Source organism: Argopecten irradians, unplaced genomic scaffold (genome assembly GCF_041381155.1).
Source record: "Argopecten irradians isolate NY unplaced genomic scaffold, Ai_NY scaffold_0018, whole genome shotgun sequence".
Classification (NCBI taxonomy): Eukaryota; Metazoa; Mollusca; class Bivalvia; order Pectinida; family Pectinidae; genus Argopecten; species Argopecten irradians.
In genome coordinates, this window is record NW_027187485.1 from 292,690 (window position 1) to 364,778 (window position 72,089).

At 35.3% G+C, this 72,089-nt stretch overlaps 1 protein-coding gene, 2 long non-coding RNA genes and 2 pseudogenes across 3 annotated transcripts; 4 read left to right on the plus strand and 1 right to left on the minus strand.

Moving 5' to 3' along the window:
* Positions 1–13,320: 13,320 nt before the first annotated feature.
* LOC138311356 (uncharacterized) lies at positions 13,321–16,071 on the plus strand. The gene is made up of 2 exons (XM_069252767.1): positions 13,321–13,654; positions 14,020–16,071. Exon 2 carries the CDS (start codon positions 14,290–14,292, stop codon positions 15,463–15,465), a length of 1,176 nt encoding a protein of 391 aa, XP_069108868.1. The 5' UTR covers positions 13,321–13,654; positions 14,020–14,289; the 3' UTR covers positions 15,466–16,071.
* Positions 16,072–29,799: 13,728 nt separating this feature from the next.
* Positions 29,800–36,443, plus strand: LOC138311360 (uncharacterized). Its single transcript, XR_011206614.1, has 4 exons — positions 29,800–30,785; positions 33,233–33,365; positions 33,784–33,891; positions 36,361–36,443. It is a non-coding gene; the product is annotated as an uncharacterized lncRNA (long non-coding RNA).
* Positions 36,444–39,477: 3,034 nt separating this feature from the next.
* LOC138311359 (uncharacterized) lies at positions 39,478–44,843 on the plus strand. The gene is made up of 3 exons (XR_011206613.1): positions 39,478–40,396; positions 41,863–41,989; positions 44,701–44,843. It is a non-coding gene; the product is annotated as an uncharacterized lncRNA (long non-coding RNA).
* A 12,062-nt stretch (positions 44,844–56,905) lies between these two features.
* On the minus strand, positions 56,906–62,673 carry LOC138311350 (uncharacterized; annotated as a pseudogene).
* Positions 62,674–62,900: 227 nt separating this feature from the next.
* The window catches only part of LOC138311363 (uncharacterized), an 11,550-nt pseudogene continuing 2,361 nt past the window's right edge, over positions 62,901–72,089 (plus strand).

Sequence of the window (72,089 nt, forward strand, 5' to 3'; positions counted from 1 at the left end):
AATATTGGTGTATTTGTGTGGGTAAAGATATTTCTAATCATCATCCATCATGTCATTCAGTAATTTCACTTCTTGTTACACATGGTATCTAAGTGTAAAAAACTTTTGACATCTTGGACCAGTTTTTCAGGTACAATGTACTTACAATATACCTGTGAGTTTCAAGATGACGTAGACGGTTTGGTAGTGAGTGTGTGTCAATCAATCCCGGTAGGTGATAATTCGCATCGAAAGAGGTATGACCCCCCGTTGTCTTGGTCACCTACAGCAACGAAACTGACCATTCGAAGCCATGTACAATGGGAATTGTACATCCACAGGAAGTGAATGTTTCCCACAATTTTAAGTATTCCTCTTAAGAGATACAAGATAACTTATAGTAATCAGAGTCAAGTTAATTTATGTAATCGTCTTGTGTTGAAATAAATATGTTCCAAGGTAGCGTAAGGAAACATATAGCGTGAAGATAAAGTTTAAATATTTACGTTAAAACAGAAAAGGCACTTGTTGGACATGTAGCAAATAAATAATATAATGCGTGCACATTTCCTGGATATGAAATTAAAAAATTAATTAAATAGATGTTACTCCTTTTAATTCACAAAAACACTGGTGAACATGGATAAGAAAGATTTCAAATATAACGGGCAGATTTATGTTAATAAAAAAGATATCGTTCCATAATGGATTTGTCGCTGTCTCTCTTCACTGGATCTCATTCGGTACACTAAAATTATATCTGAAAAATTAGAAGTGCTCGTTTAACATTACAGAAAGAAATACAATAAAAAAAAAACCCACAGAAAAATTGCATGGCCCTTCAGGCACATCTACAAGATAAAAATCGACCCTGGTGTAACGATACCGCTGGTCGAAGTACCCCCTCGCCTGATTTTGATCCTTTGGCGTGACGTACACAGGTACTAAAAATTATATTTTGAAATGTTCAGTGTTTAATTTTCCCTGACAATGATGTCGAAAACTACATAAAAGTCGGGGCCACACAGTACCCGAGGATACCGTCCCGAAAATTGCTCATATTTTGTATCTATATATCGACCTCATGTGACTGCGATTAGGGGGAATCACCGATATTATGTAATCAAAAACATATATCCTATAGAGATGGAAAACTCCTTCATTGTTCTTTGTTGACAGCAAGACCTCCGGTTTTGAGCATTTTGCCTTTGCTAACTACTTTTATGTGTAATCTTTTAAACCTTAATATCATGGTATTATGTGATGCATTTTCGCCGATTGGGAGTTATTTAATATGATTTTGAAAGCACGAAAATAAGCAATTTACCTGGTTTTCGAAAGATCATTCAATCAAAAAAACACGAAGTGCAATTTTCTTCTTTTATTTTATTAAATAATTCAAAATACTCTTTTTTGATCTATCCAATTTCATACTCAAACCATCTGAAAATTATCTGAACTTTTTACAACATGATCAGAAGAATATTCCTTTTATAATTCAAGACTATTTATAGAGTTTTATCTAAAAACCCCTAAGTACATACAGAGGTGACATCTGCCGATCGTAAAATTGGAGGAGTTGCCAATCTCTATGTATATATGTTTTCTGTATATTTACACAATTAGGATGATGATATGATTATATCAAGGGAGTATATGACATATAAATACATATAAATCCTTGGATTACATGAATATATTACGAAGTATTTCAACTGAACTAATGCTAAAATACGTAGTCCAAAGGGATCCCCTTGTATACGTAATAGTTGTGCACATCTAGGAATCTTGTTATCCACTTGAAAACGTTTCTGTTTTGAATATAAAGTTACTAGGCCTATCTTCATAATTAAAATTTATTACGCAGTTCAATATACGTGATTTTCTTTCTTTTAAGAAAAAAAACATCAGATAGTATATCATACTATTCTAAATCTCTCTTTAAGCAATCATCTACAGAGTGATACAGTACGTTTTTATTGGTCATATAAATTATCATCATATGTATATCAAATAATGATTATATTGACCAAAACTCACAAATAATTGAATATCCGAAATCGAGCAATTATCAGAAAATATAATTTCTGACATTATGCATTACTTTTGACAAGAATTTATTTGTGTTCATTATAATCCTTATTTTTGAATAGTTCTTTTTTCGATATGCCATTGTAAATAATGTATAAAAATACATCCATAATGATTAAACTTTCAAAATTTTTTATCAAGGATATATTTCAGTTGTCCTCAAATAAAGATTGCTAACAATACTGAAGATTTATTGATGCTGACATATTCAGCTAATTTACAAATATTCACTATGTAATCGCAATATAAAACTTTATTAACTTTTACAAATATGCCTTACGTGCCAATAAAGACAAGTTTTACTCGTTTTTTTCTTATAGTATGATAATTACAAGGACGTATATGAATAATCACTTATAAATCCTTGGATAATTACTATAATCAGAAACATATATATATACATGTATATAAGATATATTTTTGATATAATATATCATCAATTATTCAGTATTCAATATTTGTTTATCGCTTTGCGGTCATGGATTGAGCCCATCGAGCGTGACGTATACACTATGCAGCGAGGACCAATCAGATGCCTATGTGGTTGTGAGTGACAGGTGAATATCAGACATCCACCAATCAAACGCGGACACCTATTGTGATTGACAGTTATACGGGCTACGGTACTACTTCACTGCTGTACAACTGATGTGTATGTTTTTGCCTATATCCAGGAGTTGCTTTTCTCCTGCCAATGTCAATATTCAATGTATTTCTGTTGGCTTATTAGATATTTGTGTTAGTACATGTAGATAATACAGAGGGTTAGCAATCTTTGTCATTTATTCGCCGAAGTATTTTCTTTTTACTTTATGGCAGCGCACACTTGTTTTACGATTTGATAATACCTGTTATTATATTATTTTTTGTCTAACCAATGGAAAAATGTCCATTAATCGAGCATTTCGCATGTTTTACATGCCGGCTGCGGTTGAAAAACAATCTATGGTACAAGAATGATATAAGTAATATTTTAGATCACATTAACAAGATAATTATGTAATATTTTAGAAAAATAGGGCTTCACGCGGTCTTAAAATAGTTTACATAAATATTTTTTCTCATGTCATTGGATTTCAAGCAAAATGTCAAAAATCCTTGCACAAATTCCACTTACAGTATTAAATACGGATACAAAACGAGTACATATTGACATATTTTACATATAAGTAAGTTTATCTTCGCTGGTACATGTAGATCACCTCATGATCATGCCACAGCCCATAGTTGGGGAATTAATAATATTAATGGGTAATTACCAAAATTTATCTCAATAAATACTTGTTAGATATACATTTTTGTTCTTAACCAAGTATATCTTCTTTTAAATGGATGCTATAAACCACTGTGTTACACCAAGGATTTATAAGTGAGAAGGATTCGTGTCTGTCTCTTTACACTACTAAACACCACGCGAGACGCTTATGAACCGGGAATAAAAAACCGTTTTTCTCAACAAGTACTTGTCTTATCGAGTCAAACGAAACACCAATGTAAAGTAAATTAAATTTCACAACGTTTATAACTTGCTTTAAAGACGGAGGATTTAGAAGAAATGTCTTAAACTATCTTTAAAAAAAGCGACCGCTCATGAAATGGCAGCAAGCTTCAGAAAGTAAGACGGTAACCCTCGCACACCCCATGCTACATCAAAGGCTGCGGCGGCGGCGGATATCAAAGGAAATCAGTCGTCGCCCAACGTCACGGTCAGTGCACAAACACAAAAGCGCCTGCGCTGTCTTTGCCTAAAACTCCGTGTGACTTATCCTTCTCATATACGTCCTTGGTTACACGTACATGCAGATCTGCATGTGTACGTACACGTATGGCTGCCGATATCTCGAAAAATAAAACGGTAGAATCGTTCATATTTCATGCTGTAGAGTTTACGTTTTAATTTTCAGTCGCTTTTATTCCATGGGCTGCTATGTGAAGTCTCAAATTGAAGTGATATTACGTTGAAATAATTTGAATACATGTAACATAGACGGTGCATTTAGATTTATGAATACAGATTGTAGTACTGTAAATGCCGACCAGGACACATTGCGCACGGCTTCGAGTAGTTTTGTTTAAAAAATATGATAAAAAAGTAACTATAAACTAACTCATTTCTGTGTCATTAACTAAATTCCAAAATTTCTAACGAAAAAGTTATCCAGATTTTTTGTGACTCTGGAAAAGGACGAAATCCAGGATCTCGGCAGTACTGTACGTAATAATGGCTGCCGTGCGCTTGGGGTAATTTACGAAAGCAAATTTTACTTTGGTCATAATCACACATCGTTTTACCAAGTAAGACTTAGAAAACAGTAATCGCTTATCAAAATGTCAGTATGATATTTTGAGGAACATGGAATTTAATTTGTAATTTCAAGCTGATATTTGCAATATTCTGTCTATATGATATGTTGTATGGAATTAGTGTGACTTACTCTGATTCTGTTTTACTTATATAAGAAAAAATGAAAGAACAATTCCTTTTGTATTCGATGCAAAAGCAGACATACAACTACCACAGCACCAATTTACTTGACACCATATCAATAGATTGTTTTATTCTGTGTTTGTAAACATATTGTTTTGTTTAGTTTCCCTTTTCTAATAACATACGAGATACAATGGACATTGTGAAACGATCCCGTTTTGTCTTCAGACACGTCGCAAATTCTGCACAATATACATCAATATTTTAAATAAAGTTACAGTCTGATTCCTGAAATTACAAATAAATATAATTGGGCACAATTAGATATACATGAAAATACATATTTGAATATTTCATAATTCATGAGTCCCTGATATTCGTTTGATTAATATGAAAAATCAATGGTCTCAAAATATCTGGCTATGTGTGACCACTCCATTTCCTCGGGGAATCGTCAAACAACGGTATCTATATATTATGATCCTATATATATCGTCAACTCTTTTCCCCTAGTATAGCATATCGTGCATTAGACGTCCACTCTATACGGTGGACCGTCACGACCCACTGTATCACGTGGATAAATGGATGCCCACCCAATACAGTGGACAACGGTGGACCACTGTATTAAGTGGACAGTAATGGATTGTAGTGGACAGTCCTGTCCACTCTATGTTAAGTGGACAAGCGCCCGTCCACCTGGCCTGTACTGTACTGTATGGTGTTAAGTTTCCCCGAATGAAGACGAGAAAATGGTCACCACGGTATATAGATATGGAGTTATGGGATAGAGAAGATTCCCAACGCGTGACTGTTGTTCGTTATGTTTATCTAAACTCTCGTTAGTTAATTTTCAAATTTTGAAAAGACACTCGCTAAAGCTCGTGTCTTTACAAAATTTGTTGTTTATCATGTTTATCAAACTCGAGTTAGTTAATTTTCAAATTTTGAAAAGACATGAGCTTTAGCAAGTGTCTTTTAAAAAATTGAAAATTAACTTACGAGAGTTTAGATAAACATGATAAACAACAGCCACTTTTTGGGGACCCCTCTATGTATTAACGTTATCTATTCCAGCACATCATTCTCTTTTGGTTAATGTCGACTTACAAACTAAGATTGTTTTTTTTTTTCGTGGCATAAATTCGGAGAAAAACATCAACCTACATTCAGTATCTAAGCGATCGCTAGATGGTATATAGCAACGCCTGGAAGTGAATAGGTTAAAGCTAATAAAACAAAACAAACAAAAGCATACACGGTGTAGCATGCACGCTCACGTGCGTTACATGGACTGCTTGATTGACAGCTGACGAACCGTCGTTTGGCTCAATATTCAAAATTTGACGTCAATATATATTGAGGGTCAAGGGGTACTTCACCGTTAAACCTAAATATTCAATAACAGATTTACGGAATAATAATCCAGATTCGTATTGTATTTGTAGTGATCAACCTTAAGAATAAATCTTCAAACCTCTCTCGCCGCAGAGGAAATCCCAAAGGCTATGTCAACTCCAGAGAAAGCAGCACCCGGTATTGCGACTGTTTTCCCCGCAAACGGCTCTGGGACTCTGTAGTCGAGGATATGGAGAACATCACCTTGGAAATCCTCAAGTCCTTCCAGCTTTGGTGAATAACTCTTTTCGTGGTGGCTAGAAATCGAAAATGTAACAATTTGGATCTATATCATCACAGGTTAGTTTACGTTTAGCAAAAATTATGAACATGTACAATATAAGGTCTCTAGTCTTCTTAGTTATTTACAAGAAGTCCAACTTTGGTGAATAACTCTTTTCGTGGTGGCTAGAAATAGAAAATGTAACAATTTGGATCTATATCATCACGGGTTAGTTTACGTTTAGCAAAAATTATGAACATGTACAATATAAGGTCTCTAGTCTTCTTAGTTATTTACAAGAAGTCGTTTAAAGATTTTAGTCTATTTGACTCATGTGACCATGAAGATAGGTCAAGGTCATTCATTTGAACAAACTCGGTAGTCGTTTAAGCATTTATTCTACAGTCACAATATCATATTCCAATACCTCTTAGTTATTCACAATAAGTCGTTTAAAGTTATTAGCCTATTTGACCATTGTAACCTTAAATGAACTTGGTAGTTTTTCATGCCAGCATACTACAGGCCTTATATCAGGTATCTAGGTATCTTAGTTATTCACAAGAAATCGTTTAAAGATTTAGCCTTTTTGAACTCTGTGACCTTGAATGAAGGTCAAGGTAATTCATATCCGCATACTTGGTGGTCCATCATTCCAGTGTTCTACATGCCTAATATCAGTTTCTTGGGCCTTTTGGATATTGATAAGAAGTCGTTTCATTGAAAAGTTTATACGAACGATGAAATGAGAACAGCGCACAGCAATGGACAAAGCATGGTGACTATAGGTCAACCTGACCATTCGGCTTAGATGACCTTATGACATTAAAATGAACTAACGATGAAAACGCGGTCCTGCAGGTAGGGCGTTAGAATTGTACCTACTGCCCCTAGTGCATGATTGTAAAAGGCGACTAAATTTAGGATCGTATCATAGCATCTCTTCTTCCTAACTTAATTTATACTTCCTAACGTCTTCCTTGACACTGCCTCACGTTTGGCCTTCGGTTGAGAGCCCTTGTGAGGTAGGCTCTGGGTTCTGTCACCTGGCCGAGACACACGTTACACCCTGCTTAGCGCTCAGCATTAAGAGAGTAGGACGATTGGTTCGCCTGTTGTCAGTATAATGTGACTGGGTGGGAATGTGTTGCTACCCCTGCAAGGATTTCTAGGACTGCTCCAGATCAGTTCTGGAAAAAGTTCTATAACTGTTCTAGAATTATTCTAAAGTAATTTATAGAATCGTTCTACAATGTTAAATGAGACTTTTCTAGAACGATGCTCTAGAACTGTTTTGGAACAGTGTTCTAGAATAATGTTCTAGAACAATTCTTGAACTATTCTGGAATTGAAAACTGGAGGAGTTCTAGGACAGTTCCAGTTCTAGAACATTTCTAGAATAGTTTCAGAACTTTTCTGAAAAAGTCTCATTTAACATTGTAGAACCGCTCTGGAACAGTTATAGAACTGTTCTAGAACTTCTTAGAGCGTTTCTAGAACTTTCATTAGATAATCTAGAAAGCATGCACTGAAGGATGTTGGATGAGAAAAAACTTATAACTTGTAATCAGTACCTGGTAAACTTTTTGATGGTATTATTTCGCAATACTAAAGGTAAAATGAGACATAGCGCCTCGTCTGATGTCTGATTGACGTTAGCAAAAAAGGAACCAAATTTAGTTGCCTTTTGCAATGGGTATAGCAGGTGCAATTCTAACGCCCTTCATGAGACGATGGCAACATTGATGGTTCCCTTTAACAATGGGCAAAGGACACATACTGTCATATTTATTACCTTAATGCTTATACAGTTTCTGGAATGCAATATGACATTGTGTATATGTTAAATCATAACTGTCGGTATTATATGGCCCACTGTTTCAAAACAGATAAGCAGAATTTCTGAAAAATATCATAAACATGAGTTTATGATGATAGTTTCAAGGTTTGGTTGAAATACGCAACTCATCATCACATTCTACTCTTACAGTAAAGTCGGTAATATTTGACAGTGTACTCTCAGTACTTTGATATTATGGAAAAGAACAGGGGGTAGACGAAATAAACCTAAAAAAAGTGGCTTTTCCAGTGATTCATCAACTTGAGCTGTTTATGGTGAAACGATGATAACCAAATTATAATCTTAAACATCAAAAGTTTAGGGTACTCGAGCAGTGCCTTACTTATTCTGTTGATCAAACGAAAAAACGTAACCTTCAAAAAGTCGTAATTTCTGTCAAATTTGATATTTACGTTCCATTTATGATAAAATGACATTGGATACAGCCAAGTGTGATATGTCGTTAAAAAGGCAATTTTATGTGGTATTTTTAATCATAAGAAAAACGTGATTTAAGTGTTTTATCTATGACTTATGCCAGGTAAAGTCCCAATGGGCTTTAAATTTACCAGTGTTAATGTAGGGGGCGCTGCAGTCCTAATAATGGTCCAATCGGGTTTTAAGTATTATAGACATATGTGTATTAATGCAATTAACTAATTTAAATTCAAAAATCAAATAAGAGATCCCAGAGGGATCTTGGCGCCCACCAAAGAATGATCTATGTCTGACAAAGAAAGAGGGATCTTTTCTCTGCTTTTCAAACTTTCACTACATATTACTACATATGAAATTTGAGAAAGATCCTTTGAGTACTTTCTGAGATACATAACAGTAACAAACTTCAATTATCAAATATGCACAACTAAGGTCCTAGTGGAACTTACATATAAAATTTGAGACACATCACTTCAGTACTTTCTGAGAAATAGTGGTAACAAGCTTCAAACTATCAAAATCCAAGATGGTGGCCTGTCGGCCATCTTGTTGACCGATTGGTCCCAAAATGTAATATGCACAACTAGACCCCTAGGGAAACCTGCACATGCAATTTGACACATATCCCTTAAGTACTTTCCAAGAAATAGCGGTAAGAAACTTTAATTGTCAAAATCCAAGATGGCGGCCTGTCGGCCATCTTGTTGACCGATTGGTCCCAAAATGCAATATGCACAACTAGGGCCCTAGGGGAACCTACATGTGAAATTTGAGAAGAATCCCTTCAGCACTTTCTGAGAAATAGCGGTAACAAACTTTAACTATCAAAATCCAAAATGGTGGCCTGTCGGCCATCTTGATTGGTCCCAAAATGTAATATGCACATCTAGACCCCTAGGGAAACCTGCACATGCAATTTGACACAGATCCCTTTAGTACTTTTTGAGAAATAGCGGTGACAAACTTTAATTGTCAAAATCCAAGATGGCCGCCTGTTGGCCATCTTGTTTACTGATTGGTCCCAAAATACAATATGCACAACTAGACCCCTAGCGGTAACAAGAATTGTTAACGGACGGAAGGACGGACCACGGACCACGGACAAAAAGCGATTTGAAAATCTGATGATGGTGGGCTAAAAATTATCGTGGGCGGATTGTATATGCAACACCTCCTTTTAAAAAAATCCAAGCGTGGGCAGATTTTGCAACCCCACCTTTCTAGATCTTTTAAACCCGTTTATTTGAATATGCAATAAAAGAAAAAAAAATATTGGATTATTAAAAAACGACCAGTATTTCTTAAGGAAATTGGTTAATATATTCTTATTTTCAATTCTATTCATATGTAACGTGTGAAATAACGATCTGTAATTTAATAAGCTTGAACTATATTTAACCACATTCAAGTGTGTTTTGGAGAAGTAATAAATACATGTAGATAATAAATTTGTTAAATATTCTAGATTTTTTGTTCATAAATCATTTGAATAGATCGTTTACTATATATATGGGTTTCACTTTTTCAAATTTTGAAATAAAATTTTTATTTAAGATATTAATTACCAAAAAAATTAACACCTTTTGAGAAAAAATTGAAAGCGATATATTGCTCTTTGTCATCTCATTTCACCCACTAAAGGGTGTGTCCACAATTTTACCTGCATTAAAATTCTCTCAGGATATTCTCTGTCTATGAGTAAATTAATTCAAAAATTAAAATCCAGTAAAACAGCTATTGGGTGATTTATATATAGCGAGTGTAGGTAGCAACAGAACTTATTATTACACCTAGCTAAACATTTCCATTTTATATTTCAGAGTCCAACTTAAGTGAAAATTAGTGTATAGTAATAACTTTGGATGCTTAAAGCCACACTATACGTAACTATCAACAAAATTGCAAGTTAAATTTGACTCCGATATTGTTAGTATTTGTAGATGTAGTTAAGATTAAGATATATTAAAGTCCCTTTAGCACTTTTTGAGAAATAGTGGTAACAAACTTTAACCATTAAAATCCAAGATGGCCGCCATCTTGTTGACCAGTCGGTCCCAAAATGCAATATGCACAACTAGGGTCCTAGGGGAACCGACATATGAAATTTGAGAAAGATCCCTTCAGTACTTTTTGAGAAATAGCGGTAACAAACTTTAACTATCAAAATCTAAGATGGCCGCCTGTCGGCCATCTTGTTCACCGATCGGTCCCAAAATGCAACATGCACAACTAGGGCCCTAGGAGAACATATATGAAATTTGAGAAAGATCCCTTAAGCACTTTTTGAGAAATAGCGGTAACAAACTTTAACTATCAAAATCCAAGATGGCCGCCTGTCACCTAAACCTAAGGTGACACTTTACCCGAGATGATGACTAATGAGGTGTCACAGGTAAGATATACCTATTTTCTTAACCCCAGTGGGTCCATTATAGCATCAATCAATTATCGAGCAATTGATAGCATGCTGTGACAGCCTCTGTACCTCTATAACCTAATAAATAAAAACAGTCTTCCTGTCTTATTCTGATTGACCCCATGTGGTTTTCTTTGAAATAATAATAAAACCTATAGCTACTTTTTTATAATAATGAGCTTAATATTCCAATTGAAAATAATTGTAAATCTTTTGCCATTAAGGTCAAAAAACTTTTTTGCCCTTAAGGTAAATAAATCTTTTGCCCTTAAGGTCAAAAAACTTTTTAAACTTTAAGGTAAAAAAACTTTAAACCATATGGTAAGTAAATCTTTTGCCCTTAAGGTAAATAAATCTTTAGCCGTTAAGGTCAAAAAACATTTTTAACCTTAAGAAGAAAACACTTTTTTAACCTTAAGGTAAATAAATCTTTTGCCCTTAAGGTAAATAAATCTGTTGCCCTTAAGGTCAAATTTTTTTCCCCTTAAGGTAAATAAATCTTTTGCCTTTAAGGTCAAAAAACTTTTTTGCAGTTAAGGTCAAAAAACTTTTAACCATAAGTTTAGTAAATCTTTTGCCCTTACGGTAAATAAATCTTTTGCCTTTAAGGTAAATAAATCTTTTGTCCTTAAGGTTAAAAAACTTTTTAACCTTAAGGTCAAAAAACTTTTTAACCATAAGGTAAATAAATCTTTTGCCCTTAAGGTAAATAAATCTTTTGCCCTTAAGGTAAATAAATATTTTGCCCTTAAGGTCAGAAAACTTTAAACCATATGGTAAGTAAATCTTTTGTCCTTAAGGTAAATAATTCTTTTTTCCTTTAAGGTCAAAAAGCTTTTTTAACCTTAAGATCAAAAAATTTTTGCCCTTAAGGTAAATAAATCTTTTGCCCTTAAGGTAAATAAATCTTTTGCCCTTAAGGTAAATAAATCTTTTGCCCTTAAGGTCAATAAATCTTTTGCCGTTCAGGTAAATAAATCTTTTGCCCATAAGGTAAATAAATTTTTTGCCCTTAAGTTCAGAAAACTTTAAACCATATGGTAAGTAAATCTTTTGTCCTTAAGGTAAATAATTCTTTTTTCCTTTAAGGTCAAAAAGCTTTTTTAACCTTAAGATCAAAAAACTTTTTTAACCTTAAGGTAAATAAATCTTTTGCCCTTAAGGTAAATAATTCTTTTTTTGCTTTAAAGATGCTCCAACGCTGACAAATGATAATTTTTATCTATCGAAAACAGGACCAGACGATTTAGTATTTTTCTTCAGTTACAAAAGTTACTTACTTTACACCGTTACCACCATTGAAAAGTCTGAGTTTCTTATTTTACTTCAAGATAAAGATATTAAAAATAATTAATTGCATCCCGAAAAAAATCCGTGGCACTATAATGTCCTGTATGGAATGCAGTACCGATTGCGCATGCACCGAAAGTAAAATCAAATATTTTATATTATTTCTTGAGTTAATTAGACATGTATATACACGATTAAACACCAATTATTGTTCAAATGATAGGTCCCATTTATGCTCTGTCTGCGGTGGAGCATCTTTAAGGTCAAAAAGCTTTTTTAACCTTAAGATCAAAAAACTTTTTTAACCTTAAGGTAAATAAATCTGTTGTCCTTAAGGTAAATCAATCTTTTGTCCTTAAGGTAAATCAATCTTTTGCCGTTAAGGTAAATAAATCTTTTGCCGTTAAGGTAAATAAATCTTTTGCCATTAAGGTAAATAAATCTTTTGCCGTTAAGGTAAATAAATCTTTTGCCATTAAGGTAAATAAATCTTTTGCCATTAAGGGAAATAAATCTTTTGCCCTTAAGGTAAATAAATCTTTTGCCCTTAAGGTAAAAAAACTTTTAAGCTGTTAAGGTCAAAAAACTTTTTTGCCCTAAAGGTAAAAAAACTTTCAACCATATGGTAAGTAAATCTTTTGCCTTAAAGGTAAATAAATCTTTTGCCCTTAAGGTCAAAATAACTTTTTTGTCGTTAAGGTAAAAAAAACTTTTTTAACCTTAAGGTAACTAAATCTTTTGCCCGTAAAGTGACAATTCACTCAGGCTAATCATTTTACATAACCAAGAAGCAAAGTATGGCATAAATGTATTGTTCTACATTTCTTATGAAACATATAACAGAAAATATTGACAAATTCCACGTCAATGTTTAGTATTTTAATTGATACCATTGTAATTACAAATCGTTGATCAATACGATTAAGCAGGTACAATATGTACGCTGTACCCATATCCGAGCCAAAGTCATGCATGTTAAACAAATGAACTACATAGCCACTGTTGAGGTGATAAAATGATCTTTTATGCAAGACAATGCATCTAATAAGGTAAACACAACTACTGTCAGAGCGATTTGAGCAGTTCTAGACAAAAGTAGCATTACTCTACGAGCAAGGGACAGGGTTCGGCATACAAGATGTTTGACCACAATTAGAATGGCGGACAGCGAGCGAGTTTAAACATTTCACACGCATTTCACCACCATGGACTTGTCGCGGTGTTTAAATTCACCATATATATAATATGTATTATATATGGTGTTTTAACTACATGCGCTGTGTATTGTCTGAATTTACATGTCCCTGTGTCTGTCTGAATTTATATTACATGTCCCTGTGTCATGTAATGTCCTGTACATGTAAATCTGTGTGTAAGTTGTTATGATGACGTATGAGAGGCGAGTGAATGGATTGGTTGAGTGTGTCACATTGACCCTGCATGACCCTGTCCTTGCACGTGCACGCCCACCCTTGAGGAAGCGTGTCCGCACATTACGTGGAAATAGGCACTGGACTGTACATGTGTGCTTTACGGCCACAGTACTAAAAGGTATGTTTATTTAATGTATAACTAGAAATAAAGTAATTAACTTATTCTTCACTATGCAATATAATTAATATACTTTATATAATTAAAACTTATTTAAATAACTTGTCCATAAAGCTTTATATTATATGTATAACAAAGGACCGCACGTGGTCGGTGAGGTTAGGGCAATGCATAGAGTCAAGTGACTGGAAATTAAATGTTATTTGTAAATATATGTAACTCGGAAATTAAAATACAATTTAATATAATATATTAAATAGATACCTGTTTATATTTTATACCTTACAGTATAAATATAGAAGATATAGTAGTCTGTTCATTAATGTGTCCCTATATATTGTCAGGTATTGTTCTTTTTATTTCAGGGTTATCTGTCTCCGTTTTTATATGAATAAACTTTCAACTGTTTATAGCTGTTGGATTCTATTTATATATTCGTGAACCAACTCACATATTATCACTCTCGTGACATTGGCGCCCAACGTGGGGCAGATGGGGGATGGTGTAGTTAGGACAAGCCCGGATAACACTAATAGTACAGACAGTACTCTGTATGATAGAATGGTTGGTGGTTCTAATGTTGACCATATCATACTAGGGGGAAGAAATATTCTGCTCTCATTGATAGTGGCTCTATGATCACTTGTGTCTCAGAGAAATGTTACAAATCTCTGAATCCCAAGCCTGTTCTGATGGATATCAAAGATTTTGATCTTAAGGTATTTGGAGCAGGTGGGTCTAAGTTACCATATTTAGGATATATTGAGGCAGATATCACTATTCCATTTCTGTCTGATTGTGAATTTTGTGTACCTATTCTGGTAACACCAATGACCAACTATAACAGACAAGTTCCTGTGATTGTTGGCACAAATATAATTCGTATGTGTAGGGATATACAACAGACTGGCTCTGATTCTACATTTCCAGATGCCTGGCAGTCTGCTGTTGATAGTTTGTGTTTTAACAATCCCATGGTGGTGAAATCTGCCAATACATACCCAGTGTCCATAGGTCCAAACCAGGTAAAGACTGTCCATGGCTTGGTACGCAAGCATGGTGATTTTAGTACGGCTGTAACAGAACAGGGCAGTTCTCTGCAATCCGGAAACCTTGTTGTATGTCCAAGGGTAGTGTCACTTGAATGTGCACCTGGAAGACTTAAACGAGTACCAGTCCGGATCTGTAATCTGTCTACGGAGTCGATTACTATATCGCCAAAATCGCCTCTCTGTAATCTCACAGATGTGAAGGTAATGGACAGGTGGTCCCCAGAACCCTCTAGTAAGGATACTGAATCCTCTAAGACTGAGGGGGAATGGTGGGACAAACTGGGGGTCTCTATTGATAGGGATAATCTCACTCCTGAGCAGTTGGAGAGAGCATATCAGGTACTGGGTAAGTGGCAACATATTTTCTCCACATCCCCAAAGGATTTAGGGAAGACAGACCTGGTGCAGCACGAGATTAAACTCTCAGACGATGTTCCATTTAAGGAACCGTATCGTCGTATTCCACCAGGAATGTATGAGGAAGTGAGACAACATCTTAAAGAGATGTTAGACTCTGACGCTATTAGAGAGTCTCACAGTCCCTACTGTTCGAATGTGGTCCTCGTTCGAAAGAAAGATGGGTCCCTGAGATTTTGCATTGATTTGCGTAAACTCAATGGGAAAACCATTAAGGATGCTTACACCCTACCTAGGGTGGAGGAAACCATGGACTCCCTTATTGGTTCGCGATACTTCAGTAAACTGGACTTTGAGATCTGGTTACTGGCAGGTCGAAATCAAAGAGGAGGACAAGGCTAAGACAGCTTTTTCTGTCGGACCACTCGGTTTCTTTGAATGTAACCGCATGGCGTTTGGTCTAACTAATGCGCCTGCGACATTTCAGAGATTAATGCAAGCCTGTATGGGTGAGAGTCATCTTAAGGAATGTTTAATTTTCTTAGATGATATTCTCATATTTTCAGACACCTTTGAGGAACACCTCAAAAGACTGGAAGGTGTGTTTGAAAGGCTTGAGAAACACGGCTTAAAGCTGAAAGGGTCTAAGTGCGAGTTCTTTAAAACTCATGTGCGCTACCTGGGCCACATAGTTTCTGAGAAAGGGATTCAAACTGACCCAGAGAAACTTTCAGCATTAAAGACATGGCCGGAACCAGTCAATGTCAAAACCTTGCGTTCTTTTCTAGGTTTTACAGGGTACTACAGGAGGTTCATTAAGGATTATGCTAAAGTCATAAAACCTTTAAACGATCTCCTTGTTGGACACTGTACCCACAAAAATGTTAAGGGGCCAAAGAAAAAGATTCCCTGGGTATGGGGGGATAGTCAACAGAAGGCTTTTGATACCATTGTTGGTCTTCTATCATCTCCACCAGTGTTAGCATATGCAGACTTACTAAGCCTTTCATTGTTAACACGGATGCCTCAATAGAAGGTTTAGGTGCTGTACTGTACCAGAATCAAGGGGGCCATGAACGGGTAATAGCGTATGCTAGTCGAGGATTACGTCCCAGCGAGAAGAACTACCCAGCTCATAAGTTGGAATTTCTTTGTCTCAAATGGGCCCTCACTGACAAGTTCCATGATTACCTGTATGGCAACACTTTTGAGGTACGTACAGATAACAACCCTCCAACCTATGTGACGACCACTGCAAAGCTGGACGCAGCAAGCCATAGGTGGTTAGCCTCACTCTCAAACTATAACTTTAAATTAGTCTATAGAGCGGGCCGTCTTAATGGGGACGCTGATGGGTTATCAAGGCGACCATATCAGCTAGAGGAAGTTTTCCCAGATGTTGTGAGAGCAGTTTCCTGTGCTTGTTTGACTACGAGAGAGGAATTGCCATTAGCTGAAACTGTGGTACTCTCAAACACATCAGCCCTAGAACCAGAGAATGATACAGAGAATGACACTCTAGATATGGCTAATGTAAAACTCTCTGGTGTGGATTGGGGAAAACAACAGTCCTTAGATAAACATCTCAGGAGGGTTATACATTTTGTCAGGGAGGGGGTTCGACCTGATAAGAGTGTTCTGAGACACGAACCTGAGGAAGTGCGGCAGTATATGCGGGAGTGGCGGCTGTTTGAACTGCGTAAGGGCGTGTTGTATAGAAACACCACCATTGATAATGACCCTATTCAGCAGCTAGTCATTCCTGAGGCATATAGAGAGAAGGTCCTCAGGGGAGTGCATGAAGATGTCGGTCATCAGGGACGTGACCGGACAAACTGGTTGGCAAAGCGTCGGTTTTTTTGGCCTGGCTTTGATGCCGAGGTAAATAGATGGGTCGAAAGCTGTGGTAGGTGTATTCGTAGAAAAACCCCTACTGTCCCAAAAGCAGAGTTGGTTAACATCCAAAGTTCTCGACCAATGGAACTACTCTGCATTGACTATTTGACCTTGGAAAGGTCAAAGGGGGGCTACGAAAATGTGCTGGTTATCACTGACCATTTCACCCGCTATGCCCAGGCAATTCCAACCAGGAACCAGTTAGCGAGTACCACCGCCAGGGTGTTGTACGAACAGTTCATTGTCCACTACAGCTTTCCTGCCCGAATCCACAGTGACCAGGGTAGGAATTTTGAAAGCAAAGTTATCAAGGAACTTTGCAAGATAGCTGGAGTGGATAAAACGAGAACTACCCCTTACCATCCTATGGGCAATGGCATGGTCGAACGGTTCAACCAAACTTTGCTAAAAATGTTACGTACAATGGAGGAAGAACAAAAATCCAATTGGAAATCTTACGTGGCTCCTCTTGTTCACGCATATAATGCTACAAAACATGAGACCACTGGATATTCCCCTCATTACCTAATGTTTGGTTGGCACCCAAGACTTAGTGTAGATGCATTTTTAGGCATCGATACAGATTCTGAGACTGAAGGGAGTCGCCAGAATTATGCCCAAAAGCTTAAGCGTCGGTTAGACTTTGCCTACAAAGCTGCCTCGGCTGAAAGCGATAGGAAGGGTAAGAGGTACAAAGATAGGTACGATAGGGGAGTTAGGGAAGCTACTCTAGAAGTAGGTGACCGGGTTCTGATGAGGAACGTAGGTATATGTGGCAAACAGAAATTAGCTGTATAAATGGGCTAAGGATCCCTACATTATCCTTAGTATACCTAATGCTGATATGCCCGTATACAAGATCCGGAAAGAGTCAGGACAGGGACCTATTAAAACTGTGCATAGGAACCTGCTCCTCCCTTTCATGTGGCTACCTAGAACACAGGGTGCTGATGAACAAGGGAGACAACTCGGAATCAGAATCCCGGGATACAGTTTGACGAGAGTTCCTCCTCCACTACTGACTCTGATAGCTCAGATGATGATGATGGAAGTCAATCACCCAGGTACGTCATTCCTGCGAGGAGACCCAGGCGCACTGTCGCTGGCGCGCAACGACCAGTGCAACCAAATACTGTTGGTACAGGGAATTCTCCGAAACAGGGTACCAGGGGTGTGTGTCGAAATTCTAACGCTGCAGGCATGCGCAGTGTTGGTCAGACACAAGACTCAGTTCCAGCTACAAGGTCCAGACGAGCCTGTAAACCTCCTAAGTTGTATGGAGAATGGCTCATGGAAACCTTGGTGCCATCAAATTCTGGGTCTGAGGTCTACGTTTAGGCATTTAGAGCAGTGGGAGAATGTCATAGTGAGCAAAGACCACTCCTGATTGTGAAAATTATATTTAATCTCTACAGCTACTAATGTGTATTACCTTATGGTTTACCATTTATTAAGTAGAATTGTAGCATAATTGCAATTTACATTCAATTATAATAAATGTTAGATTATATTCGCATCAGGAATGTTTTGTTTCACTTGGCAGAGGAGAAATTCTAGTTAAGCTATAGATGCTGGATATTACCTTGGGACACTGGCCAAGGTGATAAATTTTGAAAATATTGATTTCTAATAATGGTAAACAAAAAATTCTGTTCAGTGAGCAGTGATCCTTTAATCCTTGTAGGTAGGGATTGCCCCAATCACTTGGATACTGGATACTGGTACTGCTCATTGATTTTCCTATGAATATTTTAACTTATGTTTAACATTAGGTGATTTAAATGCCAGGAGTCATTTTCCTTTGCAGGGGAGAATGTCGCGGTGTTTAAATTCACCATATATATAATATGTATTATATATGGTGTTTTAACTACATGCGCTGTGTATTGTCTGAATTTACATGTCCCTGTGTCTGTCTGAATTTATATTACATGTCCCTGTGTCATGTAATGTCCTGTACATGTAAATCTGTGTGTAAGTTGTTATGATGACGTATGAGAGGCGAGTGAATGGATTGGTTGAGTGTGTCACATTGACCCTGCATGACCCTGTCCTTGCACGTGCACGCCCACCCTTGAGGAAGCGTGTCCGCACATTACGTGGAAATAGGCACTGGACTGTACATGTGTGCTTTACGGCCACAGTACTAAAAGGTATGTTTATTTAATGTATAACTAGAAATAAAGTAATTAACTTATTCTTCACTATGCAATATAATTAATATACTTTATATAATTAAAACTTATTTAAATAACTTGTCCATAAAGCTTTATATTATATGTATAACAAAGGACCGCACGTGGTCGGTGAGGTTAGGGCAATGCATAGAGTCAAGTGACTGGAAATTAAATGTTATTTGTAAATATATGTAACTCGGAAATTAAAATACAATTTAATATAATATATTAAATAGATACCTGTTTATATTTTATACCTTACAGTATAAATATAGAAGATATAGTAGTCGGTTCATTTATGTGTCCCTATATATTGTCAGGTATTGTTCTTTTTATTTCAGGGTTATCTGTCTCCGTTTTTATATGAATAAACTTTCAACTGTTTATAGCTGTTGGATTCTATTTATATATTCGTGAACCAACTCACATATTATCACTCTCGTGACAGACTTTTCTGGCATATCACAGTAAAACCGACTGATCTAATTTCCATTAGAACTGGGGGTTTTCTGATATGTGACGGCGACTGACAAAATGGGCCCAGATGAGGAAAAATCACATTTTCATTTTTTCACATTTTTATTTACTTTATGGTGTGTAGATCACGTTCACAAAATATTAAAGCCGAAGGATAAGGCATTTAAGAGATATCCGACTTTGAATGAGGCAACATTTACATTCTTTTCTGACAAAATTAGCGACGTCAAATCATCACGTCATGAACATTGACGTCATGTTACAAGGCTGTCAAAGATGTTACATAAAACATACACGTTTGCACATATCTATGCTTTGGACTGGTCTTTAATACTTGTAATATATTAAAGGCCCACTACCGTTCCGAAACGGCTTTAAATTTTTAAAAATGGGAATGTAAAACAAGATCGATAATTTTGTAGAGCCGCAAAAATTATTAATTTACCATTAATACTATATTTATCATCACCTTCTGAACGATTTGATTAAAATAAATAAAATGTTTATTTTCATAACGCGGGTCGTATTATGTTTCCCGCCGTCGTCCTAAATACCGGGCGGTAGTTGACTATCACTGCGCCAGACGGCAAAACAGCGAATTGACTCTCCACTGTTTTCATATATTACACAGGAAATCTTGCATATGTTTGGTGTCTTAACCTTATTTTAGGTCATCGGTACGCATTTTCTGATGTTATTAATGGTTTTTTAAGAAACTTTTATATTTTGCTCCAGAAAGGTAATGGGCCTTTAACAAAGTTAAGCTTTAGCTCGATCAGTGTTACATGTAGCTACGTTATTGTCCATTTTATCAAAATACAAGTTAATCTGTGACACGTTCATGTAACAATATAATTCGACGATTTGACGAGGTGACACACTGCGTGTTGTGTGTAACAAAAAATATTCGTGTGTACTTTAGGTTCGTGGTTGGAACTTTCAAATGTTTTCATGTGTAGAGATATATTTATGGTGCGTCAATGATACAATGTACTACCCTACCATTAATACATCAAATATGATAAGTTGTTTTTTATATTCATGGTCCACAGCAACCGCCAAAAGAACAACTTCATGAGGAAATTTCATGCAATGATATTCATTTGTATTTTCGTATTCAAAATTTCACGAAAAGCGAAGATCTGTGCATTGGATTAAAGTGTATATGCTTTCAGATTCTTTTAACTAGAATGTTGGTATACGAATAATGGTGCGACCGACGAGATATACATGTATATGTAACGAAGAAGTCGAATACTATCCTATACATGAACAGATTTTAGATAATTATTGTGTCAACATTTAAAACTAAAACGATGTATGTCTTTTACTATTTTTTTTTCTGTTGAACGTGTTTTTTGAGTCGAATATTAACAAATTCTTAAAGGGCCACTACATTTCCGAAACATCTTTTATTGGGAATGCAAAACGAAATTGATAATTTTATAGTGTCACAAAAGTTATTAACTTACCGTTAATAATACACTTACTATCACATTCTTAACAATTTATTGAAATAAATTAAATGCTTATTTTCATAACGCGGGTCGTTTGATGTTTCCCGCCGTCGTCCTAATTACCGCGCGTCGGATGATTATCACTGCGCCAGACGGCAAAACAGCGAAATGAATCTTCACTGTTAATGTAGTTTATGCAGGGAATCTCGCATTTGATCGGTGTTATAACATCCTCTTAGACCATTTATATACCTTTTCGAATAGTATTATTGTTTTTAAGAAACTTTTATTTTTGTTTCACAAAGGTAGTGGGCCTTAAAATTGTGAACCAGAATTTTTTTGTTTTATATCATGTAGATAGACAGACACATCTATTCATATATACATGCTACTGAATTTAGTAATACTGACCCAATATGGCACATAAAACAAAAACCTGTGGATGGAGTGATCGAATTTCAAAAACTAGTGATCGCATTTACATTTCAGACCGTTTCCTTTCTATATATCTGCTAGACAACTCAAGAAGGAAACCTAGTTATTAGAGTTCTACTTTATGTTTATTTTATATATATGTAAAAAGCAAATAAGATGTAGACAGGGTCTCTAGATATTGCAATAAGCACGATTGAAAAGAAAAAGACGCAAAACATGTTTCAAACAGAGGGGTCTGAGAATAAGTAACAGTTTATATCAATTTAAACACACACCACAGTTTCCAATAAATCACTATATAGGTCTATTGGTCTAGATCAAGTTTCGCTGTTTTTATCTTGATTATAAGACCCCTAAAATCAATCTATGGACACTCTCGTACACAGATACAAATTGATATAAATTGTAACTAATTATCAGACTCCTGAAGTTTCTTAATTAGTCTTTTTCTACATAAGACTTTCAGTAAAATTTAAATTTCTAGATGGTGTAGATGAACCGAGAAATAATGTTTCACCCTAAGATTTCAGCATTGACTAGTGAATTAACTAGACCAGATGGGGTTGGTGTGCGGGATCCTCACAAAACTCTACAAATGTATATAATCATGTTCGTCCTTCACAACTCCCTGCACCATGTACTGTATAAATATCATCGAAATTAATGATTTGGTCATACTGATCAGGTCGGTATCCGTAGATAGGGTGTAACGCTGGTTTTTGGCCATTTTCCTACATCGGACAACACCGTTTAATTTTCCAGACATAAGGCCATAGTTGTGTTTTTTTCTGTTTTGCGTCCGCGTGCGGGTAGGTTTTGTGCTATTGTGAGGCAAAAACAAACACAAGTTATTATTTTTTAGATTTCGTAAAGAGTCGTCCGAAAATAAAATTTCCGGAAATATGCCTGTTTCCGGTTTCCAATTTAGTCAACTGTGGCAAGCATCACCTCAACGCTTGCCTCACAGCAAATACACTAATCTCGCTATCGCTCAAGCGCCGCAAGGACCACGAGAAGACATCTAGCAATCGAAATGTGATGCAGGATGTTTTCGATCTTTAGTTTCTGAAATATGACGGAGTGAGGACGGCTGAAAAGTTGTCAAATTAGGTCGTATGTCTATTGGTCATTTAGAATAATGAAACGATAACATATCCATAGGCATTCCAAGTATGCAAACCAAACTTATTCGCAGTTTCTTTTTCGGCCAGTGCCCGAGATACAATTTGTTTACAAGATTTTAAAGAACAAAAGCTGTTTTGGATAAAACTCTGATCAAATGCTTTCTTTCCTCGAAAAATGACTCGCCTCTTGATGTCAAACTTATGAATAAATTGTTAGAGGGGTTTGGTATGTTTGGTGAGTTCTTTGAGTTCAAACTTCAAGATTATAAAAAAATGAAAAGTTTCTAAAGTTAATACCTTTGGCATCATGGCGTTGACGAGTAAAACTGTAATACTAGAATATCTCAATCCAAGTAAGTGTACCGGAGGCTAAGGTTATTTCATGTTAAATTATTAAAAATCTGCTGAAATACTTTTGATATTAAATATATTCAATATAATTCAGATATAATATTAAAATCCATATCAATTCTTTTGATTGAACAAAGACATCGCTGATTGGACACACGTACATGTATTTGTGCACACTGTTTCTTAGTCAAATAGTGTAAGAGACATCGCAAAACAGAAAAAACACAACTATGGCCTAATTAAACTCCCAAATATTAAATATTATGTTGTAGTTTTATTCGAACAGACTGTATATCGATTATGTAGTTGTGGTAGTACAGATATGAGGCTTGGGTTAATGAAAGACTTGCAAAGAATGACAAAGCAGAGATGGATAGAAGTCAAAGTGTGAAAAATTGTTTGTACTGTCGTCATGGTGTTACATATGTATGTATAAAATACAGAAAACAAGTTACAATACAATGTATAAATAGGCTATTATTAAACGTTTTTTTAGAAAGGCTAAATTATATGATCAACAGCATTTAATAGATTAATTTACAACAGACACCATGGAAAACACAATTTTCTCATACTTCAATCGGACAATTCTTTTAATAATTTTTAATGTTGAAATATGTTTGTTGCATTCAATTCTGTTCTTCATATCAATGAATCATTGACAAGGAGATTATTTATGAAATATTGTCTATTCTACCACTTGCAAGAACAAAACTGGTTAAAATTGAAGCATCCCAAACAAAGCGTGGGCTCCGTGTTTTTTTTATTCGTGTTTGTTTTTTTTCCTTGCTGGCTGGTAGGTTTTTGAGAATCCAAAGAACGCAAAACAGAAAAAAACACAACTATGGCCTAATTTACATAAAAAGGAGGCCGTGCGGCAATCATACGGCGTCCGTTTCCCAAGAGAATTTAGGAGGAGAGACGGGAGAAGGGGTGGGGGGTGGGGGTGGCGAGGCAGTGAATATCGACCAAACATTCACTTCATTTTTAAGTGTTCCGTTAACTCTACTATGAGAACAATTTTCTTTAATAGTCATAAAGATATAATTAACCACCATCTAACAGATTTTGAAAATTTTATACGACTCTTGTCTTCTAATGATCTAAAACTTCTACAGGATTTAGGCCTCTTTCTTTCAAAGTCATTTGAACTGAGGAAAGCTGGCTTGATAAGTTGTTGCTTTGATCTACTGTGTGTTATATACATGTATGTTTTGCTATCGATCCATTTTTTGTGGATGTAAGAAGCAATAAAATTGAATTGAATTGAATTGAATTGAAATATATACTGCTAATGGGCCAATTATCATTACCCGAGTATCTTACGGACAACGAAGGATAGTTGTACCAGGCCTGGCCGGATATCGGACGATGCTTAAACGAATATGTGAAGGATATGTGGCCGATTATGAAATTCTACGGGACACCAGAGAGATTTTAACTTCGACTCTCTTCGGGTACGTCCCCGATGTCTCTTCAGGTACGTCTGTGATGCTGTGTGTCTGAGAGCCCCGACCACCGGCCCGGCCATGTCTGTTGCCCGGCCGGAGGCCAAGCAAAAATGGCTAAAATCCATGCTGGGAGTACATCTTAAGTTTTATCGGAAGGGGTTATGACCAAAGTATAAGTACTGAACTATACGGACGTCCACTATAAATACTGTATTACTGTCACATGAATCGTTTCTAGATGTTAACCGGATCCTTATTATCATCGTCGCAAAGTTCTACAAGAAAATAGACATCTTCTTTCTACACTGATCAGAAACTTAACTTATAGAATCTCTCTCTCTCTCTCTCCCCCCCCCCCCCTCTCTCTCTCTCTCTCTCCCTCTCTACTAGAATTACATATGTATACATGCAAGGAAAAGAATATTTATAGAGCTAAACACCTGTATTATCGGATGATGAAATCTGCATCCTTGTCCTCTGAAGGAATACGTCTAACACAATTTTCTTGCCTTTATTCTGCTTTTAAACAACATCCCGTTGTTTGCATTTTAAGTTTCCGCACTCGTGATATTTTTGCTACATGTATATCAATGTATTCGGTATAATTTCAGTGACTTTTACGGCTTTTATTTTCGATCTTTTATTTTAAATATATTACGAAATATTGCAAAATATTATTAACTTATGAAAGAGCAAAGCCTGTGAAATTTTCAGAATATCCGTGGAGAAACAATATTGCTAGATACGATCAAAAAATGTTGAACTGTCTTAAATTTATTTATAAATATTGTGTCTGGATCCCATGCTTTGTTGCATATTACAGTTTCAGTCGAATAACTGCATTAACTACTGATTGAGATAAATCAGGTTTTTTTCACTCTTATCTTTGTTCTTTGATTGTCATCTCTACTAATGAAGAGAAAAACAATTTCAATATTTTTTTTTCTAATGTCTATTCACAGCTATATTTATTTATTTTATTTATATTTTGCTAGAAAGTACCTACATGTATATACTGATCACCTGACACTCACCAGTCTACTCTTCATATTATGTATTGATATGGTACAGGTAGTTAAATTTACACATCAAATGCGGGCTTTATGAACCGTCGTTTATTGAGAGTTTCCGCAAATACACGTGGTGACGTCGGTAAAAATGTGCGTAACTTTATAACGTCATTTATTCTGACGTCATAATCGCCGCATCTGGGCCCATTTTGTCAGTCGCCGTCACATATATGTACAAATTTTAATGTTCTCTTAGACTGAATTGTCCCTTTAAGGTAAACAAACGGTTTTTGCTGTTAAGGTAAATCAATCCTTTGCCCTTAAGGTCAAAAAACTTTTTTTAACCTTATGGTCAAAAACCTTTTAACTATAAGGTAAGTAACTCTTTTGACCTTAAGGTCAAAAAATGATTTTGCCGTTAAGGTCAAAAACTTGTTTATCCTTAAGGTAAATAAATCTTTTGCCCTTAAGGTAAATAAATCTTTTTACCTTAAGGTTAAATAACAGTTTGGACTATTTTATACTTTAGACTATGATAAAAAAAAAATCACCATTTCCCTTCAAAATATGAAAAATACTATAAGATTCTTGATTTTTTGAAACATTGAAACCTCATTGTCAATCGCTGCTTTTGTAAATTGAAGAAACACCTGATCTAAAAATGACTCTTCCTTCCCCTTCATGAAATTCATACTAAATCTGACCAACAAACATTTGGATGATTCCATTCCCAGCAAGTGGTATGTCAACCACAGGTGTTATAAGTATCATACTGGGTCAAGTTCTATAACTCGGCCGGTCATATAGGCCTATAACACTACCCAATTTCAGAAAAAAAAGTATGGTTATTAACCAACCGTATAGAATATTACAATAGGAATACTCTCAATCGACAGTCAGATAATTTATCTTTAATTTGGTATATGATACAATACAAATCATGCGGTATAAATGTCACTAGGTATCCAGAAACATCGGAAAACAGCCAGATTTCAACTGGTCGGACACTGATGTCCTCCGATAAACACGCCCTAATGGGTAGCTCAAAAACCAATGCATGTCAACACTTCAACGTCATACGAATGAAAGTTTGGTAGAAAAAAAACTTACCGGTTAGTAAGTCCATGTCTAAATACCATCCATTTGCATGACGTAGCCCTTTGAAATTTCCGATTGAAAAATTTATGTCTCTAGCCGCCATGTAAGTATGTGAGCAGTAGATTTGTTTTCTCGGCGTTGATTGGCTCTCGAAAATTAATTGACCAATCAACGCCGAGAAAAAAAAATGTAGGCTACTACACACATATCAACATGGCGGCTAGAGACACACAGTTTTTTCAATCGGAAATTTCAAAAGGCTGTATTGAGCAAATGGATGGTATATAGATAAAAAAAAACTAACATATAGGTTAGTTTTTTTTACCAAACTTTAATTCCTACCGGTATGAAGCTGAAATGTTGACATGCTAAAAAACCAAGTCAAAATCACAAAATCTACGCTTGTGGTGGTAAACAGTACCCATAACTGTGTTCATCCACAATCTCCTTTGGAGGTGTCATGACCCGTACTTTGTAGAAACTCCATTTAAACATCGTGTAGCACACTTACTTTAACCGTCACCACCATGTTCATTTGTTCTTCGGAACGCTTCTCGAGTTTACACATTAGCACAACATTACATAATTTTGCATAATGTAGTCACGATTTCTACAAAGTACGGGTCATGACACCTCCAAAGGAGATTGTGTATGGGTACTGTTTACCACCACAAGCGTAAATTTTGTTGATTTTGGCTTGGTTTTTGAGGTGCCCATAGAGCCGAGACGACATTTAGACCGGACAGGGAAATGTCTACCTGGAATATTTTTCATAAATTTCCCGATTCATCAAGCCATAACTTCGTCAATACTTGGCCAATTTTGTTCATCAAGCCCTCAATGGAAAGATAAATTATTTCTCTTTAAGGTAAGATATCAGTCAATGTTGTATATTACCGATTTATTAAAACTTTTAGGTGACATTGTTTTATAACTAGTCAATTAATTTTCCATTCAGAGACATTTACAGATGATGTTATGAAAATTGTAGATTTCCCATTTAATATTTATTGTTATGCATCCCTATTCCATGAACAGATTTTATTTCTATTAGTAATTTGTGTCATTATTTTGAACACCAAACTTTCACTTTGTATGAGTCATGATGTTTATATGTTTTCATACTGTATGTTTATATATGTAGTTTTTGTTTCTTACTGTACATTTCATTTATAAAAGGAGTTTAATTTTTGAAATTTAAAAAAAAAATAACAAGTTTTAAATTATCAGCCTTCATCCAAGCTTCTGTTTTGACATGGATTTGACATATTAAAAATTTCAAAGTTACTGATTAAAGTTTTCCCTAATCTACCATGTATATTCACTTGACATTTTTGTATATTAACCATTTCTTGTCAATTTGAATTTCACATTAATGGATGAACATTTACAATCATATAATGCTCACATATCTGTTCTTCAATCTTGTTAATTTCCAATTTGAAAGTAAAGCATAGGTCAGTTACAATGACTTTTTATTAAATATCTCGACTATTTTATGGTTTTTAAGTATTTTTTAATTACTGTCCTTTTGACAACTTTCCCCTTAAGGTAAGTAACTCTTTTGACCTTTCAAAAATGATTTTGCCGTTAAGGTCAAAAACTTGTTTATCCTTAAGGTAAATAAATCTTTTGCCCTTAAGGTAAATAAATCTTTTTACCTTAAGGTTAAATAACAGTTTGGACTATTTTATACTTTAGACTATGATAAAAAAAAAATCACCATTTCCCTTCAAAATATGAAAAATACTATAAGATTCTTGATTTTTTGAAACATTGAAACCTCATTGTCAATCGCTGCTTTTGTAAATTGAAGAAACACCTGATCTAAAAATGACTCTTCCTTCCCCTTCATGAAATTCATACTAAATCTGACCAACAAACATTTGGATGATTCCATTCCCAGCAAGTGGTATGTCAACCACAGGTGTTATAAGTATCATACTGGGTCAAGTTCTATAACTCGGCCGGTCATATAGGCCTATAACACTACCCAATTTCAGAAAAAAAAGTATGGTTATTAACCAACCGTATAGAATATTACAATAGGAATACTCTCAATCGACAGTCAGATAATTTATCTTTAATTTGGTATATGATACAATACAAATCATGCGGTATAAATGTCACTAGGTATCCAGAAACATCGGAAAACAGCCAGATTTCAACTGGTCGGACACTGATGTCCTCCGATAAACACGCCCTAATGGGTAGCTCAAAAACCAATGCATGTCAACACTTCAACGTCATACGAATGAAAGTTTGGTAGAAAAAAAAACTTACCGGTTAGTAAGTCCATGTCTAAATACCATCCATTTGCATGACGTAGCCCTTTGAAATTTCCGATTGAAAAATTTATGTCTCTAGCCGCCATGTAAGTATGTGAGCAGTAGATTTGTTTTCTCGGCGTTGATTGGCTCTCGAAAATTAATTGACCAATCAACGCCGAGAAAACAAATGTAGGCTACTACACACATATCAACATGGCGGCTAGAGACACACAGTTTTTTCAATCGGAAATTTCAAAAGGCTGTATTGAGCAAATGGATGGTATATAGATAAAAAAAAACTAACATATAGGTTAGTTTTTTTTACCAAACTTTAATTCCTACCGGTATGAAGCTGAAATGTTGACATGCTAAAAAACCAAGTCAAAATCACAAAATCTACGCTTGTGGTGGTAAACAGTAGGGGAAAGTAGTCAAATTTCGGACACCTTAATTGTAAACCCTTTGTATGCTTGAAACCTATCCACATACCCCCATAACTGAGGTATGAGCAGAAAGAGAAATTTTCTTTTCTTGCATTTATCACTTGAAACTCGACACAGATACTAAATTTGTGTTATACCAGGCCAAAGTAATCAGCAATGTATAACTGTTCGAATTTCAGACAGGGGTGTTCATAATTCGGACATAGGGTGTTCAAATTTCGGACAGCAATTAAAAACCAATTAAAATAAGTATGATTTTCATATAAAACATGTATATTGTTACATAATCATGAATTTCATGTGAGCAAATGTATATGCATTGAAATAAAAAGTTTGTTGAGTTTGTTTAGTTAATATAATATATATCTTTTGTAACTTTCATCATATATATCCAGATTTTGGGCTCAGTGTGTAAGTACCCTTAAAGGCTTTAGCTGATAAACATGTTCCCCTTGTCTACTTGCACTTTTATCTCTAGGATATAACTGGTTACACTAGTTACTACTTTTACATTTTTATTGATTTTATAACTAAGGAAAGCTCTGAATTACTAAAATCCATTCAGAACTTTACAAATGTTATGAAAATCGAACAATATTTAAGTATTTATCGATTATTTTGGACTGTTCCAAATAAGGAAATTTTCATATTAGTAATGGGTGTTCAAATTTCAGACACCAAACTTTATATAGGTATAGTGATGGTTAATTCCCACTGTATTATTTATTTTTTACTCAAAATACAATAAAAGGATGTGTTAAACAAACAAAAATTAAAAGTTTAATGAACACACTGAATAAGACATGTTTGACATGGAGTTCAATATTGTGTCATTTGACAAGTTCATTTTTGTATATTAAATCGCAGAAAAGGTCACAGTCACATATTCACATTCAAACTTACCATACAAAATATAATGCTCACATATCTGTTCTTCAATCTTGTTAATTTCCAATTTGAAAGTAAAGCATAGGTCAGTTACAATGACTTTTTATTAAATATCTCGACTATTTTATGAGTTTTTAAGTATTTTTTAATTACTGTCCGAAATTTGAATCTGTCCGAAATTTGACAACTTTCCCCTACCCATAACTGTGTTCATCCACAATCTCCTTTGGAGGTGTCATGACCCGTACTTTGTAGAAACTCCATTTAAACATCGTGTAGCACACTTACTTTAACCGTCACCACCATGTTCATTTGTTCTTCGGAACGCTTCTCGAGTTTACACATTAGCACAACATTACATAATTTTGCATAATGTAGTCACGATTTCTACAAAGTACGGGTCATGACACCTCCAAAGGAGATTGTGTATGGGTACTGTTTACACACCACAAGCGTAAATTTTGTGATTTTGGCTTGGTTTTTGAGGTGCCCATAGAGCCGAGACGACATTTAGACCGGACAGGGAAATGTCTACCTGGAATATTTTTCATAAATTTCCCGATTCATCAAGCCATAACTTCGTCAATACTTGGCCAATTTTGTTCATCAAGCCCTCAATGGAAAGATAAATTATTTCTCTTTAAGGTAAGATATCAGTCAATGTTGTATATTACCGATTTATTAAAATAATCACGGTTTTAAAAAAATAGGTCCGTTTTTCTCTACTGCCGAGTTCATACCCTTGATACTATAATATATATATATATGTATACTGTTAGTTTAAACAAATCGTGCCAGGTCCCTGTGAATGTGGATTTTGATAGTTAAAGATTGTTACCACTATTCTGCGGAAAGTACTGAAGGAATCTTTCTCAAATTTCATTTGTAGATTCCCCTAGAACCCTAGTTGTGCATATTGCATTTTGGGACCAATCGGTCAACAAGATGGCCGCTAGGCAGCCATCTTGGATTTTGATAGTTAAAGATTGTTACTGCTTTTCCGCGGAAAGTACTGAAGAAATCTTTCTCAAATTCCATATGTAGGTTCCCCTAGAGGTCTAGTTATGCATATTGCATATTGGGACCAATCACTTAACAAGATGGCCGCTAGGCAGCCATCTTGGATTTTGATAGTTAAAGATTGTTACCGCTTTTCCGCGGAAAGTACTGAAGAAATCTTTCTCAAATTTCATATGTAGGTTCCCCTAGGACCCTAGTTGTGCATATTGCATTTTGGGACCGATCGGTCAACAAGATGGCCGACCGTCGGCCATCTTGGATTTTGATAGTCAAGGTTTGTTACCGTTATTTCTCAGGAAGTACTGAAGGAATCTTTCTCAAATTTCATATGTAAGTTCCCCTAGGACTATAGTTGTGCATATTGCATTTTGCGACTGATCGGTCAACAAGATTGCCGACCGGCGGCCATCTTGGATTTTGATAGTTAAAAATGTACTCCTCTAAGATGTCGAAATTTTCTTGTATTAAACTTTTTTTTTCTCATATAGATTTTTGGAAAGAGGAGTTCATACCATGAAAGAAAATGAAAAGAAAAAACATATGTCCGTGTGTTCGTTTTTGAGCTACTGTCACTCAAATATACCTAGTTGACAAAATATTGGATTTTATGGGAATTTTGCCGTTTTGACCATATACACAAGAGATTAAAACCATAATTTCCTAATGAGGTGTTTCATATGTATTAATGTTTGTAGAATTTATTTTCCAGTAGTCTTCTTTTAAAATATACCAGTTTTGATTAATAAGACTAATATTTTTTCTCAGAATAACAACATATGCTACCCCTACCCCTTAATTTTGAGCTACAAAATGCACCATTTTCAGCCATTTTTGCAAAATCTAACCCTTAATAGAAAAAGTTCTGGTATTAAACTTTTGTTTATATTTTGCATATCAATAGGGAAAGGGTTGTTCTTTCAAAATCAGGCAGAAAAATGGGGGGTCCATGTGCTGACTTTTTTGCCCCACTTAAATATTTGTTATTTTTCAGTATTTTAGAGTAAAAAATAAAGGTGTTCAAATTACCATTAAATGTAAAAATAAAGTGAAAAAAGTGAATCATTTCACACATTAATGCTCAATATTTTAATTATCATGAGCCAAGTAAAGATTTACAGCAAAAATTAGCTCGATACAGCTAAAAATGCTGGTGCAGTGATGATTTAAGTAAAAACAATTTCAGTAAAAAATGGTAAAACTTTGGCTTTACTCAAAGCGAAAAAAAGACACAATTTCAAAATGGCCGCCAAATGGGCCATTTCTTAAAATCCCCGAATAAAAAAATCTGCTAAAGTTAGAACTGTAATTTTTTTACAAAATTTGCACCTGGCAACTTGCTACAGATATTGATTAATTGTATTTGAAAATCTCATAACTTCTTTGATCTTTGTTGAAACGAGACTTCAACAGGACTGAAACCTCAGAAGAATACATCCTTAAAGTTTGTTACCGCTATATCTCAGGAGAGTACCTTGCCCGATACCAAACAGAGTCGGCTTATTCCAGGTTTTCGAGTACTACTGCGCTCTGGCCCTAAACCAGACGTCTATCTGTCATAATGTCTAAGTCTGGTGTCAGGGCCAGAGTATCTCGGGCTAATATCGCCCATACAATATAGTCTCTAACACTCAATCCACAGTTAACGAGAAAACAGATTCTATAGAACATACCGAAAAATGACATGAGATATTGCAACAGAGTAAAAATATCAAAATTTAGGAAAAGAAAAATCGGATGGAAATTCAGTAATGATTCTTACATGTAATATATTTCATGTGATATTCATATGTATCATACGCATGTTTTTCACATGTAAATATAAATCATGCGATTCTCATGTGTGAAATAAATGACATGTAAATCGCATGACAATCATATGAGAATGACATGAAATTTTCATGCGAAAATCATGCGTGTCAAAAAGTCATATGATTTACGCATGAGATTCATGTGAAAATCACATGAAAATTGCCACGCATGATTTACATGCGTGGCACTTTTGCCTGTGTATAATGACTATAAATTAACCACCATATTTGATCATTTTCTTTCACTTTGATATGTTTATACAGGTGTATTGCATACTCCCAGCCAAGTGTAAATAATTAGACAGTGTTTTGGTGTATCCTCTGTCTCATGTGTATCCTACTGTTGGGCCTTGACAACCAGTTCATTTCCCCAGAACTCTACCCCCTCATCTGTCAGGTCAGAGATATTCAGCACTAACTTACTAAAACTACCCATTAGTAGACTTGTACATCTTATGATTGTGAGAGTCAAGTGCTGTTGAGAAAAGTACTAACCTTTTTTTCCAACAGCAGAGGGTCATAGAAGTTCATAGGTTGTAAACACTAGCATACAGAATAATTAGATCAAGGATATGCATCGGTAGGGTTCTTTAAAATTTGATAAGCAAAGAGATCATTTTCCATTATTTTGGTTGACATCTATTGAAGATTGTATTCTTTAGATTACAGAAGAGCAGGCAAACGCAACAAATTAATGAAATTGCATTTAATTAAATGCAAGAAAATGTAAAATGCATGAATATCATAAGCAACAATTTATTGTAACCTTACCATATATTTAGAACTTTACACTAACGTTTGATTTCTTTTGACAGTTGAGAGCATGGATGCTGTCTTTTGGATTTACATTTGCATACGGAGGCATGTTTTCCAAGATTTGGACGGTTCACAGACTCACCACAGCCAACAAAAAAGACAGAAAGGTAACTAAGGGGTAACCATGGAGTTAAAGCAAGAGATGGGCTAATTAAAATGTGTGTTGTATTACTGGCCCTTTGTGCCTCTTGTCTCTGTTAACAGGTGGTGAGGCGGTGTGAACTGTTTACTGTCCTCAGTGTTATACTGACCATAGATGTAGCTGTATTACAGGCCCTTTGTGCCTCTTGTCTCTGTTAACAGGTGGTGAGGCGGTGTGAACTGTTTACTGTCCTCAGTGTTATACTGACCATAGATGTAGCTGTATTACAGGCCCTTTGTGCCTCTTGTCTCTGTTAACAGGTGGTGAGGCGGTGTGAACTGTTTACTGTCCTCAGTGTTATACTGACCATAGATGTAGCTGTATTACAGGCCCTTTGTGCCTCTTGTCTCTGTTAACAGGTGGTGAGGCGGTGTGAACTGTTTACTGTCCTCAGTGTTATACTGACCATAGATGTAGCTGTATTACTGGCCCTTTGTGCCTCTTGTCTCTGTTAACAGGTGGTGAGGCGGTGTGAACTGTTTACTGTCCTCAGTGTTATACTGACCATAGATGTAGCTGTATTACAGGCCCTTTGTGCCTCTTGTCTCTGTTAACAGGTGGTGAGGCGGTGTGAACTGTTTACTGTCCTCAGTGTTATACTGACCATAGATATAGCTGTATTACAGGCCCTTTATGCCTCTTGTCTCTGTTAACAGATGGTGAGGTGGTGTGAACTGTTTACTGTCCTCAGTGTTATACTGACCATAGATGTAGCTGTATTACAGGCCCTTTGTGCCTCTTGTCTCTGTTAACAGGTGGTGAGGTGGTGTGAACTGTTTACTGTCCTCAGTGTTATACTGACCATAGATGTAGCTGTATTACTGGCCCTTTGTGCCTCTTGTCTCTGTTAACAGGTGGTGAGGCGGTGTGAACTGTTTACTGTCCTCAGTGTTATACTGACCATAGATGTAGCTGTATTACTGGCCCTTTGTGCCTCTTGTCTCTGTTAACAGGTGGTGAGGTGGTGTGAACTGTTTACTGTCCTCAGTGTTATACTGACCATAGATATAGCTGTATTACAGGCCCTTTATGCCTCTTGTCTCTGTTAACAGGTGGTGAGGTGGTGTGAACTGTTTACTGTCCTCAGTGTTATACTGACCATAGATGTAGCTGTATTACAGGCCCTTTATGCCTCTTGTCTCTGTTAACAGGTGGTGAGGTGGTGTGAACTGTTTACTGTCCTCAGTGTTATACTGACCATAGATGTAGCTGTATTACTGGCCCTTTGTGCCTCTTGTCTCTGTTAACAGGTGGTGAGGTGGTGTGAACTGTTTACTGTCCTCAGTGTTATACTGACCATAGATATAGCTGTATTACAGGCCCTTTGTGCCTCTTGTCTCTGTTAACAGGTGGTGAGGCGGTGTGAACTGTTTACTGTCCTCAGTGTTAGACTGACCATATATATAGCTGTATTAAGGCCCTTTGTGCCTCTTGTCTCTGTTAACAGGTGCTGAGGTAGTGTGAACTGTTTCCTGTCATCAGTGTTATACTGACCATAGATGTAGCTGTATTACAGGCCCTTTGTGCCTCTCTGTTAACAGGTGGCGAGGTGGTGTGAACTGTTTACTGTCCTCAGTGTTATACTGACCATAGATGTAGCTGTATTACAGGCCCTTTATACCTCTTGTCTCTGTTAACAGGTGGTGAGGTGGTGTGAACTGTTTACTGTCCTCAGTGTTATACTGACCATAGATGTAGCTGTATTACAGGCCCTTTGTGCCTCTTGTCTCTGTTAACAGGTGGTGAGGTGGTGTGAACTGTTTACTGTCCTCAGTGTTATACTGACCATAGATGTAGCTGTATTACAGGCCCTTTGTGCCTCTTGTCTCTGTTAACAGGTGGTGAGGTGGTGTGAACTGTTTACTGTCCTCAGTGTTATACTGACCATAGATGTAGCTGTATTACAGGCCCTTTGTGCCTCTTGTCTCTGTTAACAGGTGGTGAGGTGGTGTGAACTGTTTACTGTCCTCAGTGTTATACTGACCATAGATGTAGCTGTATTACAGGCCCTTTGTGCCTCTTGTCTCTGTTAACAGGTGGTGAGGTGGTGTGAACTGTTTACTGTCCTCAGTGTTATACTGACCATAGATGTAGCTGTATTACAGGCCCTTTGTGCCTCTTGTCTCTGTTAACAGGTGGTGAGGTGGTGTGAACTGTTTACTGTCCTCAGTGTTATACTGACCATAGATCTGTAGCTGTATTACAGGCCCTTTGTGCCTCTTGTCTCTGTTAACAGGTGGTGAGGCGGTGTGAACTGTTTACTGTCCTCAGTGTTATACTGACCATAGATATAGCTGTATTACAGGCCCTTTATGCCTCTTGTCTCTGTTAACAGATGGTGAGGTGGTGTGAACTGTTTACTGTCCTCAGTGTTATACTGACCATAGATGTAGCTGTATTACAGGCCCTTTGTGCCTCTTGTCTCTGTTAACAGGTGGTGAGGCGATGTGAACTGTTTACTGTCCTCAGTGTTATACTGACCATAGATGTAGCTGTATTACAGGCCCTTTATGCCTCTTGTCTCTGTTAACAGGTGGTGAGGTGGTGTGAACTGTTTACTGTCCTCAGTGTTATACTGACCATAGATATAGCTGTAAAAAAAACTTGATGAAGACATCAAACTACAATCAGAGTTAGAACACTGTACCTCAAAAAATATCTCAATCTGGCTAGGTAGGTACGACATTCCACTCTACTTTAGGTCCTGTTCAATTTCTTGAACTTTCAATACTGTGTACAAAAACAATCTCATTGGGCTAAGGGGAGACAATATCCCATTGGGCTAAGGGGAGACAATATCCCATTGGGCTAAGGGGAGACAATATCTCATTGGGCTAAGGGGAGACAATATCCCATTGGGCTTAGAGGAGACAATATCCCATTGGGCAGTAGACGGGTTGGAATTCTGGTGCAAACTCCGCATATGGATAAATAACGTCATAGTCCGTTTAGCCAATCAGGCGAGGCTTTATATTTATAGCCTTGTGAAGGTAGATTTCCCGCGATCCCGTAACATACAAACACCCGCGTGATGCTGACGGATGAGGCGGCATGCTGAAAACAAACAAATGGATTGTGGAAGGTAAGCTTTAACAGAGAATTCAACATATTTTATCTGTAATATTTGTTTAAATTATAAATAGCGACTAAAATTAGGACGAGGGATCCGGATAATGTAAAGAGTCTCCGGCTCACACACAGTGAAAGGTGCCTGGCTCCCTAGTTCTCGCTTGGTATTTCCATTCTCGTCATCGCATGTGTAGGCCTTCTTGTCAACACGTGCACACGAATTTTCAGATTTTTTTTTGTGGAAATAGCATGGTACACTGCACCACACTCGAGGACTTCAAGGCACATCATTCCTCGAGTAACCCTTGAAGTTCTCATGCATTCGTTTTGCCAAGGACGTATAAATCCTTGGTTTTGCACAGATCTTTTTATTAATAATTAATTTCATTCACACTCTTGCACCCCTTAAGATCAACCTCGACTTAATCGTCATTATCATGTTGACGGCGTCGTGAAAACCAAAGAAGAAGAGTGTCTTCTATTAGAAGATATTACTTTTCACAGGTTGGGCACAACCCTGCATATGCATATGGAATATCCTGCATTTTAGAAACAGTTACCCAGAAATGAAAAACACATTAGTACAACCCGTTACAATACACTCTTTCCCCATCATTGTATGTAACCATAGGCCACGGCCAGCTGACGGCCAATATGGCGGTTGGCTATGCATAACTAAAAAGGATGTATGCTGTGAAGAATGCTATAATGTTGTTTTAAAAAAATATTTTCATAAATTTTAACGGTGTCATAATTTCAGAATGCCTTACGACTGATTTAAGACTATGTTTGTGCGCTTAAGTAGCGGGATTTGACTGGGTTGGTCATCAGTGACCAGGTAGCTCAGTCGGTAGAGCAACCACTAGTGTTTGGAGGGTACTGGGTTTGAATCCCAGTCTGCCCGCTACATTTTCTCCTAGCTCTGCTGTTAAAGAATTGGCACCCAACTAAATAACCCGCGTGATGGTTATTGGAGGGTCCCGGGTTCGAATCCCGGTCTGCCTGCTACATTTCTCCTCTGCTGTTACAGAATTGGCACCCAACTAAATAACCCATGTGGTGGTGTTTGGAGGGTCTCATATTCGAAAAAGGAGGGAGGAGTGTAGCAGGATTGGACTGCATGGATCAATCATCGGTGACCAGTTAGCACTCAGCTAGTGTTTGAAGGGTCCCGGGTTCGAATCCTGGTGTGGCTGCTACATTTTTTTCCCCTCCTGTTACACTTACATGCACTAATAAATTTTAAACAAATTCACGCATTTTTCTTTCTCAGAATCCTGTATTTGGTTAACTTCTTGATTAGTCAAATGGGTAACTGCATCAGTGTAACATCTAGCAAATGATTATACAATAACTTTAATCACTGCCTCTGCCAGGATTTGAACTCGGGACCTCAGGGTTACTAGTCTGACGCTCAACGGATCAATATATTCACAGGGTTACATCAGCATGTTACTCAAATGCAAAACTGCTACCCAGATGGAACCTGTTAATTTATAGGAGTGACTACTATCGTCTACAATTTTAACCATTGCAATATAATGCTATTGCTATCGGGGAAAGCACTGTTGCGATAGATCATGATTGAGAACAGTATCCGTAACCATGTTTGCTGTTTGATTGTATGCATTTTATCGTGACTGTTACACTGTAGTCTGTTACTGTAAGACTACCAAACCTTTGAGTTTATTTAGCTACAGAATAATATCTGACTATTAAAACTATCGATAGCTTATTAGCACACTGTCAGCTTTTGTTATCGACTTGTTGAATTTTCCATCGATTGATCAAATAGACAATCGCAATATATCGATATAGTCCAATATTTTGTTACACTCGTATTAATTTATCAAAGTGAATTTGCATGACAGGCTAATCGTACGGATACAGATGCGATGGAGAGAATTGGTACATGTCGAGAAATGGTCGCTGACCAGTAAGGGCCTGTAGCGTACCTAATCATTGTTGATATTCAGTCTGGATCTTTGATACTAATGCATGACTTGTAGTTTGGCCCTAAATGACCTTAGTTGTCGATCCCATGGGCCGTTAAACTCAAACAAACAAACAAACAATTGAAACATATATTATCTATATTTAGCAATGATATAATATACAAATATTTCATGGGTTACTGTGCTCTAGTTCATAATATTTAACCCGAGGTGGTGGTAATCAACAAATGTTATATTGCACGAGGCCGAAGGCCGAGTGCAATATAATATTTGTTGATTACCACCACCGAGGGGTAAATATTATGAACTAGAGCACAGTAACCCATGGAATATTTGTTTTATTACATAATCACTAGTTTTTCAGTTGAATATTGTTAAGCGGATACGAAAATTAACAAAATCTCAACACCGTATCGTACGGAGAAGCTTCAAATCCTATTGAAGATTGACGTATAACACACGAACGTCAGGTTGTAACGCTGGTTTGGATATGTCTTATTGTCTTCTTTCACATTAGTAGACCTGCATGCAGCCTTTTTAATTCAACCCATTTGCCGTGTCCGTCCTGACTCCTCTACTCGATAAACGTCTACATGACGTGCTCGATTCGAGATCTATAACGTTAGCGCGAAATTGAGCGTGAACCTCTCTGACGTCATAATAACGTAACTCACTGTTACCCGCGATTCCTCGGAAGTTTTCTACAAAACTAGACAACAACACCGAGGTGTTCCTAAAGCCGTGCAATATAACATTTCGAACCGTGCAATATAACGTTTCTATGGAAGCGTGCAATATAACTTCGAACTGTGCAATATAACAAGGTTTTATTGAACGGTTGGGATAATAGTTGAAAATATAATATTTCCTCATATATAGATTGGTGTAAACAAATTATGTAATAAATCATATTGTAGCATATATTATGTGTGCATAGTTTACATGTGCATATATCTCAGTCATTTCAAGGCTTTAATATGATCGATTAGATTACACCTATAATTCTTATCATGTAATCATGCGTATCAAATCATGTTACCGTATCTTTTACATTTCACATTAAGTCTGTATCATCCATAAGACTGGATTATTTAGGGTAATGTTTATTACATAAAGGCTTAGGCCTGTAGTTGCCAGTTTTCTCTTATTTCCAGTTAAAGCCAAGGGAATTGATCAAAGAGCAAGAGCGAAAGCTTATATTAGAAAGGTAACTGTCTCATATTTATATTTTCTGTGTCAAAGGTCCACATTTCACTTGTGGTGACGGAATTGCCGCTGTCAGGGAAACTAAGCGTGAAGGAACGAGGAAGAAGCTGGCACAGTGTGGAGTACGCTGGAGCATTATTACAGTGTACCGACAGAGTAACGCTGGCACAGGATGCTCAGTACTTTTCCCGGCAATTCCGCTGCGCCAAGTAGAGCGGTGGCCACCCAACTATTAATTGTGTAAGCCTCTGGATATATACATGTAAACACATACAGTATATAAATAAACACATGCTGAAAGAATAAATGCTAAAAGATCACTGCATCTGTATCAGGATATTTGTCATATTCACCAATGCATCTCAAGGGATGAAAAGCATTTGCAAGTTTACAGTGACAGATTCATGTGCCATGAGTACAGAAAGAATAAATTTATCGATGACTTTTTGTGAGATTTATTTCGTCCACAACTTAAATTTTGGTTTTCTTATAAACCTAGTGTCCCTTTGTTACATTTTTAGCCCACCATCATCAGATGGTGGGCTATTCAAATTGCCTTTCGTCCGTGGTCAGTCCGTCCGTTAACAATTCTTGTTACTGCTATTTCTCATAAAATACTGAAGGGATCTGTCTCAAATTTCATATATATGTTCTCTTAGGGCCCTCGTTGTGCATATTGTATTTTGGGACTGATTGGTCAACAAAATGGCTGCCAGGCAGCCATCTTGGATTTTGATTGTGAAAGTTTGTTACTGCTATTTCTCAGAAAATCCTGAAGGGATCTATCTCAAATTTACTATGTAGGTTCCCCTAGGGCCCTAGTTGTGCATTTTGCATTTTGGGACCAATTGGTTAACAGGATGGCCGACCAGCTTCCATCTTGGATTTTAGTAGTTAAAGTTTGTTACAGCTTTTTCTCCAGAAGTATGTTGGTTCTCCAAGGGCCCTAGTTGTGAATATTGCATTTTTGGGACCGATATGTGAACAAGATGTCCGACAGACCGCCATCTTGAATTTCGGTAGTTGAAGTTTGTTACCACTATTTCTCAGAAAGCACGGAAGGGATCTGTCTAAAATTTCATGTGCAGGTTTCCCTACGGCCCTAGTTGTGCATATTGCATTTTAGGACTGATCGATGAACAAGATGGCTGATAGGCCGTCATCTTGAATTTTGATAATTGAAGTTTGTTATCGCTATTACTTAGAAAGTACTGAAGGGATCTGTCTCAAATTTCACATGCAGGTTCCCCTAGGGCCTCGTTTGTGCATATTTGTATTGTTGCCAATATGAAAGTAATTAATTAATAAACCTATAGATATACAATTCGGAATATCCACAGTATTAATTAGAATAAGGTTAATAAAAAAAATGTACAACATGTGGTTTAGTCACACAGCAAGACATGTAATGAACACACTCATAAAATAGCAAATTCATTGTTACCTGTAATAGAATAACGAACTATGCATAATTACAACAAAAATATTTATAATTGGTCCATAGAAGTTCCTTATATCCGTGATTTACTGAATTTTGCTTTGTAGAACCTTGTAATTATTATAACAGAATTAGCCTTACTAAATTGTTCATTTTTTTTATTTAATCAAACTTAAAATCTATGTGTTGGAAGCAGTTCTATTTCTTCGAATTCTCCTTTATGTATGGATTGAACATGAACACTTGTTTTTTAATTCTTTACTTACAGGACTTACCCACTGTCTGCAATAATATATTTTTAGACAACAATGTATACACATGAAGTTCTGGACGATGGATGGATATATAGTTTTTGGCCGATCGTCTTCACATGAACAAATTAAAGTGAAGGCAGGGTATGTTAATTTATTATATTAATTTATTAAACATGACTGATGCGCACATGTTATTTAATTGTTCATCTCTGTACACATACCAATACAGGTTCTTTCTTAAGTACCCAAGGCTAGTAGGAGATTTAGTTATAGTGTACATATATCAAGTTCACAGCCAGACATCATTTGGTTCACATGTTATAAAGGAAAATCATACAGCAAGTCTACAAATTGTGAACATGACATCTTGTAATCAGTTATGTAGATATCATTAAATCATGATCAATATGCTTGTTTTGTACATAACTAATACATGTGCATATATATATATATACACACACAAAATAATTGGAAATCTGTACAAAATGTATAGAAAATTGCCCAAGCGATTGTCAGACAGTGCTCCACTAGGGCACATAGGCACCATTTTGTACCTGACCAAAAGGTATATTAATTGGGCCGGGTGCTATTTCGTTCTAGTAGTGTAGCAGACCACCATTAAGCTCAGGGTTTGATCCCAACTGGCATTGTGGTGCTGTAGAACACTCAAATTGGATGTAAGAGGAAAGAGATAACCTGGTTTGGTGTGTGTTTTAGGGTGAACACATTTCAAAGGGGAAATTGTTAAGTAGTATAACACGTTTTAAATGTAAATAGGCATGTAGAGATACAGGTTAGAGTTGCTTTTTAGCTTTGCACTAGGAGGAAATTCCCTTTAGCTCAGTCAGTAGAGAAACAACCAGTACGCGTGCCAGAGGTCACAGGTTTGATTCCTGCTGAGGCACACTATGCTCTATAGGCCTAAGCTAGTTACTGGTCAAGCTACTGACTCTAAGGGGAGGATCTTCTTAATGCAAATTATAGTTAAAATATGTCCATATCACTGTATACAGCATTTACAAATATACAGTACAGTGTTTAGTCAGTTAAGTGAAGTTCATTGCCATATATTTATATTTTCACTGCAGTCCCACTATGTAACCTTACCAAACGCAGTTGGCAGTCATATAGACAATGAACTTCAAGCGCTTATCATGACGTCATTATCATTGTGACGTCATAATTGCCGTACCAGCGATCACGAAAGAAGGTTGTTCAAATGGCTGTTCCATCCATGATGATTACCAATGATTATTTCATTAAAGAATTCCTTGGCATTTCATCATAAAATTGTAACCAAATGTAAATATAAGCATTGAACGTCTTTCAGTTGGCATTCATAGCTATAATATGAATGCCAAATGGACAGAGGCAAATTCAACATGAAGCGATAGTGCGCTTCATGGAATTTGCCTCTCGCCAGTTTGTATTCATATTGGCTATGAATGCCAACTGAAAGATGTGCAATGCTTAAGTGACTTTTAACTCATTCGCCACTGAAGACACATTTGAATGTTTTGAATTCAAAATCTGAAACAGTTCATGAACTTTCAGGATTGAATGAGTTAATTAATGTAAGCATCGGACTGTATTCAGTTGGCTATTATAGGAGTATGAATGTCAAGAGATTTTGCATCTATAATGAATAAACATTTCTCCCATGCATACATCACAAGGATATCTCATGGTTGATAGGGAAAAGATACATGTAACTAGACAATTATGTGATGTCCTCAATACATGCTGCGTGCATTGTCAATGATGTCATCAATTTGATGCCTAACAACGTTCCTGTTAAAATGGCGTGATGAAAAAGCTGGAAAGCCACGGAAATTTCATATTTTATCTACTAAGTATGGGAGAAAAAGAATCAAATATGGATCTGTAAAGTGGACAAAGATATTGGAACCCTTGCAATTGGCAGGCCTCAGGTTGACAATCACTTTTATTCGTGGTCATCTATTGTCGGTTGTGTGTCTGCAAACAATTTACATTTTTGACTTCTTCTCCAAAAGTACTGAAGCAAATTCACCAAAACTGTCTATAAAGTAAAAGCCAATCAACATTTTGAATTACTGTAACAGTATATGGTACCCAACTGCCATGGGGCTGTGAGATGGGCAAAAGGGGAAAATTGACTAAACTTTCAAAACTCTTCTTATCTACTCACAGATGTGATGAAATTCAATGCTGTTAAAGATTGATTGGTCTGTGAGGTCCTTTACAATAATTGTGGATTTTTAGGTCCTGGAATCTCTCATATTTATTTTTCTCTGAGGAGATAATATTTATTATAATTTGTACAGGGAAAGCATATCTTTAAGCATTATTTGTTCAATTTCCATCTGAAATAGGTCAAATTTGGTAAAATGAAATAGCATTTTAACATATAGTCAAACTGGACCAAAATAATCCCAGGGGATTGATGGGCGACCAAAAAGTGTCAAAATGACTTCAATTGCAAGAATCACCTCAACTGAGTCAACTCACAGATGTAATGGAATTAATTTAGTACTTTTCATAGCATGAGAAGTCAAATCAATGCAACCAGCTATACTGGTACTATAGATAATAAAAGTTTTTATTTTTCTCTTAATCATTTTACAAAACTTAAATGTGCTCACATTAGTCCTCAACGACATCAAATGAGACTGATCGGTGCATGCATATGGAGCCGAATAGTCTTAGCATATCTTTGTGACTTTCTGTATCAAAACTCATGTGTATGTTAAGGCCCATGGTTCTCTTTTTGTTTTGTGACTAATATGAAAAGGTGTATGAATAATTTGAGTTTGACAATGATATTCAAAAATCTTATTGCACAATGTGTATTTTTTCCTTGTTTTTTTCAGTCAACCTCTTTGAAGACAATGAGAAAGTCTCCCAGTTATCCAAATAATATCACAGGTCAACACTGCTGATATTTCTAAACCTTTTGCTTGGATCACAAGAAATGACAATCCGGACGTTTGATGGCTCTTTAAGAAATTATATGATCAGGTAAAAAGGTGTTTTAATTATTATTCTCACATTTGGGATGAAAGTAACTTTCCATATCACCCTAATACTGCATATTGCATTTTGGAACCAGTCAGTCAACAAGAGGGTCGACAGGCAGCCAACTTGAATTAGATAGGTGAACATTGTTATTGCTACTTCTCAGAAAGTATTGAAAGGATCTGCCTCAAAATAAATATGTAGCTATATAGGCTTCCTTTTGCATTTTGGCACAGATAGGTCAACAAGATGGCCGATAAGGAGTCATTTTGGATTCAAATATTTTAAGTCGGTTTCCGCTATTTGTCAGAAAGTACTAAAGTTTTAAATTTCATGTGTATGATCCTAGATGTGCATATTAATTGTGTTTTGGGACTGATTGGGCTACAAGATGTCCAACAGTAGCTATCATGGATTTTGACAATTGAAGTTTGTTGTTAATATTTCTGGAAAAATTACTGAAAGTTTCTCTCTGAAATTTTATATATTGATTCTCTCGGTCCTTAGATTTCTACCAATACAGGGTTTTCAAGATTCCAAAATGAGATGGATAAAGTACTACAATTTACCAGAGATTAGTCCCACCTTACGGTGATAATGACATCATGAAACTTGTGTCGAATGATGACGTAATAATCACCAGATGTTGTGATTAATCGAAGGTAAATTGTACTTTACCCATGTTGTTTTGGGTCAAATACTGCATAAGCCCAAAAATATGCTGAGAATAATCATTAAGTTCCTGGAAGCAGTTAAAGAGATACAAAAACAACTTGTAAACATACTAATATATACAAAAGGTGAATTAAAGATTCTTCACCTCCAACGAATGGTTATTTTTATTTCTCAAAAACAGGATCTGATTTATTAGTATATATTATCTTTCAGTAACACAAGTTACTTACTTTACACTTTTAGTCTCATTGAAATGTTTGAGCTTTATATTATTTCAGAATAAAAAAACAATTTGCAATATAGAGGTTCCCCAACACGTGAGTGTTGTTTATCAAACTCGAGTTAGTTAATTTTCAAATTTTGAAAAGACAAAATCTTTAGCGAGTGTCCTTTACAAATTTGAAAATTAAATAACGATAGTTTTAGACAAATATGATATAACAACAGTCACGTGTTGGGGAACTTATTTATCCCATAACTTTAACTCCATATTTATATTGTGGTGACCATTTTCTTGTCTTCATTCAGGGAAACTTTGCCACCATATAATGTATAATGATAACTTCTCTATTAAATAATGTTCCTTTGGATCAATCAGAAGACAGCCTTTCCATTACTGCAGTTACTGTAAGGCAGTCATGGGAAGATGTAGGCCACCATAGAATCACAAATGTTTAGAACCTCACAATTGTTGATATTTCCTATTTTGTTGAAAATTGATACTGAACAACAGGGGGGGGGGGCATCTGCAATGGTTCTCATTATAAACAGTACCTTATTATATGAATTAATTTATTTTCCAGGACGCTTTGACATGAAATGAACCATGTGTGACAGAAGAATGCAATGAACCATGTGTGACACAAGAGTTTGCAGGAAACACTGAAAACATATACAGATGTATAAAGCTCCAGTAAAATAAAAAAAATTGAAAAACTGGCATTATTGGCCTGACATCCAGTAACTTAACCCATGTGATGTGTTTTTGCCTGTCACTATAGGATGTAAACAGACTGTGCCATGCAGGAAATTACATTAACAGAAAATAGACTGATGCAATGATGTTATTATGTTTGTTGTAGCACGTTTTCGACAACAAAATAAGTACCGAGAAATTGTGTGTCAAATCCTATTGTTATATTAGTAGTAGAGTTATTTGTACATAACATTTGTATATGTCAAAGAGTGTTGCTAGTGAAAATCTACAGAATTCAGAAACCAATTAAAATTCCTTCCTTCTGTGATTATCAATCATTACACAGTCAAATGAAGCTATATTGTTGATATATTGTATTCATGTACAAGGTTCCAACGTTTTAGTATTAAAGGGACAAACACTGTTATGAAAAAACACTGTTATGAAAAATCACAGTGTAGGAGAACATTAAAATTTGCACATATATCGGAAATAAACCAGTTCTTATGGAAACTGGATAAGTTGGTTTTACTGTGATATGCCGAAAAAGACCATGGTGGTGAAATGTGTGTTACTGACAGTAGTATGTTTACTTTATTAGGTGTATGCTCCTGTCCAAAAACCAATTTCATCAACACCTCTGTGGTTATGTATTGCATTTGTTTTAACTTTTGTGACTTTGGCTCGGGTGTTAGTACAGCGTACATATTGTACATTTCAGTCTTCAAATGACAAAAAATAATTGGAAATGATATCCTTGGCGCACATCGAACCCCAACGTTGGGTAATATAGACCAATTGCCTGTTAAAAATATAACCAACTGTTTTCTTTTTGTCGGGGATTCCCTTATCTCTTTAAGTATCTCAAACTGGGGCACCTGTTTGAAGTATAAAGTGATTAGTTGGTATATTTAGACATAAAACGCTGTAAAGAAAAATCACAGAATAAAGAATTCAGTTCTAGATTTTGCAAACAGAACGTTTTATGCTGACATTTACATATCCACAGTTATTATGTACAAATAAATCTACTAACCGCTACAACAATAAACGTGAAATCAATTGCGACTATCATTGTTAATCAACAAAAATGTATATCAGCAAATGAGGCCATATTCATGATTATGAGGATGTAGATAAAAATGGCATGATTTGCAAGATTTTATGTTTTGTTGGTTTTTGAACTAGCATTATATAAGTTGTAACTATGTAAATGGTGTTTTCATTTCATGATTATGAGATTTTTATAGAATTAATATAATTGATTAAGCCTTAAAAAATGACAGTTAAAAATATTTCAGGGTTTTTAACCAGTGCAAAAAACTGTAAAAGGTAACACCAGACTTTTTTTTTTTTTACTAAACTTGTATATACATATATGTATGTTTTTCCATCCAGATATTACAATAGAGCATAAACTTTTTATTCCAATTTGATTTTACTTACGGGATAAAGTATCTCTTTCTGGTGGTTCTATCGAAGGATAAAGGTTGAGTAGGGTAACAATATTTGGAATTGTGACATTAATCAAGTTTTAGTTAATTGTTGGCATTGCTTCGAGTTTAAAGGTGTCTTTTCATGTAACGATTGCTGAAATGAAATGTCTCTATTAAGGTCATATCACCTATTTGAACTAGTGATATTTGTATTCCTTTCATACTATATATCTTGAACATAACTAAGAAGATAAAATGTGTGTATGCTTTCTTTGCCACTTAATATTGTGTTACTGTTGACTTGTAAAATTTTGGTTTGTAGCTTGTGAATTTTGGCAAAATGTGCTAAAAAAAAATGTAACATTTCATTTTAAAAAAAAAAGGTAAGGAATATATTTCTGCCACCAAATTAGTATGTCATAGGTACAAGGAGCATTTGTTTTACTGTATTCGACTTTACAAAAGCCTAGATATTGAGTTCATTTTGACATTGTCATGCAACATGACAGTTGTGTATATATCTTGCAAACTTTCAAAAAAGAGGCTGGTGCCCAATAGGGGAAATTCTGTTTAAAGCCTCACACTATACATAACTATCAACAAAAATTCAAGTTAGATTTGACCCCAATATTGTTAGTATTTGTAGATGTATTTGAAATTAAGTTATATCAAACAATATTTATAATGATTTCTTATTAACTTTGGTACAGCAGTTTGTTAAAAGTCGATACTTGGTAAACATGCCATCATTTTAAACAGGTCGTTAGAAGTTAAGATTATTGCCGAACGGAAGTCGTAGAGTTCATGACCCGTTCTCACTGAAGAGTTTAAAACAGACATTACGTAGTTATGGTAGTCACATGGACGTTCTCGGCAACGACATTACAATGTCGGCTAACTTCAAGTCTGTTTAACTATAATGGGACCCACCTAGCAATATTCAATATTTATTTGATTGTTATCAAAATTTCCGAATCATTATCGCTCATCTTGACTACGATTTAGTCATGTCCTCTGCATGGTTTACTACAGGATTTTTTTTCAACATTCTTCTAAATCATGAAAAAAATAAGACAGATACAGATATTGGGACTTAAAAGTTTATACATGTACAAATGTAATATCAAATCATCTATATTTTTTTTAATTTCTGTGTAAATCCAAACAAACTATAAGCTGACAATCAAGATTTTGCAATTTCCAACTTCAAGTACTAGTTATGATATCATAAATTATTAATGTCACTAGATAGCATTCGAGAACATTCAGTAGATAATTATGAGGGTTGAATGCCAAATGGACAATGGCAAATGTAATGAAGAAGCATTAATGAACCAAGGCGAATCAAAAAGCACTGTTTAAATCGACTTTGGTGAACCATTAGATACAAGATAATGGAATTAGACTGCTTTGAAGCCATGAACTGATGGTTTTTATCAGATTGTGTTTAATATTACTGTTTTGTCATAATTTGCAACAAAATTGTGGCGCAAGACTTTGTTACATTATGTTTTGTCAGAGTTCATTGAATTATAGATTTGTCGGAATTTATTACATTGCCTCTTATTATTATGAAAGACATATTATAATGACAAAATTATTGATAAATTGTATATTTCATTTCTGCATATATTCAATAAAAGGTGTTGCACATTTAATGTCTCTTTGATTTCATTTTTAGGTCATCTGACCCTCTGACCCGAAGGGTAAGGATGACCTTTTGTCATCATGCATCATTGGCCGTGGTACACGTCCACCATGAGTTAACTTTTCATTCAAACGACTTCTTCTCAATAACAAAAAGGCCCAGTGTGTACTGATATTTGGCCTGTGGCATGCTGGTATAAAGGACTACAAAATTTGTTCAAATGAATGATCTTGACCTTCATTCACGGTCACTGGGGTCAAAATAGGCGTAAATCTTCAAACCACATGTTGTGAATCATTAGCTATAGGAGGCCTGGCCCCGACTTCTCGCTCGAAACAAAAGTGCAAACTTAAGCATTGCTCCCTATGTAACTGATATGATTTTTTTACTTCAATTTTTCCTGTAGCATGTCAAATGGTTTTAACTGGTTGGCGGATAGCCTTTGTTCTTAAGTAGTTCATTTTTCGATTTGTGGTATCGTCTAATTGAGTTAGTTCAAGAAATGACTTCCAAATGGTGGGATATACCAGTATGAAGGTTTGGGTACGAACTACATACTGATGAGTAATTGACATAGGAATAATCCCTTCTTTGGGCTATAGTTTTACATATACACATGTAACTACGGACAAATATGCGAACGCAAAAATCCAATTATGCTGACAATGCAATTTGCCTGTTATATACCGGGTATATAGTCGATATGTCCCTTTAGCAAGACTCGGAATACCAATGCCACACGCACGATAAGGTCACATTATATGTCATTTCATAAACTTTTTAACATTTTCACATCCGTCCGCGCGTGACCACTTTCCAACATCACAAACGTAATCATATGCACACTTCACAACAATTTCAAATAAAATGTTTTTTCATATGCCAACTTCCTAACATTTTCATAGAAACAAAATTGCACTTGACCACTTTCCATTATTTTGACATACATACGTCCTCATACGCACAACATTTCAACAATATCACGTACACACGTCCTCATACGCACACATTTCAAGATTTTGACATACATACGTCCTGATCATACGCACACATTTCAACAATATCGCGTACATACGCACACATTTCAATAATATCACGAAATACGTCCTCATACGCACACATTCCAATAATATCACGAACATACGTCCTCATACGCACACATTCCAATAATATCACGAACATACGTCCTCATACGCACACATTTCAATAATATCACGTACATACGTCCTCATACGCACACATTCCAATAATATCACGAACATACGTCCTCATACGCACACATTCCAATAATATCACGAACATACGTCCTCATACGCACACATTCCAATAATATCACGAACATACGTCCTCATACGCACACATTTCAATAATATCACGTACATACGTCCTCATACGCACACATTCCAATAATATCACGTAATACGACCCTCATACGCACACACATTTCAAGAATATCACGTACATACGTCCTCATACGCACACATTTCAATAATATCACGAACATACGTCCTCATACGCACACATTCCAATAATATCACGTACATACGTCCTCATATGCACACATTTCAATAATATCACGTACACACGTCCTCATACGCACACATTTCCAATAATATCACGAACATACGTCCTCATATGCAGTTTTTCTACAATATCACAAACATACGTCTTCAAATGCAGTTTTTCTGCAATATCACATACATACGTCTTCAAATGCAGTTTTCTACAATATCACTTTCAAATGCAGTTTTCTACAATATCACATACATACGTCCTCATATGCAGTTTTCTACAATATCACATACATACGTCCTCATATGCAGTTTTCTACAATATCACTTTCAAATACAGTTTTCTACAATATCACACACATACGTCTCCATATGCAGTTTTCTACAATATCACACACATACGTCTCCATATGCAGTTTTCTACAATATCACACACATACGTCTCCATATGCAGTTTTCTACAATATCACACACATACGTCTCCATATGCAGTTTTTCTACAATATCACATATATATACGTTTTCAAATGCAGTTTTCTACAATATCACATACATACGTTTTCAAATGCAGTTTTCTACAATATCACATACATACGTTTTCAAATGCAGTTTTTCACAATATCACACATACGTCCTCATATGCAGTTTTCTACAATATCACATACATTCGTCTTCATATGCAGTTTTCTACAATATCACATACATACGTCCTCATATGCAGTTTTCTACAATATCACATACATTTGTCTACATATGCAGTTTTCTACAATATCGCATGCATACGTCCTTATATGCAGTTTTCTACAATATCACATACATTCGTCTACATATGCAGTTTTCTACAATATCGCATGCATACGTCCTTATATGCAGTTTTCTACAATATCACATACATTCGTCTACATATGCAGTTTTCTACAATATCGCATACATACGTCTTCATATGCAGTTTTCTACAATATCACGTACATTCGTCCTCATATGCAGTTTTCTACAATATTACATACATTTGTCCTCATATGCAGTTTTCTTCAAAATCACATATATTCGTCTCATATGCAGTTTTCTACAATATTACATACATTTGTCCTCATATGCAGTTTTCTTCAAAATCACATATATTCGTCTCATATGCAGTTTTCTACAATATCACATACATTCGTCCTCATATGCAGTTTTCTACAATATCACATACATTCGTCCTCATATGCAGTTTTTCTACAATATCACACACGTACAAACGTCCTCATATGCAATTTTTTGACAATTTTACATACATACGTCTTTATATGCAGTTTTCTAAAAAAGAAACACATACATACATCTTCATATGCAGTTTTCAATGTTATGCGGGGGTAATTGTAACATTATACAATGTCAGCATTATCCAGTTGATGTTGTCAACATTATCTAATGTTGTTGTCAACACAACACCAGGTCATTGTCAACATTATACATTGTTTGTTGTCTACTTTATACATTTGATGTTGTCGACATTTTACAATGTTGTTGTCAGCATTATACAATCTTATTGTCAACATCCATTGTTGTTGTCAGCATTATACCATGTCATTGTCAACAGTATACCATTTCATTGTCAACAGTATACCATTTCATTGTCAACATTATACTATGTCATTGTCAACATTATATATTTTATGTTGTCAACAGTATAACATTGTTGTTGTCAACATTATGCAATGCAATGTCAGCATTATACCATGTCATTGACAACACTATACAATGTTATTGTCAACATTATCCATTGTTATTGTCAACATTATACAATGTTATTGTCAACATTATACATTGTTGTTGTCAACATTATACCATGTCATTGTCAACATTATACATTGTTGTTGTCAACATTATACATTGTTGTTGTCAACATTATACATTGTTGTTGTCAACATTATACCATGTCATTGTCAACATTATACATTGTTGTTGTCAACATTATACCATGTCATTGTCAACATTATACAATGTCATTGTCAACATTATACAATGTTATTGTCAACATTATACAATGTTAGCATTATCCAGTTGATGTTGTCAACATTATCCATTGTTGTTGTCAACATAATACCAGGTCATTGTCAACATTATACATTGTTGTTGTCTACTTTATACATTTGATGTTGTCGACATTTTACAATGTTGTTGTCAACATTATACATTGTCAGCATTATACCATGTCATTGTCAACAGTATACCTTGTTGTTGTCAACATTATGCAATGCAATGTCAGCATTATACCATGTCATTGTCAACAGTATACCTTGTTGTTGTCAACATTATGCAATGCAATGTCAATGTCAGCATTATAGCATGTCATTGACAATACTAATACAATGTTGTTGTCAACAGAATACCATTTCATTGTCAACACTATACAATGGCAGCATTATACCATGTCATTGTCAAAATTATACAATGTTATTGTCACAACATTATACAATGTTATTGTCAACATTATACACATGTTATTGTCAACATTATACAAAATATGTTGTCAACATTACATGTATACAATGTCATTGTCAACATTATACTATGTCATTGTCAATATTATACAATGTCATTGTCAACATTATACATTGTCAGTATTATACAATGTCATTGTCAACATTATACATTGTCAGCATTATATCATGTCATTGTCAACATTATACAATGTCATTGTCAACATTATACCGTGTCACTGTCAACATTATTTTTGTTCTGATATTTTCAACATATTACTTTTTTTTATAAACAAACAACTCAAAGGCATGATAGAAAGTATAAAATGTGTCATCATTTATTCAATTTTGGACTAAAGAGAAGTAACAACTGTGGTGCACTGGTGTTTGACTCTACAGTTAATGACATGGCCAACAGAAACTTACACTACACTAAGCCAAGTACTGAAGCTAAGTGAGTCAATTATATAAAAGTATAAAAGATAAACAGGTTCCTTGGGCATGCCTACCAAATATGATAAGAATTATTGCTGCTGAGAGGGTGTCTAAACCCTAACTCCCATAAGGAAAGGGGCAGGTACGATATGTCACAGCTTGCAAGTGTTTCATCACTTAGAAGTCTAATATGAATATAGAAAACAAAGCTGTCAAAACCCAGCATGCATCACCTGAAATGGCAACAAGAATTAATATATGCACAGTAAAAATATAGCCCAGGTTACATGTATGTATGGTACCTAATACATACATATAAAACAAACTACCTATTTGTACAGGTAATGCATATAGATGGAGAACAAATATGTGACAAGAATCAATTACAGTACACTCATGCAATGAATTGGTAATACATTGTATCATACATTTGCCGTTTTACAATACCCTTTTTTAACAAGAGGCACAGTTCAAATTTAAAATATTTGCTACATGATTTACAAGTAGTTAAAATGATCTATAGTATAACCAGTTTAAAATGCTTACTAACTGGCAATAAACATACTGATGACCACTAATGAAATATTAAAAGTTAATGTGAAATGTCAAGTATGACTGATATTATCATCTAATAATAGTACTAATTATTATTATTCTAATTGTAATCATCAAAAACTGAGATAAAAGATCAATGAAAAATTGACCAGGATTTCCACGGCGATATCTCAACAACACAATCATTAATTAAAGATGGCAAAAAAAAAAACAACCTTTGTTACCACTAGACACTATCAAAGGTTGGTAACTGTGGTTACCACTAGACAATATCAAAATGATGGCTATTTTGCCTCTTCTCAAATCTTTTGGCCAAATAATGGCTGTGACCTGGAAAGAATGTCAAGGTCATTAATTTGAGTAAAATTGGAACGCATGTAGCTCTTCATCTCAAGAGGCAATGTGTCTCTGGACATGTTATTTAACAGAAGCATGTTTAAATGAAAAAGTTGATGCTTGAATTAATGTTAATGGGTATTTGCACCACAACATAAACTCACATGCCTTCCGCAATAAAAAAAATTAATTATAAATAACAACCATACATAATACATAAATATTCCCTCTAAGATATAAATGCCATCATCTTATGGTGAGGGTGTACAATCTTTTAAAAATATCTTGAAAAAAATCAAGATTGAAACCAATCTTGTTGATAAATTCAATCTGATTAAAATACAAATCCTTATTATCACTACGTTTGATAAGAGGATCTGACATCATCCCATTAGGGGTCACGTCAAGATGACCTTTCGAAATGGCCAATCAAATTTGACACTGCCAGAATCTTGACTGGGGACAAACTACTTTGAAAAAGCTGTCCGAATTATTTTCGTGCCCGAAGTCATCTCGCCAAAAGTGCACAACAAAGCTAAATGTATATGTATACTGGCCTGGGACGAAATGGCGTTATCAATTGACATAGCAATGTGTAGAAAAATGTATTTGATTTGAAGTACACGTGGTAAAATGTCATCCAAACATAACCCCTTATAGGATGTTGTTCAGATCCTCTAGTGAACGGAGTGGTTATAAGGATCTGTATTTTAATCAGATTGTAATAAATTAGGAAAAATTTTCACATGACACTAATACGAATACACAAATGTTATACAGGTATTACAAATGACAGTATGTATATAATGGTACAGTTTTACTTTTAGAGACAATCAATATCAAGCATAACATGTTAATCTAATACTTTTACTAACATACATTGGTAATAGAAATATTGCCGGAAAACTATAAGTAAGAATTTAAGACTAAAATGAATACCACAGCCAAGCAAGATTTTACAAGACAATATAAAAGCAAGTTCAATATGTAGATTTAGCTGATTTCACAAAACCCATACAAGTGAATGTCTTAGATTTAGCTGATTTCACAAATCCAGGCAAGTGGAAACATATATTCAGCTGAAATATTATTTATATTATTGTTTTTTTTACAAGACCACATAAAAATAAGATCAAAATGTAGATTTAGCCGATTACAAAAGACCCAAGCAAGTGAAAGTTAAAGATTAAGCTGATTTCAAAAGACCCACACAAGTGAGAGTTATAGTTAAATAAATAATTTAGAGAATTTGATTGTGCTAGTAAAGTTGCACTGGGAGAAACATTTTCTTCAGAAAAAATGTCCGAGGATTTTGATGGTTCAACTAATCTATCTAATGGAAATGACAATAACAATCTTTGCCAAATAGATCTTGATACATCATTCAGATCAGAATGTAAAAACCAATCATCTGAAAATGTACTAGGCTCAATTTCAGCATGAAAGCCTTTTCGAACACAATGTAGAATATGATGACTAAAATTGACATTACAATTCTGAGCCAGTCTTACCAAATTTGCCAGTAACTGCTTTAAATTTTTTAAACAGTTTTTGTAATTTTTGTCTGCTCTACCTTTTTTCCCTTTATTTTTCCTATTGCTCTCCCTCTTTTGGATTAACTTTAGTATGTCTGATTCAGTTACAACCTGGTGAAGAAATAAAGATTCTGCTGATGTATTTAAAGCTTCCATCAGGCAGTCCTTACCTACTTGGGCCATGAAATTAGTATAATATCCTGATTCAATAAATCTACAATAATTTATTTCTTTTCCACCAGTCTCCACTTTGAAAACATTACATAAGAAAACACCTTCGGATGAATCTGGCGATGTAGCAAGACGAATAGTACAATCTTCTACTTCCAAAAGATATTTATTTTCTTTTGATATAAATGATTGGGTCTGAAAAAAATGTAATATTTCCATTTCTGTCAGTAAAGCAGGTTTACATTTTACAAGGTTATTAATTAAAGTTTGCTTCCATGGGCAATCTAAGCTGCTACTTTCTATCACCTTACGTTTAGGAGGATGACTAGTTTTTATTTTTTTTACACCATGAAAACTATAATGAACAGTATTACTGGTACTCATTAATTCAGCTCTTCTAGTAATTATTTGTGTATCATCAGTGTTGTCAGGCTGACGAACACAGTAAACATCTTTTACAACTGAATGATCTGGCTGGGTAGATGAATCAGGTGTTGCTTGATATTGATTGTCAGCTACAATAAAACTTTTACCATTAAATATCCATTTCCCAGGTGGCTGCCTTGCGATGAAGCTTTCAACTTTTTCAAAATACTGTTCTGGATGATCCCTTCGAAGATGAAAGAGGTACATGTGGTGGTCTATTACAGTATATCTCTTCCGAATGTCAAAGGTCTCATCCAGGAGCAAAAGATCAAAGTTGCATCTCTGTAGATAAAAAGAAAAAAAATATGTCAAGAGTTTGTATAATGACCAAATAAACTGTATATCAAATATGAAATCACAATGCGAAATAAAGTTTTCAATACCCTACAAAATAAATATATACATGACCGTACAGTTACATGAAAAATTTCAACTACAGTGTATTAATTCAATGAAAGTCAAAAATAATTCAAAAATAATATTTTTACACAACTCAATGAATCTCCATAAGGTTTTATTGGTTTTTCATTTTTTACATCATTAATACCTTTATTGGTGTATAATTTTGAGTTAATTTTAGCAAACAATATCAAAACACTAAACTCAGATTACATTCAACAAAATTTATGGGATGTTTATCTTGAAACACACTAACCAAGGCAGGCGGACAGAGCCTCAAATCTGTAGAATCATCAGCATAGCCCCAGGGCAATGCCTCACACCACTCATCAAACGTACTGAAGATGTGTGTCTGGGAGAAGAAAACATATACCATTATTTACTATGCTATGCACAAATAGAGACTGAATATAGTGAATAAGAAAGTAATTATTTCAGTGACATTAAGATAAATAAAATGTGGTGTAACCTCACTTCACATACAACTTAACCTGCTAAATACCAGTAAGCAAATTAATGAAAAGACTAAAATATCTCAAACAGGTTATATAGATAGTATGACTTCTTACAATAAGTATGAATCAACATGAAGCTGTTACACAAATATCAAATTAAAGCATAATTAACTGTATTTATATTTAATGTTTGTGATATATATATATATTTTTAGTGTAAAAAAATAATTATAATGTTACATTAAAAACAAGCTGAAAAGATGTAAAATATAATGCCAACTAGATTCAAATTACAACAACTATTAAATCTCTCAATACAATGCACATTTATATTTATCACTTTGGGGAACTTACCATATATATGTGTCGAAGCATGTGGGTCTCCATCTCTCTAGCATCAGCTTGATGAACACCAAACACACAACCATCCCAGGAACACACAATATCAACTACATGAACTGAGGTGATGTGACACGCCAGCTCACACAAGGATGTGTATAGCGTTGTTGACGCTGCACACATCTCATGGAGACACTGAAAAAAAAAAAAAAGTCTTCCTTAAATAAAACAATATATAAATCTACGGTCAATACCTGGTAACTGACCCACAAGTGATTTAAATTCAAGTGACCCAAAAGTGATTTAAATTCAAAGGCTTAGAGGTGGAGGGGCTATAGGGAATATGTCAGAAAACCCAACTTCTTGGCCAACCCCCAGTCCCATCCTAAAAATCTTGGTTACTAAATTCATAACCAAAGGACTGTTGTTTAGCATCTGTTTATCATAAACTCCAAAATTTATATGTATGTGAATTATGGTAACTAGAATTCATCAAATCTATCAGATGAACTTGAACACTTCATGCTGATACTACCTTAAAGTCAGGGCCTGGGTTCTGTTCCACATCACCACAGCACAGTATCATGGATGGGATGGCAGGGTCAGGCTGAATGCATGGAGATGGAGCAAAAGATGTTGGTGGTGCTGGCAATGAGGGTGTTGGTGGTGCTGGTGTTGGTGGTTTTGGTGGTGCTAGCGATGATGGTGTCAGTGGTGCTAGCGATGATGGTGTCGGTGGTGCTAGCGATGATGGTGTCGGTGGTGCAAGCGATGATGGTGTCGGTGGTGCAAGCGATGATGGTGTCGGTGGTGCAAGTGATGATGGTGTCGGTGGTGCAAGTGATGATGGTGTTGATGGAGCTGGTGTTGATGGTGTCAGTGGTGCTGTGAAGAAATGAATAAAAATTGTAATCTATAAAAGAGACCACTGTCTGTTCATTCCCTGTATTACTGAATCTGATTATACAACAATGAACACTAATGCATTATCTATAATATTTAAAAAAGAAAAGGTATCGAAGTAATGGAACTACAAAGGTAGTGGTACAAAGGTACTATGTGCTTGACATTCATATCATACTATACTTCTAGTTCAGTTGGTCATTAGGAAATGTATTAATTTAATTTTTACATACCATTCTCTAAATGACTTTTGATAAAATGGTCTAAAAATACCATTTCACTGGAAAAAACATTCCCGCAGCATGTTGTTCCCTACAAATAATTAAGAATTAAATATATAATCAAGTTTCAACACCAGAGCCTTTTTGTATGAAACAAGCAATGATGAGTGGTTTATAATGTCATAAATATTATTTAAATAAATGAAGAAATTACCTTATGAAAAATTAAAGTTAAATTAACAAAATTATGTTGAAAGACAACTCAATGAAATAAAAAACATTGCTTAATTAATAGGAGAGGGCATTGAAATATAATACAAAATTCCATCACATTACAGTCTTGTTGTACATATACCTTTTTTGCTTCCCTTTTCCTCTTTGGTTGTGGCTTGCAATTGGCGGATGTTTTCTTTTTTACAATCTTCTTTAAGTAAAAAATATGTATGGTATATTTGATATTATTTACAAATGTAATCCATATAATCTCATATTAGGTAATACATATAGTCTCATCATTAACTCTACTCTAGCATATTCTGTTTTTGAATATACAACAAAAATGTGAACAACATAATGATGAATCAAGTGCTGGAGTAACATTCGAGTTGGTACTAGTATGTTAGAATTATGCTGTAGGCCTATAACTTAAACAACAAAGCTTATCACAATAACACAAACTTGAATGCACATCTCTTGCAGTCTCCATGCTTCAACATAACCAATGCAATTCAGGTACAACACAAAAATTGGCCTCAGCTGATCAAAAGATACTGAACATATCACCAAACTGAATGAACAAATTATATAAAAATTCATTGTCATAATTACCTCATGCTTTCTTTTCTCATAAAACAAGCCTGGCGTTGGTTGAAGTGCCACAGATACACCGCAAACATCCAGGACCTGCCTACCCTTTGTTAGTCTGTGAAAAGCAGTTTTTAACAATGAAATATATCTTCTTGTTAACAGTTTCCTATTTTCTATGAACAAAAGAAATCAGTTACAGGCATCTATTCCATCAAATGGGAATTTATATATATATATATATATATAAAGAACAATAATTACATTACAAACACATAGTGATCGTGCACAAATGATGTAATATTTGAAAACGGATATGCAACACAAGTGATCAATATATGAAAAAAAATTATGTTCAAGTCTGTTTAGGTAATTGACAACATTCATTTGTTATAAGGGCAATCATTATTCACATTGATGAAGCAAAAGTTTCAATTAAAACAAATGATTACAATGATGATGCTTGTAGAAACAATTATACTGATTAATCTAAAATAAGGAAAATTGGTACATTGTCATTCGATGCTTTAGTTATGCAGTAATCAATCTAGGTACATTGGGAAATCTACATCCTGATAAATAGATTCATGAGTTCAATTGAAAAATTTACAAGAAACCTTCACAGTTTTTTTCTTTCATAAAATAATCTTTTTAACTTTAAAAGAGTACTTGATCAGGGTATTTTGACAAGAGAGTAAGTTATTCCTTGTAAGGAAATTGGAAAGTGTATGAATGGTAGTTGATCAGAGCTAGATTGATCCCTGTCAAAAAATGGGGAATAACAAATGCAACTATTCTACAACATCGGTAGATATTATAATTTCTCATGCATTAAAGCACATAATGCAATTTACTAAAGCTCTAAATTGTAAATCTATTCAATAGGTGATGGTCACCAGGCACGTGCAAGAAATGATACGTGATGATCATTTTTTTCATAATGCAAAAAGTTGTCAATAGACTTTTACTAAAGAATTTAAGATATCATTTTTTTCCAAATATCATGCAATCCAGGATAAAAAGCATCAAAATAGAAATGACATTCACAACCTAGAATGAAATTTCAGCATCAACAAATTAAATTGAATGTTAGAGTCAACAAGTTGTATGTAAAATGGAGGTTTGAACAAGCAGGCCAAGTTAAAATGCTGTCAACATATAAATGATGGTAAAATGGTTAGTAAATTGATTATCAAAATGGTATATTACTGTTAGTATCAACATTGTAAATAAACATTAGTATCAACATGGTAATTGATGTATAAGATTATCAAACCCTTTAAAAATATGCTCTTTGCAATATGTAGGCTGTATAAAAATATATCATATAAGTGTTAATATTTATACCGTTGTTTGACAAGTCTGGTAGTTTTATATCTTATCTAAAAGTTGCTTTTTAAAAATTTAAATAAATTCCACTATTTAGACATAAATAATTTACACTTTTTAGACATAAACCATAAATGTCCAATAATCAATGACCCATAATTCATAAAAGCCAACCATAAAAAGGTATGGTCACAATAAATTACTGGTATAAATATGTAGAAAGATGGCTGTTGAGTTAATGCCTAATTTATAAAACACCATTTCATTTCATTGTCAGGATTTACCATGTGCCTAATTTTTTATGACATATATAAAACACTTGCACTCCAACCTATAAACCAGTACTTCACCCATATAGATATGAGAGAATATGAATAATACAGATACAAAAACATCCTATTAATATCCTAAATGTGTTTTCTAATTAGTATCTGGAAGTATTTTGTGGACTGATTAACTTCCAGCAGTACTGGTTCAGGATTTATCAATTCAGCATTCTAATAACAGCCAATATCATCTATGGACATGCCATGTTTATTGTAAGAGGAAAGCTTGAGTTCCCATAGAAAAATCACCAACCAACGGACAGGCATAAGATTCAAATTTGCGACCCATAGGTGATGGGCTTGTGGTAATATGTCACAAGATCTTAACCAATTGCCATTTGGCCACAAAGGCCCCCCCCCCCCCTTCAGGCAATTACAAGCAAATATCTAGTGCATATCATATAAGTGATATATACCGTACTAATTTGTGAAGGTAGATTGTCTCATAACATTAAGAACAATTATATTCAATGTCTACATTATTATACCTTGAGTGATCACTCCATGCAAAGTTTCTATTCTTCAGCGATTCTGGTAACAACATATTGGCCTAATGAACTTGCAATATGATATATTGGCTCTGTTCTCTATTTTAACTATGTAATAGCTATGGAAAGTGTACATATATATTGACTGGGCTAAATTTTACAGAATGAACAACATGATTTAATATAAATACTAGTAAATACACCACTCATAATATTAACTAAAATGTAACATACCATCGATCTCTGCTGCCTCTTGCCTGTCCTTCGGTAGTTACGCCACCAAGAGTTTGGTGCTACCTTCCTTCTCCTCCTCAACTTTGGGTATCTCCTGTTGAGATACTGCAATAAATATCAAGAGTACTGAGAGTTAGAACTATCGCCAGAGTGAACGCCTAATACTCCCTGCTGAACAAATTTAGTAATAACTCCATTAATAGACAGATCGCCAGGTATGCTATACATGTAGTCACGACTTGTGCAACAAACACACATGTACTTAATCATTGTCGGAGCAAACATCATAGCACACACAATCAAAAATATATATAATTTTAATTTCAGAATGTTAACACACATTCTAATGGATATATAGTCCTATGAAGTTTAATTTTTCCCATAGACCGAAAAGTTTGCACTGTAAGTTAAAATTTTTATAACGTCATGTTTTTCATTCGATATGGCCACGGGGTGCGCGACCAATCAAACGGCGCGTTATTAGAAAGTGACCTTGCCCTAACAGAGGCTATTTTCAGCAACAAGATGGCTGCAGAGTCTGAAGCGATGACCGGCAAATGGTATTTATTTACACTCTTATAATATTTCCTTTGCCAATGGTTATGTATGCTTTGTTTTAGTTTAAATATACATATATTAAGAACATGCAAACCAGTGTAGATGCTCTTAAAAGAGTGTGTTTTCCGCGGAAATTTAAATGAAACTTTTGCCCTATGCGGCCTGGGCAACTTCAGTAGGCAAATCTATTACGATTTACGAAACAATGCCATAATATTGTGGCGTAGATACTGTCCGATTTTCACCTAGTTGCCTTGTGTTGTGGATATCAAAAACAAATAGTATTTTGGAGGCTTCCTACGAACAGAAACTGCTTCAAGATATCGTTTTAACTTTTAATAATTAATATGTTTGTAACACCCCCCTTCGCTCGCTCTTCGCACACTCACACACACTCATAGTATGCCCCCTACGGCTAATGTTGTCGCATTGTTACAGTAACCGATATATAATAATATAGTTATATTGGGGATATGCACATTTTGTAGGACTATTATGTATGGGGCAAAGAAGTTAGGCCTATTCCAAAACAGTGTTAACAAAATATTGTAAAATTTTTAGGCAATCTGCCCCTTTATCAAAAACATTGCTATAGTATGTACATGCATATTATATGGATCATCCCTTCCACGGGGCGCTATTCCACTTCTAGTGTAGCAAATGGTGTCAGTAAATTGTTTATACAAACACTGGACAATCAGTTGAACATACTTGGCCACAGTACTAGTGGGGATCTCGGTAATATTGGGTCATATATTGTATAAACCTCAAACCAAAAGAAAACTCAGCTTCAGGTAGGCTAATTGTATCTTACAGAGCTACATTTTTCTCGCACCTCGGACAGGGAAATCTCGCATGATACCCAGTGCTAGATTTTTCTATCTCGTCCGATCTGTCTGGTACCTTTACGCGATTTTTGGCAGAATTTTACGTCATTCATGTAACAGTCCACGCATGTGACGTCATACTCTCGAATCGATGACAGCAGTTGATAATAAAGTACTTCATTGACCCTTAACTTATATAATTAGTAGTGACTCTATAATGTAGTGGTGACAGCACATAATATAGAATCTCGACAGGTGCTGAACAGTACTGTGAAGAACGTGAATAGGTAGAGGGGTCGACCTTAAAAAAACTTTTGTATACTGTACTATTTCTTCTTGGTTTTTTTTTAACAAAGTGATATAGGCTTTTACTTGCATGTTTAATTAGTAATAATTATTGATTAAAGACCTCAGGAATATAAATTTCTAAGGTATATCTTTATTTTATTATTGATAATTACATTTCGTTTCTTATATTTTCTTCATCATGATATGATCATTTTACCATCATTACAAATTTACCTTAACAAATTTAAATGTGTATGAATTTGAAAAACAATGTCTTGTTTCAGCTCTCTGACATATGCAGAGGTTGTATGGGCAATGCCATTCAATCCATTAATATTTCCAGTACATGTAGATGATGACGGGGATCTGCCACTTAACAAAAAAACTGTTTCAGGACACTGCATGGTAAGTGCTATTTGGTCTTGGTGTGTACTTACTTAGAGGTAATTTTCTATTCACTGAATGCTTCTAAAGATATTATTTAATCATTCTATAAACATTAATGTAAATTATATCTTAATTACATGTACATGTATACGTAAGTCTGGGTGTGTACATGTGCAGATGCAGTTATCACGCTATGTATTCTTTAGAATTTATGCAGTTATGGTCAGAATAATATGTTATGTATAGTACCCGATAATGTTTTCCTAGTGGCCAATAGTTCAATGAGACTCTTTTGAGCAATTTATTAAAACTGGAAAAATATATGTAACCTGGATGCAGATTATTCTAAATGTAATTTATTTCCCTGAACTCTACAAATTCTATCATAGAAGCATATGTAGCGGGATTGAACTGGCCATGGGTCAATCATCAGTGGCCAGGTAGCTCAGTCGGTAGAGCACTTGGCTAGTGTTTGAAGGGTCCCGAGTTCGAATCCCGGTGTGGCCGCTACATTTTCTCCTCTTCTGTTACACATATATAATTATATTTCAATATTGAGGCTTATGATTGTTTAAAATCAAGAGATATTTTGTCTGATTTAGCGTAAATGTTACATACAACATAGAAGACATAGGCAAGAAAAACATTTGGCGATCAAATTCAATAAAGACATGTAATTCACTCCAATAAAGGATGCATCTAGGATATGATACCTTTCAATAGATATGTGAAAGGAGCTGGTCAATGTGGCTTGTAGTAATGTACTATATTATACATAGGTCCCTGTCACTCAATTGACATAGCATGATTCTTTGACTCATTCAATAGGAGCCATGAATTTTCAGGGTACCCATCTGGAAAGGTGTGTATTTCACTTATTCTACACGCATTGTAGTGGAACAGAATCACAAGTCTGATGGGACTAATTCACGTACCACGTGATACCCAATAACGTTTGTGTTACTCTTTGTAATCTTCCCGCTGAAATGACGTTATCCCGCGATAACGTCATTTGACATCATTCCATCACCAATAGAAACAATAGTCCCGCACAAACGTTATTGGGTATCACCTGGTACGTGAATGAGTCCCATTTTAATTTTATTGTTTGGTTGCTATTTTTAGCCCACCATCATCAGATGGTGGGCTATTCAAATCGCCTTTCGTCCGTGGTCCGTCGTCCGTCCGTCCTTCCGTCCGTCCTTCCGTCCGTCCGTCCGTCCGTTAACAATTCTTGTTACCGCTAATTCTCAGAAAGTGCTGAAGAGTTCTTTCTCAAATTTCATATGTAGGTTCCCCTAGGACTCTAGTTGTGCATATTGCATTTTGGGACCGATCGGTCAACAAGATGGCCGACAGGCGGCCATCTTGAACTTTGATAGTTAAAGTTTGTTACCGCTATTTCTCAAAAAGTGCTGAAGGGATCTTTCTCAAATTTCATGTACAGGTTCCCCTAGGACCCTAGTTGTGCATATTGCATTTTGGGACTGATCGGTCAACAAGATGGCCGACAGGCAGCCATCTTGGATTTTGATAGTTAAAGTTTGTTACCGCTATTTCTCAAAAAGTACTGAAGGGATCTTTCTCAAATTTCATATATAGGTTCCCCTAGGGCCCTAGTTGTGCATATTGCATTTTGGGACCGATCGGTCAACAAGATGGCCGACAGGCGGCATCTTGGATTTTGATAGTTAAAGTTTGTTCTATTTCTCAGAAAGTATGAAGGGATCTTTCTCAAATTTCATATGTAGGTCCCCTAGGACCCTGTTGTGCATATTGCATTTTGGGACCGATCGGTCAACAAGATGGCCGACAGGTGGCCATCTTGGATTTTGACAGTTAAAGTTTGTTACCGCTATTACTCAAAAAGTACTGAAGGGATCTTTCTCAAATTTCATATATAGGTTTCCCTAGGGCCCTAGTTGTGCATATTGCATTTTGGGACTGATCGGTCAACAAGATGGCAGACAGGCGGCCATCTTGGATTTTGATAGTTAAAGTTTGTTACCACTATTTCTCAGAAAGTACTGAAGGTATCGTTCACAAATTTAATATGAAGGTTCCCCAAGGACCCTAGTTGTGCATATTGTTAATTGGGACCAATCGGTAAACAAGATGGCCGACCGACGGCCATATTGGATTTTGATTGTTAAAGTTTGTTACCGCTATTTCTCAGAAAGTACCGAAGGGATCTTTCTCAAATTTTATGTGTAGGTTCCCCTTGTACCCTAGTTGTGCATAGTACCTTTTTGGACTGATGCATAATGCCTTTCGGGACTGATCGGTAAACAAGATGGCCAACCGGCCACCATCTTAAATTTCATTGTTGAAGTTTGTTACCACTATTTCTTAGAAAGTACTATAGCGATCTGTCTCAAATTTTATATGTCGTGTGTTTGAAAAAGTTTGAAAAGCAGGGAAAAGATCCCTCTTTCCATTGTCAGACATAGATCATTCTTTGGTGGGCGCCAAGATCCCTCTGGGATCTCTTGTTAATTAAATCATGTATCCTTGTTGGTTAATTAGGGAGCGCTTTTAAGTATATTTTTTGTGTGTTATTTTGCACAATTTTAAAGGAGGGGGGGGGCGTATACTGGAATCAGGTTGTACGTCTGTCTGTCTGTAGACACTTTGTCCGGCGAACTGCTAAACTACTAGACAGATTTTGTTAAAAATTTGATACACAGAACCCTGACATAAAGGGCAGTTGAGTAAATTATATAGAGTTCTGTAATGTCCCCTATTGTCAGATCATATTGTCAGATCGCCAGCTGTCAATCAAACCGCACATGACTTTATATTTTTGATTGTGTGTGCTATGATGTTTGCTCCGACAATGATTAAGTACATGTGCGTTTGCACAAGTCGTGACTACATGTATAGCATACCTGGCGATCTGTCTATTAATGGAGTTATTACTAAATTTGTTCAGCAGGGAGTATTAGTCGTTCACTCTGGCAACATTTCTAACTCTCAGTACTCTTGATATTTATTGCAGTATCTCAACAGGAGATACCCAAAGTTGAGGAGGAGAAGGAAGGTAGCACCAAACTCTTGGTGGCGTAACTACCGAAGGACAGGCAAGAGGCAGCAGAGATCGATGGTATGTTACATTTTAGTTAATATTATGAGTGGTGTATTTACTAGTATTTATATTAAATCATGTTGTTCATTCTGTAAAATTTAGCCCAGTCAATATATATGTACACTTTCCATAGCTATTACATAGTTAAAATAGAGAACAGAGCCAATATATCATATTGCAAGTTCATTAGGCCAATATGTTGTTACCAGAATCGCTGAAGAATAGAAACTTTGCATGGAGTGATCACTCAAGGTATAATAATGTAGACATTGAATATAATTGTTCTTAATGTTATGAGACAAACTACCTTCACAAATTAGTACGGTATATATCACTTATATGATATGCACTAGACATTTGCTTGTAATTGCCTGAAGGAGGGGGGGGGGGGCTTTGTGGCCAAATGGCAATTGGTTAAGATCTTGTGACATATTACCACAAGCCCATCACCTATGGGTCGCAAATTTGAATCTTATGCCTGTCCGTTGGTTGGTGATTTTTCTCTGGGAACTCAAGCTTTCCTCTTACAATAAACATGGCATGTCCATAGATGATATTGGCTGTTATTAGAATGTTGAATTGATAAATCCTAAACCAGTACTGCTGGAAGTTAATCAGTCCACAAAATACTTCCAGATACTAATTAGAAAACACATTTAGGATATTAATAGGATGTTTTTGTATCTGTATTATTCATATTCTCTCATATCTATATGGGTGAAGTACTGGTTTATAGGTTGGAGTGCAAGTGTTTTATATATGTCATAAAAAATTAGGCACATGGTAAATCCTGACAATGAAATGAAATGGTGTTTTATAAATTAGGCATTAACTCAACAGCCATCTTTCTACATATTTATACCAGTAATTTATTGTGACCATACCTTTTTATGGTTGGCTTTTATGAATTATGGGTCATTGATTATTGGACATTTATGGTTTATGTCTAAAAAGTGTAAATTATTTATGTCTAAATAGTGGAATTTATTTAAATTTTTAAAAAGCAACTTTTAGATAAGATATAAAACTACCAGACTTGTCAAACAACGGTATAAATATTAACACTTATATGATATATTTTTATACAGCCTACATATTGCAAAGAGCATATTTTTAAAGGGTTTGATAATCTTATACATCAATTACCATGTTGATACTAATGTTTATTTACAATGTTGATACTAACAGTAATATACCATTTTGATAATCAATTTACTAACCATTTGACCATCATTTATATGTTGACAGCATTTTAACTTGGCCTGCTTGTTCAAACCTCCATTTTACATACAACTTGTTGACTCTAACATTCAATTTAATTTGTTGATGCTGAAATTTCATTCTAGGTTGTGAATGTCATTTCTATTTTGATGCTTTTTATCCTGGATTGCATGATATTTGGAAAAAAATGATATCTTAAATTCTTTAGTAAAAGTCTATTGACAACTTTTTGCATTATGAAAAAAATGATCATCACTTATCATTTCTTGCACGTGCCTGGTGACCATCACCTATTGAATAGATTTACAATTTAGAGCTTTAGTAAATTGCATTATGTGCTTAAATGCATGAGAAATTATAATATCTACCGATGTTGTAGAATAGTTGCATTTGTTATTCCCCATTTTTTGACAGGGATCAATCTAGCTCTGATCAACTACCATTCATACACTTTCCAATTTCCTTACAAGGAATAACTTACTCTCTTGTCAAAATACCCTGATCAAGTACTCTTTTAAAGTTAAAAAGATTATTTTATGAAAGAAAAAAACTGTGAAGGTTTCTTGTAAATTTTTCAATTGAACTCATGAATCTATTTATCAGGATGTAGATTTCCCAATGTACCTAGATTGATTACTGCATAACTAAAGCATCGAATGACAATGTACCAATTTTCCTTATTTTAGATAAATCAGTATAATTGTTTCTACAAGCATCATCATTGTAATCATTTGTTTTAATTGAAACTTTTGCTTCATCAATGTGAATAATGATTGCCCTTATAACAAATGAATGTTGTCAATTACCTAAACAGACTTGAACATAATTTTTTTTCATATATTGATCACTTGTGTTGCATATCCGTTTTCAAATATTACATCATTTGTGCACGATCACTATGTGTTTGTAATGTAATTATTGTTCTTTATATATATATATATATATAAATTCCCATTTGATGGAATAGATGCCTGTAACTGATTTCTTTTGTTCATAGAAAATAGGAAACTGTTAACAAGAAGATATATTTCATTGTTAAAAACTGCTTTTCACAGACTAACAAAGGGTAGGCAGGTCCTGGATGTTTGCGGTGTATCTGTGGCACTTCAACCAACGCCAGGCTTGTTTTATGAGAAAAGAAAGCATGAGGTAATTATGACAATGATTTTTTATATAATTTGTTCATTCAGTTTGGTGATATGTTCAGTATCTTTTGATCAGCTGAGGCCAATTTTTGTGTTGTACCTGAATTGCATTGGTTATGTTGAAGCATGGAGACTGCAAGAGATGTGCATTCAAGTTTGTGTTAGTGTGATAAGCTTTGTTGTTTAAGTTATAGGCCTACAGCATAATTCTAACATACTAGTACCAACTCGAATGTTACTCCAGCACTTGATTCATCATTATGTTGTTCACATTTTTGTTGTATATTCAAAAACAGAATATGCTAGAGTAGAGTTAATGATGAGACTATATGTATTACCTAATATGAGATTATATGGATTACATTTGTAAATAATATCAAATATACCATACATATTTTTTACTTAAAGAAGATTGTAAAAAAGAAAACATCCGCCAATTGCAAGCCACAACCAAAGAGGAAAAGGGAAGCAAAAAAGGTATATGTACAACAAGACTGTAATGTGATGGAATTTTGTATTATATTTCAATTCCCTCTCCTATTAATTAAGCAATGTTTTTTATTTCATTGAGTTGTCTTTCAACATAATTTTGTTAATTTAACTTTAATTTTTCATAAGGTAATTTCTTCATTTATTTAAATAATATTTATGACATTATAAACCACTCATCATTGCTTGTTTCATACAAAAAGGCTCTGGTGTTGAAACTTGATTATATATTTAATTCTTAATTATTTGTAGAGAACAACATGCTGCGGGAATGTTTTTTCCAGTGAAATGGTATTTTTAGACCATTTTATCAAAAGTCATTTAGAGAATGGTATGTAAAAATTAAATTAATACATTTCCTAATGACCAACTGAACTAGAAGTATAGTATGATATGAATGTCAAGCACATAGTACCTTTGTACCACTACCTTTGTAGTTCCATTACTTCGATACCTTTTCTTTTTTAAATATTATAGATAATGCATTAGTGTTCATTGTTGTATAATCAGATTCAGTAATACAGGGAATGAACAGACAGTGGTCTCTTTTATAGATTACAATTTTTATTCATTTCTTCACAGCACCACTGACACCATCAACACCAGCTCCATCAACACCATCATCACTTGCACCACCGACACCATCATCACTTGCACCACCGACACCATCATCGCTTGCACCACCGACACCATCATCGCTTGCACCACCGACACCATCATCGCTAGCACCACCGACACCATCATCGCTAGCACCACCGAAACCACCAACACCAGCACCACCAACACCCTCATTGCCAGCACCATCAACACCAGCACCATCAACACCATCATTGCCAGCACCATCAACACCAGCACCATCAACACCAGCACCATCAACACCAGCACCACCAACACCCTCATTGCCAGCACCACCAACATCTTTTGCTCCATCTCCATGCATTCAGCCTGACCCTGCCATCCCATCCATGATACTGTGCTGTGGTGATGTGGAACAGAACCCAGGCCCTGACTTTAAGGTAGTATCAGCATGAAGTGTTCAAGTTCATCTGATAGATTTGATGAATTCTAGTTACCATAAATCACATACATATAAATTTTGGAGTTTATGATAAACAGATGCTAAATAACAGTTCTTTGGTTATGAATTTAGTAACCAAGATTTTTAGGATGGGACTGGGGGTTGGCCAAGAAGTTGGGTTTTCTGACATATTCCCTATAGCCCCTCCACCTCTAAGCCTTTGAATTTAAATCACTTTTGGGTCACTTGAATTTAAATCACTTGTGGGTCAGTTACCAGGTATTGACCGTAGATTTATATATTGTTTTATTTAAGGAAGACTTTTTTTTTTTCTTTCAGTGTCTCCATGAGATGTGTGCAGCGTCAACAACGCTATACACATCCTTGTGTGAGCTGGCGTGTCACATCACCTCAGTTCATGTAGTTGATATTGTGTGTTCCTGGGATGGTTGTGTGTTTGGTGTTCATCAAGCTGATGCTAGAGAGATGGAGACCCACATGCTTCGACATATATATTTGGTAAGTTCCCCAAAGTGATAAATATAAATGTGCATTGTATTGAGAGATTTAATAGTTGTTGTAATTTGAATCTAGTTGGCATTATATTTTACATCTTTTC

Bases quoted from the DNA above. Each gene is read 5' to 3' on its own strand.
- LOC138311356 (XM_069252767.1), top strand. From the start codon at position 14,290: ATGATCACTTGTGTCTCAGAGAAATGTTACAAATCTCTGAATCCCAAG.